This window comes from Chrysemys picta, chromosome 11 (assembly GCF_011386835.1).
Source record: "Chrysemys picta bellii isolate R12L10 chromosome 11, ASM1138683v2, whole genome shotgun sequence".
NCBI lineage: Eukaryota > Metazoa > Chordata > Testudines > Emydidae > Chrysemys > Chrysemys picta.
In genome coordinates this window covers 30,641,804-30,703,244 of record NC_088801.1, presented here as the reverse complement: position 1 = coordinate 30,703,244, position 61,441 = coordinate 30,641,804, and the positions used below count along the sequence as shown (strand labels likewise).

Sequence of the window (61,441 nt, the reverse complement as noted above, 5' to 3'; positions counted from 1 at the left end):
GGACAGCTGTTACCCTTCCCTTTATAGTTATGACAGTTGTTATTTCCTAATATTTGGGCTTTGTGCATTAGGGATCACTGAACCAAGACAGGAAAATAGCCAGAATCCCCTGAACACAAACTGAACCCATGGACGTGCAGATAGGGATAATACAATAGATGTCCCTGATACACTTAAAAAGTGGTGCTATTTCTCTTTGCCTCATTTTCCCAGGGTATATTCAGCAAACACAGATGAGGCTTATGTGGTAACATGCAGGATCTTTAAAACCTAGAAAGAGTCACAGAAGAGCTGCTTTTAAGAACCTATCATTAAAAAGAGAAATTGGGCTGGGGAGGGGAATTAATCATAATCAGGTATCAAAGAATTAGCCAAAATTTCCTTCTGATTAGTTTGAATATCCCTGAAAGGAGTTTGGATTAATACCGCTGTAAGGACTGGCTTTATGTTAGTACCCGAAAGAGTATCACTTTCAGATTCCATAGTATCCTAGTGCCTGACATAGTGTGGGGAACTATTTCTGAAGTAAACAAATAGATTCAAAATACACCTATGGTAAAAACTCCCAGTAGAAAATGACGGGTGTAAAAAGATTTAGATGTAAACAGAGATCATCCAAACAGGGTTTTTCTACACTACTCTAATTTGGGGAAATGTGAATAAAGCAGAATTAATTTTGCCACTAATGGGTTGCACTAGTATTTCTAAATTTGCTACAATATCCTTTTGCAAAAACACAAAGGGAAAATGGGATCCCTATTGCTTGGGACCTTTAAACCCAGGCTGAACTAACCACTAGGAGGGTCTTTTCTATTTCAAATGTCATTGACTGGAAAAGAAATATTTATGAGCAAAGAAAGCAGATTGGTTTAAAGGTGGAGAATGGATTCTTCATTAAGTCAAATTTCCAGTTTAAGTACTAGAGCTGAGGCAAGCTTACCACAGATCCTGCTAGGTCAGCCAGAGGCCAGCTTCTTTAGGCTCACCTTGATAGATGAAAGGAAAGTGAAGAGAGACAAGGTAGGTAAGGTGAGGTAATATCTTTTATTGGACTGACTTCTGTTGGTGGATGTACAAGCTTTCGAGCTACACAGAGCTCTTTCAAGAGTTTTGAAAGCTTGTACTGTCCACCAACAGAAGTTCATTCAATAAAAGATAATCTCTCATCCACCTTGTGTGTCTCATATTCTGGGACCAACATGGCTACAATAACACTGCAAAGGAAAGCGAAGAGCTCTTAGCTTACCTTGGTGTTCACCTTGTACACACACCTTCTGTACCAGTATAACTATGTCAGTTTGAGGTGTGATTTCTTACCAAAATAGTTATACTAGTACAATCCCTAGTGTGGCTATGGTTATGCCAGTATAAAGGTGCCTCATGCCAGTGTGACTTATTCCCCTTTCCATACAAGAATAAACAACACTAGTATAAGGCACCTTTACACCAGTATGACTGGCTATCCTCGTGTGTGCGTGAGAGAGAGAGAGAAGGGGGGCATTGTGCGGCTTTAACTATACTGGAAAACTTTGGGATGTAGATAAGCTCTTGGGAACTATCCCTTTAAAGTTCTGAGAGCTTCCTGAATTGTGCTGTGTTCCCCTCAGTCTTCACTGATGTCGATAAGAACAGAGAGGGACGAGCACCTTGTCAGAATGGGCCCTTAATGCTGAATGTTTTAACTCCAGCTGGAATTGGAGTTTCTCCTTTCAATGGTTCACAAAGAACAACAGTGCAATGCTGAATAGATTTGAGAGGTGCTGCAATAAATGCTTTAGCTGGGAAGGTTAAAATATGATCTTGTCATTGCTTTGCCTGGGAGGACAGGAAAGAGGAAGCTGAAGAATTTGTTCTTTGAATGAGAACAGTGTCTTCCTGACACAAATTCAGGATAATAGTGGTATCCTTTTGCTGTTAGTCAGACTGGTGACAAGTAGTGATGGTTGTCACTTCAAATGGTTTTGGAAATTTAGCTAGACAAGCCCCTCTGAACTTTGGGTACTTCTTTCTTTCTTTCTTTCTTTCTTTCTTTCTTTCTTTCTTTCTTTCTTTCTTTCTTTCTTTCTTTCTTTTGTTTTATAATTAAGGAAATGCATACACTGTATGAATTGTCCATAGTGAACACTCAGCTACTCACTTTTTCATTGAACACATAGCAAGGATACAGTTGTAAAGTGACTCTGTGATGGTGTAGTGTTGCATACTATAAAGCCTAACATGGTTCTGGGCCAAAGACAAAATTATTAATTTCCTCCTGGGTTTTGTAGTATGTGAGTATGTGAGTGCTTCACAAACATTAAAGCATATATCTTCGTCACAACGCTGTGCAGTAAAATGGTATTATTATCTGCATTTTAGAGATGAGGAACAGAGAGATTAGGAGAAAATTGCCATCAGTAATCCATAATCTTCGGTGCCCAACTGGAGACACCTAAGTTCTAATTTTTCAATGTACCATGCATTTTTATAGGCACTTTGTTTAAAGTACACACCTTTGACTTCATTTGCTGTAGTAGTCATTCCTCAGCACTTCTGCAAATCAGGCCCCAAGTGTCTCAAGTTGGGCACTGCTATTTCTTTGCTCTCTATGCATCATTAAGAATATGAGGAAACTAAAGTTGTGTTCCAAATAACCACTTATATATACTTATATATATAGTTTACTTACTATATCCAACATTCAAGGCCTAGCTATGGTCATGGTATCCTCTGTTAGGATCCGACGGCTTCTGCAGTGAAAGACAGGGAGGCCCACTAGAGGGCTCCCAAACTATTTGCAGGGATATTATCCAATTCCTATATAGTACAGACACCCAGAGAATAAGGAACACGATGGCCACTTGTGAAAATTTTGGTGTAAGGTAATTTCCAAGCATCACATAGGAATTCTGTGGTAGAGGCAGGGACAGAGTCCGATTCTCCAGAGTGGCATTCAAATGTCTTAATCACAAGATCATCCTTTCTGTGTCTCATTCACTGCACACCTTCCAATTTTTGCAACAAACGAGGCAGGGGTCCCACAGGCACCACCCTCTTTCACTACACAACCTTGAGTTATTTCTTGAGCTCCACTCAGGAGGCAGCATGCACTGACTGAGGAAGGCGTCCAGCGGAAAAAACAGTATGTGATTATGTAATTAAACACTGTGTGCATGCACACAAGGCGGGCAAATTAAGGTTGCATGGACAATTTTAATTCTAGAACTTCCTAAGTTTTGAGTGGTGACTGGTTTCAGAGTGGTAGCCGTGTTAGTCTGTATCAGCAAAAAGAACGAGAAGTACTTGTGGCAAGTACTCCTCGTTCTTTAAGTTTTGAGTGCTCAACTTTGTAACTTTTAACATTCTTTTTAAATAGTTGTAAAATATAATTCCCTATTTTATAAAAAAGCTAACAGAACAAAACAGAAAGTAGAAGGGGAAGAAACACACATTTTCCCAGTGAGTTTCACAGTTATTTTCTGACAGCAGAAGAATGTTGAGATTCAGGACTCCTGGGTTCAATTCCAAGTTATGAAGAGAAGTTATGGAGACCCTCCTGTTCATATTTCCCCTCTCACCCATCTCCTGTCCCTGTTCTGTCATTGGGTCCTATTTCCCCTCCACAGCTCCTGTTCCTTTCCCACTGTGCCTCTATATAGCAGGAAATACTAAGCCATGATGTTGGAGTTCAGTAAGGTTAGGAGTTTAGAAGTCAGTTAGAGAAGGAGTAAAAGGACTTCCTAGAACTTTTAGGTACCTAGAAAAAGCTTTTTGTTTTTGGTTGAAAACTGGGACAAAAGTTTGGGTCAATTCTTGTTGAATCAGATCTGGGTGCTCATTCCTAATATCAAGCCTGTTGTTCTAATAAAAAATGTAGGATACTACAAAGATGCCAGTCATGTTTCAAATGAAATGGCTGCTGGACTGGCCATTATTTCTATCGGACACAAAACTGAAGTCCTCTGACCAGTTGTGGATATTATAGATACCCTGGCTCTGTTGGCAATGGAAGTAATGCTAAATACCATGGTGACTGGCATACTAGAGGTAGATTAGATTAGTGCTTTTTAACCTTTCCCATATTGGGACCTCCTTTCCCGATACTCCCTCCCATTTAGCAATATGGGAAAGGTGATTGTAAACTTCTGACTCCTGTTTGTGACCCCAGGGTGAAAGCCCATGTTATAACACAGCTCTGGTTAGAAGCATTTGGAGCAAGCTGATACTGGTATGGTTTGGGGCTGCTCTAACCTATAACCTGCTGGATATGGCCATGAAGGGTTGGTCCACCAGCTGAGTATTACCAGAGTGCTGCAGTGCTCAAGTCACTCCCCCCAGGATCCCCACTGACACTGGAGGCTGGTGGCCTGGGGAGGATGGCCTATGGCAGCTCTATGCCACCTAGGGTGTCTCTTAGGACATCTGCCACCTTTCTGGTCTCTTTATGTCATAGGAGTGGTGAAAATGGCCCAGAGTGAGGCTCGGCATGGAACACCAAGTGTTTGATTTTTCTTTAATTAACTACATTGGCCTTTAACATAGAATGGAAAGAACACTTCTGTCTTTCAGAATGCATGATGATGAATGAATGCAATAAGTATCATGGCATCAAAGTAGCACATTGAACCACTCTAGCTCTCCTAAGCCAACCCATTAATAGTCAATATCAATATATTGGTATATACATTGTACTAAGTGGGCCTCACAACTGTCACTGACAGCATACTTTGCAAACCAAGACATTGGAGATGCTCAGCTAAGCTCCATTTCTGCCTCCAATTCAGGGGTGTTGCCCATTGGGAAAAGCATTGGGAACAAGACTGACTGCCAAATAAGAACATGTCACATTTCATTGCCATAAATTAGAGCTCCGCTTTAAGGAGGCCATTTGAACAGTCCTGAATGTTCTTTTTATATCAGGGGGTACAGCAGCAGCAGCAGCGTATGGTTTTAAAATTACCTATTGCACTCTTAACCTATTTTCCAAGTATCCAATTTCTTTCCTTGTGGCTACCTATGCTTGCATATGCTCAATCCACATTCAAGATTTTATACTCATGAAAAGTTAAAACAATTACAAATCATTTACACCAAACTCATTTTTATGATACCACCTGATGTACTGGGATTTCACTGAGCCTCTCCTGCTCCACCAGCCTGGATTCCCTCTTCCTGTTTTGCTAAATTAGGCTCTCCAGCCTCTTGCAGCGCTCACGCACATGCACACACACACACACACACACACGGGTAGGGCCACACTCAACTGCAGACACAGACTGAAGTCAGCTCTGTGTGAGAGGACTCTCCCAGCACTCACGTGCACACCCCTTTTGGGAGATAAATCCAAGATAATACTGTCTTGCGCTTGTATAGAAAGACCTGCACAGCACAAGCTCATAAAAATTCGCCCTCTCCCTCAATGTGGAGAGAGATGTGCACAGCTTCTTGCACCCCCTCCCACTCCCGATATGAATTGCACAAACTGGGTTATGTTATTAACAAGAAATACGTATATTAACTACAAAAGGTAAATTTTAAGTGATTATAAGGGATAGCAAATAGAGCAAAGCAGATTACCTTTGTAAATAAACAAAAACCGCAAACTGAGCTTAACACACTAGATAGGTAAGATATAAATTAGCAAATTCTCACCCTGAGTGATAAACAGGCTGGCAGATTCTTAAGGCACAAGTTGCCTTGGCTTTCCCAGGTTTTCATACACAGCCTAAAAATCCCTCTAGCCTGGGACCTTCACTTCCCACAGTTCAGTCTGTTCCTCAGGTTTTTCCAGGTGTGTTGTTGTAGGGAGAGTGAGATCCCCTCCACATCATGTCATTTTCCCCTTTTTGTATCTTCTCCCCACTTGCTCTTTTGCTGTGACCTGGGTCAAACAGTTCCCAGTGTGTAGTGCTATCTCTGAGAGACTTCTATTGTACACAGTTCCTGGGGTAATCCTTGTGCTTGTGTGCATTTCCTCAGTAAGCCATTAACATTATTTGGCCTTTTTACTGTCGTACCTGAAAGGCTGCTTTTGGGTGTTTTCAACCTCAGGACATGTTTCAGAAACACATACATAGCCAAACTTCACAAACAATGATAGCACATACAATCCAATGAGATATCACTGTCTAGCAGATCAAAACTTTTAGAATGACACCTCACTAGGCATACTTTGTATAAGACATATCCTAATTACATGACAGTGGTGGATATTGGGGTGTCAGGGTGTAACAGTAGTGACATGAAAAGACATTTAAAGCAGAAGATTTCATTCTTATGTAAACTTGGCTTCAGATGCTAGGCTTGTGAAAGAGACTGTGAGGACAGGTCCAGCTATGGGCAGAAAATGACTCTGACACCCAGGTCCAGCCAACTGCTTCCCAGTGAACTACAGCAATGAGTTCACTCATTCTTTGTGAGTACTGTACCTTAGAAAGTTTCTCAAACTCAGTTAGCTTGTAGGTCAGGTTGATAATCAGTGATGTACGTATTAGTCTCATGCCACTGCCCCTATTATGTTCCTTTAACATAGGGAATATTATTGTTGCTGGGACTAAAACTTGGATTGGTAAAATGGGGAAACACTGTTGATATGTTATACTATGAGCCACGCTGTTTGCTGTGACTTTATCTTCATTCTACTGGAAGTTTTTCTACTACACACGGTAACACTTAGAAATATCCTGTCATCTGGAGCTCTCCGCCTCATCGACTCACCTTCTCATTTCAAAACTCATCTCAAAATGTTTCTGTCCCTCGTGCCCGTCCTGCTGCTGTTTTTCATTTTAATTCTCTGGTCTTATTTCTAAGTGCAAAATCTTGAAAGATGCTGAGGGCTTGCAGCTTCCACTGAATTAAATGCCCGTGGCAGGCGCTCAGCACCTCTCATAGTTTAGCCCTATCTCTGTAAAGCATTTTTGGACACAGTTGGCCTGAGTGATGCTGTACTAAAGAAAGTGGCATTATACTGTATTGTATGCAAAATATGTGCACTTATTAAACAAGCTAGTTTATTTCTTACCAAATAGAAAATGAAGCCATTGTCTGACCAACAGTATTTCAAGGTTTACCAGAACATAAACCTGGTTGGGAATGTTAAGCTGGTTACACATAACTAATATGAATAAAGGTGGTCACTCACTATGGCTTAAAGATTTAGAACAATTGTTGCTCCTGTTACAAGGCGAACGCACAAAGAGCCATTGTGACAAGAGTACAAAATCTCTGTTTATTACCATGGGGCTGACATGCTGAAAGACCCGCTCTGCATGCCAGCACAAAAGCTTTGTTGCTTCAGATTGTTTGTTTATGTAAATTAAAATGGTGCATTTAATTATGCAACTGGAAGACTCTAAGCAACAAGCAAGGTGCTGATTGGATAGTTTTGTAGAAGGGGACTGCTGGCAAATCCTAGACAAATCCTGACATTGTTACTCTGTTCTCTGTTTTGCTACAACGCCTTCAGAAGAAGAGAAGCTTTTGACTATTCGAGGGGGGGAGGTAGAACAGTAAGAAAGGTAATAAGGTGTATAGCTTATTTTTTCTGCAGTGGTTGTAGGATACTGGGACTTCAGTGGAAGTGTACGACCCAAAGGAATTAATTGGACACTACAGTAATCATGACCGAAGAAGTCCCAATTGCATCTAGCATACTTGAGTACAATGGGAATGTACCACCTGAAAAAACTCAGCTTCAGGTCATTGATATTATTGATGAAATAGCAAAATCTGTTGGGACAGTTCCATGTGAAAATGCAGAAACCAGTCCTGAAGCTCCACTTAAAAAGGAAAATCAAGAGGATAACAAGAATTTAGTAGAGGACAACACAATATGTGGTGCTCTCGATGGGGAGAAGCAATGCGAAGGTAAAGTACAATACGGTCTCTTTTCAATTTGTTTGGGAAGAAAACCCAATCCTTTATTTTACATATAGCATAATGAATAATAGAATGTAATTTACATGTTATCAGAAACTCCACACACATGAATAGACCTAAACCAGGATAAGAGGTGATTCACAATCAGATATAAATTTGAACTAACAAGGAATGGAAACAACGAGAAAGAGAAATTATTAGCTGTCTACAGTATTGCTACAAGCACAGCAAGATGTAGTAAGAGCTCAAGAGATAAGCAGTTTTTAGTTTCCACTTATCATATACAGGTGACAGTATGTAACTATGAAAACTAGTCATCATCATCATTACTAACTCCTGTCATTAGTCACTTTCTCACTGTCTTGTGTCCTCTAAAGAAAAACAAGAGGAAAACAATGCAACTCTAGAGGAGGGATCAGCTGACATCCCTTCCGAGAACACAAGAACTGATGAAGAAAAATCAAGAGAAGGTAATGAGAAATGCTGTCTGATGTATGGTATTTTGCTGACCATATGAACATAGGGATGACTTTTGAAGAGAACAATTGCATGGGTATTTATTTTTCCAAATAACAAGATAGGAAACTTATCCGAATTCTTATTCTGCAATGAGCAGTAAGTCACTCATGATTTATAGCACTGCAGAACCTTAGAAAACATCACTGGTACTGCAAGGTACAACGTGCCTGAATTAGCGTATCTGATAATTAGCGTATCTGTTTAGAGAAGGGATTGCTATAGTTACCTTTCTTTTTCATAAGCCCATCTGACTGTAATATCATTCATGTAGTATCTCCAGCTCTTACCATACTAGCTTGCACATGAATAGTAACCAAATGCAGCATAGATCTATTTAGAAAAATACAGAAAAATAACTCTGAAATATTTTTCACACTTGAATCAATGTTAAAGTCATATGAATAAAGAGAATTACTATATGGAACTTTCAGGGATAGGTGCAGAAGAACTGTATACATACTACCACATATGGTATCCTCAGAATCTGAGGATAATTACACTTGCTTTGATTAAGGAAAGGAACAATATATAAACATTTATCAGTGGCTACATTATATTTCATAGAAGCTCCATAGGTTTGAGAAAGTAAATCATGATGGAGGCTTTCCCTTCTTAAAGTGACATCTATGTTCCAACGGTATTGCCTTACAAGTGTACAATAAAACCTAGTAAGTAATCTTTCACAGACTCCCCTCTCCCCAATGCCTGGCCACAAGCACTTTATCTCTAAATTGCAGGCAGCTTTTTAGTACCTAACCAATTTAGCCTAATTAATACTTAGGACCCCACAGGCAAAATGTTGAATAGATCATTTGTTGCAACATTAAAGCGTCATTTAAAATAGAGATGTGCCAAATAGGACAAATAGGAGATACCCATCTAAATGTAGTCTGCCACCTTTGAATGGGAGAAGCAAGTATAGAATATGTCTTGAGGGAATATACAAACCACCTGTGATTAATCCAGCTGGCGACTGGATGTCACTGTTGCGCTGTAAAAATACAGTGTAGGGAGAGGGTGAGATGGTTGGAAAACTGGTCTAATGAGCCTGTTTTGCCTCCCTCACTGTATAGTTTATTCCCAAGGCTTGCTAGAATCCTGGTTCCCAATAAGGGCCTGATCATTCTCCCATTGACCTCAATGGCAAAACACCAATAGATTTCAATAAGAACAGGATTGGGCCCCAAATGAGCCACTTGTAGAATACCTACCCCGGTTGCATTGGCTCTTCTAACAGCTCTTTCCCAAGGCAAGGACACTTTCACCACACAATTAAATTCCTCTTCCCCCATCCACCCATAACAATCCTCTTATCTTGTTTCAGTTTCCAGTGTCCTTTTTAGTCATTCCCCCAAGATCTTTAGCTATTTTCCTGGCAGTCATGGAAACCTCCTTTAGGTCTTTCTTCATTCTGGTGGGTCAGTATTTTCTACTTCCCTGCTATCTGCACGGCAGGAAATCCAACTGTGATTATTTTTATAATGGAAAGTTTATTTTCCTGTTTGTTTTATTACTTTAGAAATATCAGATCTTGACTACCTTCTTTTTTTGGTGAAGGGACAATTTTGGGTAAGATCTCTGGAGGGCCTGGATGGTGGGATTATTAATTATTTTTTGTATTACAGTAGTACCTAAAGGACCCAGCTGTGATAAGGCTCCCATTAAGTTAGATACTGTATAAATACATGAGTGACAGCTTGCCCTGAAGAGCCTGCAGTCTAAGTAACAAGACAGACAAAGGGTGGGAAGTGAAAAAGAGGTGCAGAAATGTGAAGCGACTTGCACAAATTCACACATCAGGTCAGCAGTGGAGCTGGAAATCAAAAGTAGAATCGAAAGTAGATCTCCTAACTTCCAGTCCAGTTACACTGCCTCCAATGAGCATTACCTCCTACAAGGCTGAAACTGAGTTGCAGCTCTCCCATCTCAATTGAGGTGGCAGGGATATTGAGGTGGAAGGGGATGTGCAAGCTTCAACATCCCATTCCTAATTAGCTGTGAGACCATCTGCTGAGGTGTCAGCTTCCTTTGATATCACCAGTCTAGGTCCTCCAAAAATCTTGCCAAAGTCTCTGGCAAAACAAGGGAAGTGGGGGAGGAGGGGCATTAATAGTGTGAGATCATGAGGTGAGGCCATCTTTCAACACTAAATGGAACAAACACAATGATGATATTCACTTCGCAGTTCTCCTTTATTTCAGATTCTCACTGAATCCATCTACTACCATCTCATTGAAAGACCTAATGGCAAAAGACAGTGCACGAATGATACATTTTCCAGTAGCTCCCAACTCTTTGTCACCTTTATAGGGCAACAACAATGGGGAAATCATCAGTCCTCATAACTCCTTTCTGAACTGATTGTCCACCTTCACAAGGCTGTGGGGGTGGGGGGGAGGCATTCAGCACAGAAATAACTTTAAACTAGCCTCTTCTTTATTCTATCTTCCCTCCTCTGAAATTCTTTCAGAACTTCCTGGTTCACTGATGATATCTCAGAATGTATCATTCTGGGACCTCACAATACTATGGATTGCACAAATTTTAATGAGATTCCTGGTATTTATGATGCCAGATACTGTTACATCTTCTCAGAACCATAAAGAGGAAGAACAGTGGTACTATTAAAATATCAACATTTGGTAACAGACACCACATAGTTACCACATAGCTTCTTATTCTAATTATAAAGGGCAAGTGTGATAGTGTATCTCAGATACCACCCTGTGGTAATTGTTAGCAAATGCCCACTTTTTAATTGTGGCATTGGAGCAAGAAGGTTTCACAGAGGGGGGAAAAAGGCAATGTTAATTAAAACTTATTTCTTTGCTGAAAGCTCCTCAAAGCCAGGTTATTGAGGCTTTCAGCACACAGAAACCAGTGCTTAATTGAGATTTAATTTTAGCTTTATGTCTTACATTTAATGAATGAATGAAGGATAGGCTGAATCTTAATTGAACAGCTCACTGAAACTTGGGACTCATTTTCCTTTCTCTTGAAAATCTTTTATTTCCCTCTCATGAGTGTAAGGATCACAGATTTTAGTAACATCTGTTTTGCATTGGAAAAATAACAAACACATACAAATACCATATATTTGGAGCTAAATAAGATGACTTTAAATATCAGGCAAAATGTCCCAAAGATTAAATCTATTAGACTTTGGAATGGTTTCCTACAGAAAGCTCCATTACCTTAGTTCTAGGGACTAATCCTTCTCTGGCAGAATTGTATGGTTTAGATGACCTAATATGTCTCCATCTTCTGATTTCTGCTGATTCTTTGAGAGAAAACGTCTCATATTTCAGGGCATACACTGATTTAGAGTGGGGGTTCCCCTAAAGGCAAAATACAAAAATCGTGTTTCTTGAGGTTTTTCTTCCCTTGAGGCATCAAGTGTAAGCAATGATACAATTACTGTTAGAAACCAGAGTAGATGAACCAATTGTCTGCACTAAACAAGTGAACATATGATGACTCATCATTTCCTAAGGCGAGATTAACAAATTGTATGTTCACTTATATAAATCCAGTTCATTTAAAATTCATTTTAATTCCAAAAACTCAAACCAGCAGGTTATTCCCGCAACTCCCACTTTTCTTGTCTTTTTAGTCTTTTTTTTCTTCTGTTTTTTAAGTTTCTTTTTTTAAAACAAATTACATTTGGAAAAATGCCTGTCTGCTCTCATTGATACCATGATGAAAACATTGTCTAAGTTATTGCAGTTCTGTTCCAATGTTTTTAATTGGATCTCCGGGAAGGGTCTTACTCTTATAAATGGAGGAAGGCTAAAGGGCTGATAACCAATAGTAGAGTATGAGTTAATGGGGCCTAGAAATACCAAAATTTCCTAGAATGCTAGGATGGACTCCTGCTTGATTCCATTCATCTGGGGTCTCACTGTGCTTTCCTACAGCCTCTCACAGGGTAGGAAAAAGCCTACTTGCTGCAAAATGCTGCGAAGTCTTTGTGCTGAGCCGATTGCTATGCAGCATGCTGTGCTTGCCCTTAGGTGAGGGAATGAAATAAAAACCAGGGATCTGCAGTATGAGCCCACTCCTGAAGGTGTAGGACGCTGTCTCTTCCAGATGGCAAAGCCCCCTTTCAAATTGGAGACCCACATCCTGCCTTAAAGCTGGCCACAAGGGAAACAGTGTTCAATCCTTTTAAGCTGCATTGTCTGACAGACTCAAGGATTAGAATGCCATGCTGTCTGGTCTGTCAGTAACACATCCAGAACTGAGGAGATAAAATATCCTGGATCTACTGAACAATGTTATGACTCATGGGATAAAATCTTTGCTGTGCCTCCTTGAGAATGGCGAGAATGATCAAGAACATAACTTTCTGATTCTCTATTGGCTGAGGGTCCCATGCCAAAGATTTAGATAGTATAAACCCTGAGGTGACTCTAACTCATCACTGTGTCATTGTAGACCAACCCACAGGATTAGGAAGTCATAACTCTTTCCCTAAACTTTCTCCTCCCCCACTTCCCTAAACTGAGTAGAACAGGAATGCAGAGGAGAATCTGGCCCTTAGGGCCGGATTGTTATCCCTTACTCACATTGCCTAACATCTTTCTCTTCAGTGAGTCTCATTATTGGGGATACTCGCCATGTAGTGTACTCAACACGAGTAAGGATATCACAATCTGGCCTGTATTGAGGGCGAATGGTTTTAAAACAAAATCCTAAAGGTTTGAATATACAGGACTGAGCATGTGCAGCAGAAAATTCTGGTGAGCTGTTAGTTGTGCGCACATAAAAATATTGTGGTTTTAAAAAAACACTCACAGCAAAGTTGTTTGGTTACAGGAATTTACAAGCTCATTTGCAGAAGCAGGAAGAGATTGAAAACTCAATAGGCTTAATAGTGTTTGAGCAAGATGTTGTTGAGCTTGTAAGGAGAGCCAACCTCTTTGTTGTGGGTGAGGGAATTTATAGCACATTTGTAACTCTTGATCCAGGAGTGGAGTGACACACTTTGCAGGAGAAGCAGGTAGAACCTTCTCTCTGTGGAGGCAAACAACTGTGCAAGGAAGTGATGTTACACTGGTTCCATGTTCCGCTATCTTGGAAACCCTGTCTGGGTTGCTGCATATAATGTCCAGTGGAATAGACTAAGGGGGTTGTTATCTGAAAAATGGAGGATGGGAACACAGCAAGCAGGCGTTAGCTGTGTAGTGAAGCTATTCCTCTTTGGCCAAATAATTTGGAGTGAGGGGACTGGACACTGAGTCTCTCACCTCCTAAGTGAGTGCCCTAGGCACCAGGCCATCGAATCATTCTCACCTGTGCTCTTTGGCCCACTGACTCTTTAAGTATTTAGTCAAAGTGAAATAGCTTCAACTGGGGAGGCTGAGGCTGCCCCCATCAGAATATCCCATAGCCCAGTGGTTGAGGAACTCATGTGAGAGGTGACAAATTCCTGTTCAAATCCTGTTCTCCTCATCAGGCAGAGGGGGGACTTGAACCAGAGTTCTCCCACAAGCCAGGTGAGTAACCTTACCTCTGGGCTAAAAGTTATGAGAGAGGTGGTCCTACTTCAGCCATTTTGAGTGGAATTAGGCAGCTTCTGAGCACTACTGGATCGGGCCCTACAGATAGGCTAGGAGGTGGAGCACCTATCTTCCCTCAGTTTGTGAATCACATTGGAGCTTAGGCGTTCAGATGCCTAGATCTAGGCAGCAGTGCGCATGCCCCGAGACACAAATTTAGGCACCTAGGAATTTGTACGGTTGAAATGTAGGTGCTGAGTGAGTATAGGTACTTACAGGGTTAGGTGGCAGCTGAGCTGGGTTTTTGTGAATACCAGTAACCCCCAAATCTGGGATTTAGGAGTCTGAACTGGCAGTTAGGCACCCAAGTCTTTTTGTGACTCTACCCCCAAGAATTATGGTTAACTATGCTCAAGATAATTGAGGTTGACTTCGGTGCTAGCTTAGCTGATGAAGCCTGTTGATCTTGGCAGCTCAAGCCACAAATAGCTCTGGAATTATTTTTACAGAAAAGATCAACATGCAAAAAAGCAAAACAACTTCCCCCCGATACCTCCAGTCCAAACAAGTCCAGCAATCCTCCCTCTGCCCCATACACACTTTGTTAATGCAATATTAATGGCACAAGATTGCCTCATAAGAGCATGGGCTGCATTAGTTCCTTGCACTCTTGGAAGGAGATGGCAGGCCAGCATGCCCATCTTAGCGAGAGGGTAGAAAGGCTCCCTGTGCCCTTTCTCACCCACCACCCCCATGCAGGAGCCTAGTCATCATTTGACTCTAAGATTGTGACCGTGTTGACATTGAAAGAGAAACCATGGCCCATGACACCTTTCCAATTTCCTGACTTTTTGGCATTTCCTGACTTTTTAGAGCTTGATTTCAGGACCTTCACATTGCATTAAGACTGATTATTTACATTAGCCAAAACGAACCTTGGCAAAACATTCACTATATTTAGATTTGATTTCACATTATGTCACAAGCCATCACTTTCCAGCATCATGAAGGTGCACAAATTGATATTATTTATCACATCTATAATGCTATAGATGTGCATGGCACTTTGCAAAACAAGTAAGGTCATGATCTGTGCCCTAAAGAATTTACAATTGAAGGGCCCAATTCTGGCTGTGGTACCATTCATGCCAATGAGTTATGCCTGGGAGCACTAATATCTAGTAATAACAATTTTCAGAATCAGGCTCTAAACTGAGACTAGGTGGAGACAATAGGACAGAAAGGGCTGGGGTTTGAAGTGATTGAAGACAATATGAACACAAAGTTACTTGGGAGAATACTGCATGCAGTTGAGGGGGTTGAACCAGTGGTTTATTTATTTTAACTAGATAGTAGTACTCAGGTGTGTACATACAAACACCACTCCTTGAAGAAGGAAGTTGTTATGATTTGCATTACAGTACTGAGGCCCCAACCATTATCAGAGCCCCATGCTGCTTAGGTGTTGTAAAAACACATGATGAGAGAGACAGTTCCTGCCCCAAAAGTTTCCAGTCTAAACAGACAAAGGATTGGAAGGGAAGCAGTGGCACAGTGACTCATCTAACATCACAGAGCAGGTCCAGGAATAGATTCTAGGTCTCCCTGACTCCCAGGCCCATGTGCTACCACACTCCCTCTCCTTTTCAAGGACAGATCGTGGATGTGTGATAGATGGTATAGAGGAGGGTACTGGTAAAAACCACAAATTGGTACAAATAGTTATTCTAGTTACAAAATCCACCAATGGGCAGGTTGGTATAAACAAAGAAGGCGTGACGGCATATCTGAGTGTTCATAGTGATAGAAAATCCAGCCTCAAGATATAGTTAGCTTCTGACGCATAGTCCTGTTCTGGAAAATGGTTGCTCGGTTTATCCTGTAGTTTCATGGTGGTGGGGATCTGCATATGTGAGCTATGGAATCCAGACTAAAATTCAAATGCAACTTTAACATATTGCAGCATAAGAAATCCCCCGTCCCATACTTTATCCGAAACTAATTGGTTTTTGCTACAGGGCCCTGTGAGGAGATTATACCTGTAAGCACCAAAGAATGTGAAATAACTAGACAGGAGGAAAGGAACACAGAGCAACCTCAGGAAGAAACCGCTACTCATGCTAATGAGGCCAAGGAGTTCCAAACAGCAGGAGCCCAGGAAGAAGCGCGGATGCTTGAACCCAAGGAGCAAATTAAAGCTGATACACAATTAGAAAGAGAGAATGTGGAAGAGGACGAGGAGAAGGAAGTGCAGCTGATAGAAAGCAAGAAAGAAAATGGTGGGGAGTCTCCTTTAAAGAAGCAAGAAAATGACAGGGAGGAATGCCCTCCTACCAGCCCCAGTTTTAACTTCCAGGCGGAGAAACCTGAGGAGCAGCCAGGCTCAGGGAAAAAAAATGATATCTCCAGACATAGTTATTCTAGATACAATACAATCTCCTATCGCAAGATCAGAAAAGGAAACACTAAACAAAGAATTGATGAATTTGAGTCCATGATGCATTTATAAACTGAGGTGGGGAATTTGCCTAAGCTGAGAGTTCATTTTGTTTTTTCAAGACGTATCGCTTCATGTCATATCAAGTCATCATTATATCCTTTTTGTATGTAGTTTCATAATACACTGTGAAAATTTAACCTCTGTATTTCATTTTGAAATCATGCAGAAGCATCCACAGGAGAAAAATAAAAACAACAGTTTGCTAAATATAATACAACCTGATTTAAAGTTTATCCATCCCCATCTCCCCCATCCTTTTCTTGTAACAAGATTCAGACACTAGAAATTTTTGAACTAATTGGAAATTCTGTAGCTGCATGCAGCAGAAAATGACCCATGCTATTTGCCATTCTGGTAATTAGTTGGCAGCAGAACAGTTCCAGTAAAACTAGAGAGTGCAGTAACGATAATAAAAGAGACAACTGTTTGCAACAGCAATGCTCTCTGTTTTGAAATCTGTTTATGTTGGTGTCTTACGGTGCACTAAAGCCGCCTTGTACTATCACCAGTCCGTTTCCACTTTGTGCTGATGGAATAAAGGGCTAATTGCATAAACATGTAAATATAGATTAACAGAAAATAAGCACATAATGTTTCATTTGACAAAGCAATAAATCCACAAAGGTTCCTCCTCTGGCCCACACCCTGGTAGTGCTCCTTAATATATATCTTTAATCTGGAATGCACTGGTGTAATTACAAACAGTTACATCCAGCATCTAATACCATTAGTATCATCTGAGGGCACCTCTTAATTTTTGGGTCTGAATGGCTGGCACTATATATAATTCATTTTGTAAATGTTGGCATTTGCTGTTAAAATGTTCATGTTTCAATTAAACTCATTCTTGGGTTGATATATTCTGAATCTTTAGGAAACAGAGAATAATATATTACTTCAGATCTGCACTAAATGGTTTCATTACAGTAATAGATATTTTTGTTTCAGTCCATATATTTTAGTTAATATGATTAAGTTAAATATAAAATGAATACAAAAAAAGTTAACATAATTTTACGCTATATGAGAATATCTCCAGTAACTAAAAGCAGCTCCTTTTTGGCAAGTATCTTTTCCCCTTTCCCAGAGCATCACTTCGTAATAAAATTCCTTCCTTAGTAGCCTGTGTCAGCTGTAGCCAGAGTATCATCAGCTACTGTGGGAGGAGATGTAATTGTTTTCAATTCAGAGCTTACATTAATTCATTCTCTCTCTCTCTCTCTCTCTCTCTCTCTCTCCAAAAAAAAAGTTGGGGGGGGGGAGGGAGAAAGCATGCTGGCTAAACATGACGTGAATGGTTAACTTATCCATGAGCAGCTGTGGCAACTAATATCCAGACAGCTCATATGTATCTTTTGTGAATCTTCCATCAGTTATGGTAAATTAGATAACTGTATAGATACTGTACCATAAAAATTAGAGGTCAGCATTTTATACACATACATATATATGGCACATATCATGTGTTTGTGTCTGTCTGTCTACCTGATAAAACCCACAACACTGAAAGTCAGTACTCTTCAAATGCTGCCATTTTGGATCCAAGTTTTTCTCACAACATTTCTTATCAGTTTTAAAAATACTGAATATTCTTTAAACGCAGCTTAAATCTCAGATCTTAGTGAGATTTTCAAAACCAGGCACATTTGAAGCATTAGCTGTTTTAAGTTGCCTGAGCACATTTCAGTATATTTGTAAACTCTTGAATAACTACAGTATGCATGAGCTGACACTGTTCAAATGTTTTAAAGAAAAATTCATCTTGGGCTGAAACAAGCTTGGCAAATTTCATCCCAGAAGGAATTTGTTTGGGAAAGTGGTCAGCAACAGAACAAGAGTGAGAGAGGAGGTTAGAAAGGAAGTTGGAACTCAGTGTTAGTCAGGGGAATCTACCATACCTGCTAGAATAATGGCTCTTTTAATAACTAGTTTTACGTTTTCAGCAGCACCAAATATTGTTTTGAATTTTTTGTCCTACATAAAAGGCAATTATGTATTGGCTAGATGCAACAACAACAAAAAAAAGACAATTCTTCATTGTACAAACAAAACACAGTGCTCATTGTATTATTCAGCCTTGTTTATTTGCTCGTTGATTTGTGAAAACCCAGTGGTTAGCTCTTATGAAGTTGTATTGCTGTTTTATTAAAAAAATAAAATAAACCAGACTCCATTCCTGGACATTCAAGTGAGAATTACTTATTTTCTTTAAAAAGTATTTCATTGTGGGCCTGACTTTCAGTGGTGCTGAGCACCTGTAACTTCCATTGACTTCTGAAGTTGTGGTTGAAAAGCATTTCTGAAGAATCAGACCCCATCAAGTTCACCAATTGAGAGTTAATTAACTGGCGTATGAAAGATGCTAGATAAACACCCCTGGAGAATGAAGCTGATTATCCACTGAACAGGTACAGCATGGACATAAGCAATGCAAGTTTCCCCACATTGCCTCACCAATGTGTCTCAATCCTGTCCTGGAGGGACTGTCTCTACTGTTGGGAAGGTAATTCCAGCTTCAGGACCATTCAAGCTAGAAATTGCTGTTGAAACAATCATAAAGGTGACAATTAGAACCAATTGTGCTGGTGATTTTATGACCTAGATACTTCTTGACCAGAGCTGGAACGAGAACACAATTCATTTCATGTGGCCACCAAACGGCCATCAAAATAGTCATGAATTTCAACGATTGCCAATCTGGGGCTGGATTAGAATGGGTAGCCTAAAAGTGAAAGGTGGACTCTTCTTGGGATGAGGATGAGTGTGGAGGGTGGGAAACCCTGGCTGCAATGTGATTTTGATGATCAGTACTCTAATTGCTTGAGCCTTATTTGAAACCAGTCACTTAAAGGCCAGATTTTCAAAGGCACTTAGGAGGCTAAAGATGCAGATAGGCACATAGTAAGATTTTCAAAAGCACATAATGAGGTTAGGTATCTAGGTCTCACTGAAGTCAATGGGATTTAGGTGCCTTACCTACTGAGATGGTTTTGAAAATCCCACTAGGCAACTACCTACACCTTTAGAGGCCTAAGTGCCTTTGAAATCTGTCCCCTTGATCTTAACAGTTTCCTACCTCGCCATTCAATCTCCTTGACACTTGCCTTTGAATAAAAGTCATGGAATTTATTCTCTTTCTGTCAAAGGCCAATATGGCTAAAAATATTCTGTACAGAAAAAAATGGACTAATTTACCTCAGAGAAGCAGACAATTATCTGCAAGTGTTTGTGTGTGTGTGTGTGTGTGTGTGTGTGTGTGTAAATACACATGCACACACGTTTCTGAGTGGAGTGGAATGGGGTGGGTTAGTTTTTATTACTTGTAGGTCAAATAAGCTTAGTCTTGGGAGGAGTGAGTGCAGCTAGAAGCTAAGTTGTAACTTTAGGCAGTCTTCAGTAGGCGATGGTCTGTGAAATCCACCATCTCAGAAGTAGAACAAAGGGAAGGGAATACTTATTAGGAAGGAAGGATCTATGGACCTGATCCTATTCCCATTGAAGCCAATGACAAAACTCCCATTCACTTAAATGGTGCAGGATCAGGCTCCATGATAGATGACCAACTCGCATAGCTCAGACATATCTCAAAGACTTGATTCCTTTCCACAGTGGAGGTACCCTGTCATGTGATGTTGGCTCACACTTGAGGTTTTTTTTAAGGGTTTTAGAAAAGCTGATACCGATGGATATGTTTTTTAAATTTTAACTATTTAAATGGCAACATTTTAATTTGGATTTCAACATCTTCCTGCTGTCAGCAACAATTACCATGAACAACAACCAGATTCAATAGAGGAAGGTCTATTTTCATTAACTAAGCTCAGTGAAATGCAAAATGCAAATAAACAGCATAATTAGTACAAAGTGAATTGGAGATTTAAAAGTGCTTTACATTTTAATAATTTACCGCAGTGATAGGCAACCTGCGGTCCGAGGTCCGGACATGGCCCGTCAGGGTAATTCGCTGGCGGGCCGCGAGACAGTATTTACATTGACCATCCGCAGGCCTGGCTACCTGCAGCTTCCAGTGGCCGTGGTTCACCGTTCCTGGTCAATGGGAGCTGTGGGAAGTGGCACAGGCCATAGGGACATGCTGGCTGCCACTTCCCGCAGTTCCCATTGGCCGGGAATGGCGAACTGCGGCCCCTGGAAGCTGCTGGCAGCCGTGCCTGTGAACAGTCAACGTAAACAAACTGTCTCGTGGCCTGCCAGCAAATTACCCCGATGGGCCGCAGGTTGACCGCCACTGATCTACAGTGTTACCCAACAGTAACCCAGGGAAGGAAACATTCCATGGAATTCAGGAAAGCTAGTGACACAGTAACCATAGAGACACTCCAAAACAGGATATTCATGTACAGTCCTTTATTTCCATGTTTTCTAACTTTTTTTTTAAATACAAATCAAACCAGGTTTTCAACTTCAGCCTTCTGGATCCAGACTACTTACATAAATTAACATGGTGAAGGCCTGTTATCTTACAGACTGTTAAAACTCCCCATAAATCACATTTTATAAAAGACATTTGTTCACATTTTAAAAACATGTACACCTTTCTCATCCACATAGTAATGAACAAAGCTACCACTCTTAAAATTTCTTTTACATTTGAGATATTTACATTGCATAGTGTCCCTGGGTACATATTTAAAATTCACAAAAAATGCTTTTAGTCAGAAATAATCTCAATGTTTTGAATAGGTACAAATGGAAACTAAAATAAAAGAGTTAAGTTCAGGAAGAGCAGTTATACGTGGAATGATACCTACATAGGACAATTCATCGCTTAAAACATAAAAAGTACCTAGCACCATTTGTAATACAAATTAAACAGTTGAGCTGCAAGTGGACAATGACCAAGGATCAGATTCTGGCCACTGCTGGATGGCTGGTTTGCACAGCTCACATTCCCAAAGCAGGCCTAAAGTTGATTTAAAAGTATCGCTACACTGCAATGGGGTAATGCGATTGCAGCAGGTATAGGCACACCCAACCTAGGTTTGATCAAGCAAGCTTATTCAAAATAGCACTGTAGACATGGTGTCACCACAGCCTGCCAGCCCAAGTACAATCCTGCATGGGACCTCCACTTGTGTTGCCACAGATTCAATGCTATTTTTAGTGAGCTGGCTTGATCAAAGCTAGTTTAGGTCTGCCTATACATGCTGCAATCACATCTCTTGGTTACAGTGTAGACATACCCTAACTGGCTAATCGGGGATTCCATCATAGGGCAGTTGGCCAGGGGGTAAAGGAGGAATGACAAGCACTACTGTGGTTTGGCATTCCCTGGCTGCTGGAATGACCTGTTGGTGGCTGTTATTGCTTTGAACAGGGCTGTTGCTGCAGTAAGTTGCTCCTGAGGACTGGACCAACATGCAGCGGCTCAAGAATCAAGGACTTACCAAGTTTGCCAACAGCCTTTGCAGCACCTACCTTCCCAAGTGCCAAACACTTGGTCCCAAAGCTCTGGTCCCAAGCTTCTAGTGTAGCATCTTTTATGACTCATTAGAAAAGTTAGATGATGTAGGTAAATATTTCTATTGTTTTGGAGTGATCCTAATTTTTGCTGTCTTTGGCAAAATCTCTGGAAAAGATTGATGTGAACTTCAGTGTTTTCGTCCTTTTTCATCATCCTCATAGGAATGAGACTGTGCTAATTTCTACCCTTAAATGACTACAGCCTGGATCAAAGCTCTAATATATGTATAATAGATGATAATCCCTGATCGACAGGCTGGGGATGGAATATGATTTAAGAGGTCTTGTGCATCTCTAATGTCTATGATTCAAAGACACAAAAGGTATCAGAGTGCAGTGTTTGGTACTCAGGTTGTGAATGACATCACTGGAAAGTGTTAAAATTGTTTATTTTATTTTTGAAAAGATGAGCATGATTATCATCTGTCTGTATCCCAGCCAAGCAAGTCAGAGGCACTCATGGCTACAGAAGTGCTGGTAACATATGCACGCTTGTAGAAGAGTTGCCAAAGGGAGTAAGGCTCATCCTAATAAATGGTCTCACATTTTTCTAATTAGAAGTGATTTTCATTTGCATCTGTGAACTAAGGACGCTGGAGGTGGTAATGGTAATCTGGTCTCTTACATGGGAATGTCAATGGGTGAGCAGGAATAAAGGTGTTCTTCACTGTCTCGTGGGCTCTAGAAGGCCCTCTTGGACAAATATAATTGTGAGTGGTTCCATGAAACCAAGAAAAACATATGCAGGCTTCTTCTTTGAATATTTACTGAGTATGCCAGAAAAATGTTCTCAGACAACGTTGATTGGTATAATCTAAGTGTTTCTTAATATTGTGTAACAGAACAGCAACAGTATTATTACCAGTTGTCCCTAGGGACATGCTAGAGACGTTAAGTAAGAGATACCAACACTGAAGTGAACATTTACACAAATCAGGAATAACAGTACAAGTGACAAGACTGGAAATGTGAAGTGACCATGACATATGACCATTTGGTGCATGTTAAGTGACAAATGATTGAATGTCAGCAAGCAGAATTTAATGAAATTCATGCTCCTGATAAAACATGACTGCACAAACAACATCTGTGTAATTTTTCTGATAGTGACTGCAGGCTAGTTGTAGTACGAAAGGGGAAAAAATCAGGAAGACAGTTAGGATAGAAGCCAACTGTGAAAGTCTGTTAGGCAAATCAATATTTTGGCAGGCTCAGCCTGTCAAATACTGTCAGTGTTGCACCTTGATGTGAAAGGTAAAATTATACAGAGGCCCTTTTGAAAAATCAAAGAGAAAAGACGAGTTATTGTGTAACCGCCTGTAAACAATAGAGATGGCGAAGGCTTGACTGTCATGAACAACAAGATACGAACTGAGTTGAAAGTTCAGTCCTATGTATGTAGAGAAATAAGGCAATGTGCTCGTATTTGGATAAACCAATTTTTCAACATACAAGGCAATGGCCAAGAAATGTAAGAATTACATTTCTATTATGGACCATTCACACTTACACGAGTCTCCAGTTTGTCACAAAACATAACAAAAATATGGAAAAGGCATAATAAAAAGCTTGAGAAGAAAGTCCCATGTGCAAAACATTACGATACCCTGGATGTAGATATCATGTCGCAGCTGAATTTGACCCTATCAAAAAAGTAACTAAATGTTCTTTCCCTAAATGATGACAGTTATTCCAGTACGATTCCCCCCTTCCCATACAACAGACATAAAAGATCTTTTAAAAAGTTTCACAGTATGAAAAATGTACATGAGGATGAATTCATAGGGGTATTCAGTATGTTGAGTTTTGTCAACTGAGTGTATTGATTCCAAATAACTGTAAGAGTAAAGGTGAGTTCTCATTTTTACTGCACTACATCTAATTCTATCTTGCATGTGAGATACATGAATAAGGTCAAGAACAGGAAGCACTAAATTCTGCAGCCCTTTTTCAGACAAAATTCTTAGTTACTTTAATGGGGATTTGAATATTATGGGCTAGATTCTGGCTGCAAACAGCCAGTGAAGAATTCCCCTGGTGTAAGGAAACTCTCTGCTGCAATAAAGCCGGCTCCTGCATCAGCCTCCCACCCATGGCACAAGGGAGTATTTGGGATGGATAAGGAGGCTAGCAGAGGTCTGCTGCACTGAACAAATCCTCCACTGGTGTAGGGTCCCTTAGGGATCCTAGGTCAGAGATGTAAATCAGACCTGCCCCTGAGCTGAGCCATTGCAGACTGGCTAGGATCAGGCCAGATTCAGGGGCTCTAACTTGCTCCCTAACAGCTCCCCCAATTCCTCTGTGTTGGGTGGAGTTCAGATGCAGGGGAGAATCTAGCCCTATATGTCCCACTGACTTAACAATTGTAGCACTTTGATCTAAGAGAGTAAACGTGGAAACCCATCTTCCAAATCAACTCTTCATGAGAGAAGGGTCAGCACTTACGTGTCCTCAGCTTCTATGTTCATAGGTTAAAACTTATCTGGAAAGTCTGAAATGGAAATATGGGACACATAGTCTTAGAGGACAATTTTGCCTTCAATTCTGCAGGGTGGATCTTCACTCAGAGCTTCTACCCTAGCTTCATGCACAGAATAACTCCTGTTCCTGGACATGTGGAGCTCCTACTCGCCGTCTCCCCATCCTATGAATATTCTAAATCAAGTCTGGCGGTTCTATACACACAAAAAGGGCAGATCAGAGCAAAGAGCCACCATTATACTCTTTCTCTGGGAGCAACTTTTATCAGTGTTCCCTTTGGTTGCTTTCCAGTGAAGAGACTGCAAAGCAAAATAACAAATATAAGGCTCGATTGTGCTCTGGCTCTGGGGGAGTGTACAAGGGACTCAGGAGGGTACGAGTCCATGTGTTCAGCTGGGCACAGGGCCTGCAAGGAGCTACTGCTGCTAGTGGTATTAGCCAGTCCAAAGGCTCATGACCCTGCCATGCCTATTGAACTGGTCAGCATAGCCCGTGGTCGTTTGAAGGAGGTAATGGGTAGTCATAAGAGGATAAGAGGGGAGTTGAAGGACTGTGGATAGGTGCTAGTGTAGGCCAGGCAAAGAGATCCATCAGAAAGGAGTTGGATGGTGAGGCTATGAGAGGGGCTCCAAAGCCCTGCTGGGGGTGCTCTTTTAGTAAACCAATCCTACACTTTCCGAAAGGTTAAAGCTTGGTTTGTAGAAAGCAAATGTTTTAGCCAATTCTTATCACAACTGCTTTGCCCGTCAAAGTGTAACATCACATGCTCTTTATCATTAATCGATACAATACCAAGGCTAGCTTCTGCCCTCTGCTATATGGTTGCACTGGGGCATAAGCAGACACAGGGAGTCACTTCCATCCTCTCTCCCTACTAGCAGCAAGGTAGGAACTATTTAGTGCTGAGGGGAGCAGAAGGAGATAGCACCAGCTATTATGCCATCCGAAATGCTGGGGCTTCAAGTGGGCAAAGTCAGTTAGGAGATGTCTCCCCTCTGCAGTCAGCTAGTGCACATGCTGCGTTCTGCCCACCCTGAGACGTCCTTGTCCTGCGCTTCTACCTGGTACACAGCTGCCACCGCCACTCTGCTCCCACCAGTGCACGGCTCCTCCAGTGAAGTGCAGAAGTGCCCTAGCTATGTGTTTGCATCACAGACCAGCTACAGTTCAGCCAATCAAATGGATTTAAAAAAATATATGGATGTCTATAGTCAACAGACAGAAATGTATTCAGCAAAAGCCTAATCTGCTATTACATACTTTTAACAACTGCCCACCTTCTCATTCATCTGGAAGAGCAGAAGGAGATATCTTAGGTACATTCAAAGCTTCCATGACAGATCATTTTCTATTCTAAGAAAAACAAAGATTCCATTTTTCCCATAGTGGCATGAGAAAGGAACAGGCAATTAACATAGACTCAGAGTTTCTCAGCTTTTGTCCCCTTGTGTTAAAAGTTTAACATTATTTAAGCTTTTCTGGTTTGCTTTGCATTGAATGCGTATACAGTACTATCGCATAACATGTGGCCAACCCAGGAACCATGAAATCATGCCCAACAGTGTGTGGCTGCCATCTTGGATTCACTAGTAGTGAGAAGCAAGTCCCTGCAGGTCTCTTTTTTTCAGGTTAAGCAGGCCCTTTCTGAGGATCTTCACCCCCATCACAACACGGTTCCCACACCCTTTGGTTTATTTTCCCTTTTCATGGCTCTGTGCTGAGGCACTTCTTTCTGGCTGAGAAGGGCTGAATGGAGAGTCTCTTTAAAGTCTCCTGCATTCATACTGTTCTTGCACTGGCCCAGAGGGTTAGCTGTAGTGCTAGATAAGGCACATCCCACTGCTTTGCAGCCTAACCACTCCTTGCCCATCTAGGAAGCAGGAGGTCAAACCAAGGTAGCAAATTCACGATGCCTGTATGCAAATACAGCACTTATAGGGCCTTGCCTGCTGCTAGGTTAGAAGTGCTGAAAGATTTATATTTTTTGTGATTAAAGATGGGCTTTTGTCATGGGAAACCAAGCTTCAAAAGTGGCTCCAGGCACCTACCTTTCAGAATCAGTGAATCCAATTTGGTAGGAGCAGATTCCTGTGATCCTGGATGGATTTTTAGGTACTGGGCCTAGGTACTTTCATTTTGTTGGCTTGTGGAGGGATAAATGAGCAAATGTGGATCTTCCAAACAGCAGCACAAGATGCTATGTGCAGTCATAGGGATTGAACCCTGGAACTATTTCTGGTAGCTTGCATTAATCTCTCTGAAGCCAGTCAGTGAAGGTCTGCTTAAGGTAGGAATGAGGAACTTTAGAAAGTATTTCCACTTACTGAAAAAACTTTCATTCAACCTTCCCCAAGTGCTCCACAGTGAGTGGAAAATATGCCTGAACGTTTTAAACCATATCAAACCAGATGTGCTGTTGCTTGATATTTTGATCTCTCAATATGGTGATTTAAAATGATGGATTTAAATTACCATTAGGAAATGAACCTCCAATTTTGTAATTGCTGTCACAAGTCTCACAGATGTCATTCTTGAATTCACACGATTTGAATTCTCTGCTTCTGTTTTGATCGTGTTCTCTTCAGTCAGCATAATAATTGCCAAACTGCCATTTCTGATAAGGATTTGAGGCATCACAGGCATTAACCCTCAGGATTTTGTGAGACTGATCCACTTCCAAACATGTTGGCTGCTGAAGGTGTTCTAAAACCATGTGATCCATCTAAAGAGAAACAGCACAAGACAATAGGTAACAGGACTCATACAGCAACTGTTATTATTTGCAACTGGAAAAAAAAACCCTTCCGAAATTATACTCAGTTTTCTCCAGTGGAGATTTTTGATCCCCAAGGATGTGCCCATTTTTGCATTTCTGCATTATGTAATGATTCATTCATGGGCTTAAAGGGAATTTTGGGTGGGATCCAAAGTTTACACCTGTTGTTGAACTAGAACTATATTAAACCTTCTGTGCTTCATGGGATTTTAATTCTTTGGAAATTAACGGATTAGTTTGCTTGCTGTCTGAATGGTAATTATCATGCAAAGGAAATAACTCCAGATGGCATTTGCAATATAGGATAACGTATGGCAGGAGACTTTGGTTTTCATACTGTGGTATTTCGCAACTGATGAAGTAAAAGCACACTTACTATGATGAAAAGTGTGTTAGGTAATTTGTTAATTAAGTCCAAGAGCTGGGATGCTAAATTGGATTATGAAATCGTGAGGAGTTTGAATGATTAGGGGCCTTATTCTTATCCTTTTGCACTTGTGTGCACATTTTTTTAACCTACTTCTACTTATTGCAAGTATTGCAATACTACAAGTATCCTCAGTGGTAGGGACATTTTTACATTATTGCTTTACTCTGTATAATATTTGATAGCATAATTTCAGTCATGTATCTTAGTGAAATATTAGTGAAATCACCAACAGACTATTTTATCTGAACAAGTAATGGGGCTTTGTATGTGTATGACAAATTCATTGAACATGCCTTTGTTCTGATGAGAATTATGATACCTGATGAGGGGTAAGGACTTCACTATTCCTGTGGCCAGCATTAACCCATTTTCCCCCTTGTTTTCTGGTTTGCAATATTCAGTTGCTGGAGTGACTAGTTTTTAACCCTTGTTATATAGTAACTCAAACTAGTCTCCTTTGTAATCAGCTTCCAAATCATCTTTCAGCAAAACAGCATCAAGTACCATATGGAAAGCCAGTGAATGTGAACCTAACTGGATTACAATAATACTCCTTTTTCTTGCAGACAGTACGGTGACACGCACATTAGAAAGTTAGAGATTTGGTTATATTAGGTGCCCTCTCCAAATTGTATCCTTTTCAGGAATGACAATTTTTTGTTTGTTTTTGTTGCAGAAATGGCATTTGCCAGAACCTCACAAAATGCTTCAGTCCTGTTAGGCTCCAAATTTAATCACCTTTAGGATTGTCCTAATGCCCCCTGGACTCTAAATGTCTCTGACTTCTAACATTCCTGAACAATTCCAAACGAAACTAACAATAGCCATTGTTTTTGTAGGACTTGGACAACAGCAATGTTGTGTTCCACCAGCTGACTCTGTGCTAAGAGTTAAGTAGCCCTTGTGATGTGGTGTCTACTCCCACACAAGACTGAAACGGATTAAGATGGCCCGGCAGGCCAATTAACTGCACAGGCTGTGCCTGGAGGGGGAGCCAGGGAGCAGGGAATTGATTGAAACCAGGCTCAGCTGGGCAGGAACAGGTGAGGCCTATAATGCCAGGAAGCTGACAACAGACAAAGGCTGCTGAGAAAGGCTGTAGCCACTCCCTGAGAAGAGGGAGAAGGATTTGGAGTTAGTATACCCAGAGAAAGGAGGGGAACCGGGAGTGGTAGGAAGGAGACCAGGGAAGGAGCAACAAGGACTGCAGGAAAGCAGGCCATAGTTGCAGGTATAGGGTCCCTGGACTGGAACCCAGAGTAGTGGGTAGGCCTAGGTTCTCCTACCAGCCACTGGGGATATGGCACAGGCAGAGGACAGCAGACTGCCTGGGCATCCTGGAAAAACCTGGAAGGGGGAACCATGGAGTGATCTGGCTGGAGGGCTAAGTCAGAGGAAGCTGTGATTCGTAGAGTGAGAGGGGTCTGTAGAATGAGAGGACAATGAGAGAGACACTTCCAGGGGATGGCATGACACGGGCTGGAGCTAATCCCCAGGATGGCCTGGAGGAGTGCCACCAACGGTGAGTAAACCCCATGACAGTCTTCCATTCCCAGAGCAGTGCTGACTCCATTGCACACACACAGAAGTAAACCAAAAAAGCCATGTTTATTTTTAGTTAGAAATGAACCCTAACCACAACCCCAGATTTGAACCCTGGGTTTGAGAGGACAAGATTAAGATTAAATCCCTTTTATGTGGACTTCCTCAGACCTGCAGGAGGGGAGAACTAAGGGTGCTCCTTAGCTCCACTTATAAGCCTTTTGGTGGAAGATGTTTTCTCTCCATTACCCCACATCCCCAGTGAGCAATTTACATTCTAAATTCTGTTTCTTCAAGGAAATGTGCTAGTGACGTATTTTTTTATTTAAATGTCTCTAGAGTTCTTTCACTTGCTGTATTAAGCTCAGTGGTGCAGAAGGTCTCCAGTGATGTTCCTGATTTAAAAAGTAATAATTTTTGAAATTGAACTTTAATCTAATCTAGAAAGTTTTGGTGTCAAAAACTAATTCTTATTTCTCTCTATCTTTCTGTTTTTTTCTGTGTGTGTTTTCTGTCTGGCTTTTGCTGCAAAGTGGTTGAAGAGTTAGACATTTTGAACTTTGACTATCTGTTGTTAGGATGTCATAATTCCAGAGCTCCTTGTTCAATTAATTTCAATTTTTGTGGAAATTTTCTACCTTGCCTCAGAACTAATTTACTAATTCTGAGATTAACATTTTGTGGATTTTAGGTGGTGGCCAAATTTGGATTAAAATGGAAACTCAAATGCAACCTTAACGATAAAGCAATTTCCACATTTCTCAGCAAAATAAGAATCACTCAGCCTGTCTCAGTCTCAAATTCTGGAGTTATATTTTATGCTAACAAAAAAATATCAGTTTACAAATCCAATTACTATAGTCAATATATAAACTTTTGTTTTTCCCTCCAAGACTTTTAAAAATAGTAGATACAATAAACCTTAATATTGAGCAAGTAACTTACTCACTGTGCCTCAATTTCCTACCTGTAAATAGAGGTAATAATAATACTTCCTCTCTTCCACCCTGTCTTGTCTATTTAGATTAAAAGCTCTTCAGGGCATAGGCTGGCTCTTATTATGTGTATGTACAGTGCCTAGTGCAAATAGCCCTCATCATGTCTGGGACCCCTATATGCCACAGTAATACAAATAATGAATAATAGTCACCCTCATTAATATTCAAAACAAAATAAATTAAATAAAACACCCAAACTCAGGAGATGTTAATAGTAACATATTGGGTAATGTTTTGTTTTTCTTTGTACAATGACACGTCCCTAGCCTCTGTTTGCCAGTAGCTGGGAATGGGCAACAGGGGATGGATCACTTGATGATTACCTGTCCTGTTCATTCCCTCTGGGGCACCTGGCGTTGGCCACTGTCAGAAGACAGGATACTGGGCTAGATGGATCTTTGGTCTGACCCAGTGTGGCCGTTCTTATGCTCTTCAGACGGCCCAGAAAGGATAATATTTCATCAGTGGGGGGTGGGGGAGAAAGGCATTCAAGTCTTTTTGGCTTGTGAGTTTTTATGGCTGTTTTCAAAGGAGGGGGACAGACAGTGATAACTTTCGACTGTCTTTCTCCCCACAGGGCTGGTACTATATGCTTCCAGTGTCCAGGGCTTTCCTAAAAACTAATCTGATCTACTTCAGTGAACTAAATGATATAGTTCAGGCTTGTCACTAGTTCAGTCCTGTGCAGGTACAATCATCTGTGTCCAATTGTGTTGAATTGGGTATTGTGGCTTTGTAAAATGAAACATGACTTTCCATATCCTAGCAGGAACCATCAAATGTATCTAGTTTAAGGCTTGAAGTTCAGCCTGGAACAGTTTCTGACCATCAAAAATTGTCACTGTACCTACTGTGCAATCTGGTCTCATAAATGGCTGACAATTTTCTTTTGTAAAAATAAAATATCCTGGCTTTTGTAAGGAGTGATTTTTTTTTTTTTGGTTTGAGGAGGGTTTTTTGTTGCTGTTTTAGATTGGCTAAAAAGAAACAAATGGAAGGAGCGTCAATAATGGAATGTGTTATTGAATATCGATCAGGTAACACAACAGCTACACTTTTGTTTCCTAAATTGAAGGCTTCTCTAAAAGCATGTCATTTCAGAGGGGGAAAAATTATTTCCAATTATTCATGGAACTTTTTAATGCTTAGAATTATCTACAAGCCTGGATCTTTGACTTTGCAGAGGTAGGAAAAAAGAGAACAAAATGTCATTTGAATGATTTTGTGTGTGTGTGTGTGTGGTTAGTTTCACTATATTACATTTTGCTTGATGCAATGCTAATGCAGCACACTGATATACACCACCCTGAAAGGTAAAGGGGGCATGGGAGTGAAATCACACTGGCAGCTGGTTAGCTTTCAATGTAACTTGGAGGAAATAATCCTGAGGATTGAAAACTGCATTAGCAGACTAATGATCAGAGTGCCTGAAATAATTTGAAGTAATGTGTACCTTAGGAAAAAGGCGATTTTTGTCAACCTTTTTTCCTCATATCTATTCAGAAATTCACAAAGAGACAAACTAAATGTGTGTGTTTGTTTCTCTTTATATCTTTGTGAATTTGGTATAGTCTCTCTCACTGCCAAACACGTGAAAATCATACAACACCGGCAATAAGTATTGTTTTCCTTTGTTTAGTTTTATTTCAGGTGTAACTATGGTGGTAGTGGAGGGGAAATCATTACAAATGCTCTACTTACCAGTTCTGGTTGAAAGGCCACCAATGATTTATGCAACCATTTCAGGCTATTGTTTCTGTTATCGCAAGGGTACAGGCCCAGTGTTCTCTTTGCATCTACTGGTGCTACGCAGAAGTCCCCATGTTTTATTAGTCTCAGCCAAGTATAGTTGAACTTCTGGTTCTGTGGAGGAGAAACAATAGCAGACTGATTTCAGTTTGGGTTTTGTGAGCTATTTCCCTTTATTTCTCTATCTTACACGTCTAAAAAATCCAGCCACATAAGTCTAGTTTTGTATAATTGTTCCAGATATGCCAGATTCTGTTCTATTAGTGTGAATCTGGAGCAAATTCACAGAATAAAGTTCTGGTCTAAGGCCTGATAGTGCTCTTGGTGACCTCAGTAACCAGACTACTTCCAGCTTTGATTAGAAAACAATCTGTCACTCTAACTGCTGTAGCTGAGATCAGAACATAGCCCAATAACTCAAAGTTTTCTAATGTTTGCATTAACAATGTACTATTACAGGGATTCTCAAACTATGGTCAACAAAGCATTTCCTGGTGGCCCACAGAGCAGAACGGAGTACAGGGTAGTTGTGAGGGTGGGAGAGGACAGGATCCATGAGAGGATCTGTTATAAACTGGACTGTAGAAATGAAGAGTTGGAGACAGCACCAGAACAAATTCTGAAAAGGGGATTTGTCTACTACTACCAACACCAGATTGCAATGGTGGGGCTTCAGGATTGGCCTCCCATGATGGCAGAACAGCGCCCAGTGACAAAAGGCCAACCCTGCCCCCATTAGGACAGTTACTCTTGATCAATCCTAGCAGGTGCCCTGATGTCTATATTGGCTAGTAATCAGTAGGGTATTACCCAACAGTAGGCACTTCCTATAAAAGACAACAGAGGAAAGTAGCCCACTTCCTGCAGCAACTTCCATGTACCCTCCCTTCTATGCTGGCTTTGTTACTGTGGTAGAGTACACTAGTGGGCCTATTGTATTTAAAGTTTTCTCTCCACTATAGGCATGTATGGAATTTTGCATTTGAGTTGTATTCCAGACTTCTATTTGGTTTGGAGGGTCTCGGAGCTTTCATGAAATGGTGCAGACTCCATTGCTTAGCTATTGCCTCTACAAACACAGCCCAGTACTCATTTCTTGTTTTACAAGATGGCATCTTTTGGCAATGTGTCCTGGCAGTAAGGATTACATGAACTTCCAAGATGGACTTCAAGTCAGTGAGGTGGTGGGTAGGGAGATTCTTTAGCATAAGCAATAAAACTGACAATATTTGATATCCAATATACAAACCAGCAATCCCAAATACATCTTACCTTGTTGCTAATGTTACAAGTCTCAAAGGTCAGAGTGGAGTTTTCCACAGTAATGCATCTAGCCATAGCTATGTTAACAATCTGGGAACAAAATTAAAAATGGAAATTCAGAAAAGGGAATAACATCAAAGTGAGGCACAAAAACGCAAGAGACAGAACACCGCAAACAGAACAATTATAATAATACCTAGTTCTTATATAGTGCTTTTCATTAGCAGATCTCAAAGTGGTCAGTATCATTCTTCCCATTTTACAGTTGGGGTAACTGAGGCACAGAGGGGGAAGTGACTTGCCCAAGGTCACCCAATATATTAATATTTAAGAGTATTACATTCTAATTAGCATAAAAACAACAAGGAGTTCTGGTTTGCATAAGAGTTTGTCTCTACATGAAAATTAATCTGGAATAAGATGGGGGTGAATTGAAAGCAGATTAACTATTACTGATTAACTCCATGTGTGGACAAGAGCATAAGAGAATAAGAGCACCTATGCATGGATTTAGCCAGGAATAGCTATTCAGGAATCTTTTAGGGCTTGTCTACACACGGAGTTATTCCTGAAGTAATTGGCTAGCATTATTTCTTTTACTGGATGCTCTCTATAAGAGAAACATGGTGTAATCTAGGCAAACTAAAGATAACGGAACAGATTCTCTGCTGGTGTCAGTGGTGCCCATAATATCTGCTTGAACTCTTTTGTCTGCCAAGAGATGCTTTACATTAGCCTTTTTCTGGAACACAGGAGGCAGCAAGAGTAAGTTTTTCGTTAGGCACAGCTAGCTTTCCTATTGCTGCTTCATATGCTGTAACGGTTATTGAAAAGCGATTTATAAATCCCCTCACATTCCTGCAGCACAGTCTAACCAACCCAAATGAGCAGCAGGTTAGGAGAAAAATCCTCTTAAATTGACCTTATGCAGACAATTTGATTGCCTGACCAATCAAATCAGAGATCAGATATCTCCAGTTATCTTGGCCAACCAAAGCTAATTCAGAGTTAAAAGGTGCTTGGAGTTAATCATGCAGCTACACTTTGTTAACTAGACGGTCAAAAAAACAAAACCCAGAACCATAATAGCTGGCAAAGCCTACCTGCTGTCATCATACCTCTGACTGGTGATGTATTTAGGACACAAGTGGTGGGATACATTTCTATTCTATTCAGGCTATTATACTGCACCCTTCACTGCTGCATCTGAGCATCTCCCCGCAGGGGATTAAATTACATGACTAGTATCTGTCATGTATCCTTTGCTTTCGTTCTCCTTCCCTAAGGGGAAAACTGTTTGTGGATTTTTATCTCTATTTAATTTTATTATATATAATGTGATCTGTGTCATGTCACTAAGATAACTCTTCAGGTCTCGCAGATAAGGTTGGCTGCCCTTGATCCAGTCAGTGAAAGGGTAGTATTGGTACTTATGGTAATATAAGAGCCAGCAGCAGTTGTGTACATACCACACTTTGGAAAGAAGGAATTTCAATTGTAACTTAGCCAAAAGGTGTATGATTATCCTTTTAAACGTTTGCATCATATTGGTGGGGAAAAAAGAATGAGTGACAGAACATTGTCTGTCAGGAAATAGCTAGTTAGAAAGTGCAGATGCGAATGAGAATTTTTTTTAAAAGTGTCTAAATATTTTCTGTTTCCAGATGTTCCTTTGTTTTTGTTGTGATACAGGTGGCCTCAGGTCTCTCAGGTGTCTTGTATCTCTTCATTCTGCCTCTTTTGCTCTATTTTCCCTACAATTTCCGTTACATCAGGGAGTCATCATCATGATACCTTGTTAGCATGACCATCTGGAGAAGTTATGGCTTGCACTAAGCTTTCTTGTACTGCTGTTTGAATGACCAGACAAATGCATTCTAAGGGCATTTATGCATTCTGAAGTTCATATCAGAATGCTGCTTATACTGGGCTGAATTCTGCCAGGTACCAAATGCCCTCAGTTCACACACAAGGAAGTCAATGGAACAATATTGATTTATAACAGATGAGGAGTTGGCTAGATCGTCAGGCTCAATGAGTAGTGATCAATGGCTCCATGTCTAGTTGGCAGCCATTATCAAGTGGAGTGCCCCAACGGTCGGTCCTGGGGCTGGTTTTGTTCAATATCTTCATTAATGATCTGGAGGATGGCGTGGACTGCACTCTCGGCAAGTTTGAGATGACACTAAACTGGGAGGAGTGGTAGATACACTGGAGGGTAGGGTTAGGATACAGAGGGACCTAGACAAATTAGAAGATTGGGCCAAAAGATGTCTGATGAGGTTCAACAAGGATAAGTGCAGAGTCCTGCACTTAGGAAGGAAGAATCCCAAGCATTGCTACAGACTAGGGACTAAGTGTCTAGGCAGCAGAAAAGGACCTAGGGGTTACAGTGGATGAGAAGCTGGATATGAATCAACAGTGTGCCCTTGTGGCCAAGAAGGCTAACGGCATTTTGGGCTGTATAAGTAGGAGCATTGCCAGCAGATCGAGGGATGTGGTCATTCCCCTCTATTCGGCATTGGTGAGGCCTCATCTGGAGTACTGTGTCCAGTTTTGGGCCCCACACTATACGAAGAATGTGAAAAAATTGGAAAGAGTCCAATGGAGGGCAACAAAAATGATTAGGGGGCTGGAACACATGATTTATGAAGAGAGCCTGAGGGAACTGGGATTATTTAGTCTGCAGAAGAGAAGAATGAGAGGGATTTTGATACCTGAAAGGGGGTTCCAAAGAGGATGGATCTAGACTGTTCTCAGTGGTACTAGATGATAGAACAAGGAGTAATGGCCTCAAGTTGCAGTGGGGGAGGTTTAGGTTGGATATTAGGAAAAACTTTTTCACTAGGAGGGTGGTGAAACACTGGAGTGGGTTGCCTAGGGAGGTGGTGGAATCTCCTTCCTTAGAGGTTTTTAAGGTCAGGCTTGACAAAGCCCTGGCTGGGATGATTTAGTTGGGGATTAGGTCCTGCTTTGAGCAGGGGTTTGGACTAGATGACCTCCTGAGGTCCCTTCCAACCCTGATATTCTATGATTCTAATTGAGGTATATTTATTTTATTTTATGGCAATATTTGAAAATTACAGCTGGTTGAGCTATTATTAAAAAATGTAGCCGCTTTCCTCCCCTTTTAGATTACTGAACCTTTTATGAACTAATCCTGATATCTGAGAGTAAATCTGCTGTTAATAAAATATTTTCCAAGTAGCTTTGATTAATATTATTCATCCTACTGGTAGCTTCTGAATGATTATTTCAGTAATCAGTATTTATTTGTGTTGTGCTATTTGATCAGCTCTACTGGAAAATATGGTCCACATCGCAGCTAAAGTAAAGCAACCTTAACTTAGCTTCACTGACTCCCTGGGGTAGAGAAATATCTGGGAGTTTATAGCCAGCAGAGCAGCTCCTTACCACCCCTGGCACTGCCCTTGGCCTGGGAGGCATGTCTGAGGTGTGACAGAGTATGGCCATGTCTGCTCCTGGCTGCTGGAATAACCTAGGAGGTAAATCGAAGCTGTACTGGGGGGCTGAACTGCCCTACAGCCAGCATCCGTGCCAATGGGTGTAACACTACTTATGCTCCTGCCCTCAGCAGGACAGCACAAGCACAGCTAAGGATCTGACCGATTACTTTCAGGAGTGCTACTCTTGCTAAACTAGAACGCTAAAACTAGAAAGACTTTCAGAAGCTGACAGAACTACATATGGTAACAAAGCGCCTTACTTTTGTGACCAGGGATCACTGTCACTTGTTCTTAACATTCTGATTTTTTAATTTAAATTTATGCTGAAATTATAAATGAAGTAGCCTGTCCATGATGCCTCAGGAGGGACTATTTTATGCTTTTGTATTTTTAGAAATGTTTCCAACAGCCCTGAACTTTGGTGAAGAAATATGGACCAAGATCAGAATCTACATTTTGTTCACACACACACACACACACACACTTAAAGAGATGCTGAATATGTGAATAATTAGCACATTGTGAAAATGAGACTCAACTGACATTGAAGTTCACAGAATGGTGTGAATATAACACCAGAGGAAGTTAAAGGGAAGTAAATTCAGAGAATACACACAACCTGATCCTGCTACATTCCTTACACAACCACAACTTCCATTAAAATCAATGGGAATTTGGGGTGGGTAGGGAAAGCAGGACTGAACACAAAATATTTCTGAAAAAGTATTCTGTCCACTATACCTTTGTTGCATTTGTATAAGTACTGGAGACTGGGTTTTAGCTGCACTTTGATATGTGATATGACTAGGGTGACCAGACAACAAATGTGAAAAATCGGGATGGGGGTGGGGGGTAATAGAAAACTATAGAAGAAAAAGACCCAAAAATTGGGACTGTCCCTATAAAATCGGGACATGTGGTCACCCTAGATATGATTGTGTTTGGGAGGATACTTCTACTTTTTTGTTTGAAAATAAAAATGAGGCTGTTTTTATTGTAGAAGAGAAAAATAGATTTCTAGTGCACTCTAGTGGTGTCAGGCTCTCAGTACAAAACAATAATTATTTTTCATGTACTATATCGATTCCATGAAAAAATTATTGAACCCCTAAAAATCCTGGAGATTATAGATAATATATCTCTGTCTGTAGCCACAAGTTTTCTGAAATATAAACTCTGGAAATGAGGTAAATTGATCAGATGTTTCTCTATTATCTTGACTACTATGGGGTAGTTTATCATGTCAGTTATCACTGAAGAGGCTTGTTAACGTAAAATTTTGTCTTGGGGGGGGGGGGGGAAGTGCAAAAAACATGGACTCTTCATTATCAGAAATGTCACCCAACAGAAAATGTGAAGAGGAAACACAGAAATACCAACCAATGGGCTATATCTTCAGATTTGTCACCTGTCATAGAGCAAAGAAAATTACTACAACATAATGAAACCGTTTTGTCCTAAACCATGATCTGCGGTAAAGGTGAAATTCACCATGGCTGATGGAGACAGTATGAGGCCCTCTGCACCTCTAGGAGTCATTGAGCTTGTGTGTCACAGCCCAACCATAGAAAGTAAGTTTAAATGAAGAGTGACTCGTTAACACAGAAATGTAAACATGCATTTGTAGTGCAATTTGCCCTTGTAAAGTTCACATACCAGCCCACTGGCTTTAACAAGAGGAGCTTCCAGGTCTGGGTAGATGTTCTCCAGATACCACTTGAAGTTTTTGCACTTAAGCTTCTTCCGCAGTTCTATTTGTTGAGTCAAGTCTCCAACATCCAGGTTTTTCTGGATTAAGTGGTAACCATGTCCATAGAACAATTCTTTGTACTCATCTAACCAGACCTCGGCAACACGTGCCAAATTCCGCTCCACTGTTTTTATCCGGTCTTTAGGGAAGGTGTACGGGTTGTCATTCCTGAAAATATGTCCAACTCTGGAGCATGGGATGATCTCAATTTCTCCTCCACACATCCAGACCTGGCAAACAGAGTTTGATTTGACAAAAATGTTGGTCAATGGTACCTTCTGGTATACAATAGATCTGATTTTGAAAAGTGGCCTCAATTTTTGTAGGCGCAATTTTGTGGGTGTAACTTGCACTTATGTGTAGGCTCAAATGAAGAGAGCCCAATGGGAAATGGTCTGTGTTGGGTGCACTGTGGAGCAGTATTACCCTAGGGGGAACCCTCTCAATCAGGTACAATCCCTTCAGAGCTCCCCAGGCCACACCCACTCCTCCATCCATTAGGGAGGAGCAGCATATGCTTATCTCACCAACTTCTAGGCTGGTGTGGAGGAGGCACACAGCCAAAGCCCTGCTTCTTCCTGACCCATTTAGAAAAGTTTGCCTAGCAGAGACTGTAGTTGGTGTATCTGGTCCCTGTTCTGGGATGAAAATGAAGGTTTCTTGGGCCTTTGTCTATGTATAATACCTGAGTATCTCTGCAATTCAAACACTTAGATGCCTTAATGACAGTGTTTGCATGAGCAATTAATTGGCGGTATATGAGAAATGCCTCTTGGGCTGATAGACCAGGAATTATACCAGAGACTTCCCGAGATAAAATCATGAACTGCTACAGCTTGAGCTGAAGAGCCAAGCCTTTATCATGACTGGCGCTAACAACTCCTTTCCTTTGCAGGTCAGTACACAGGGGGATCTGTAATACACTCACCCATGAGTTATAGATGGAATTATTTTCAGGGAAAAAACTGTAGCCACAAAAATGGATGTCAGGGAGAGATCTTGTTAAAAATCAAGTCAAATGTGTTATTCATGCAGACTAACTTGAAAATACTGATAAACAATCCTCTGAGCATTGCTGAGTTGAACAATAATTCTACACCTGGCTTGTATTAGCAAAAAATCATAAATAAATGACGAGCAAAGCTTGAGGCCCATGTTCCAGGCCAAAAAGGAAGTAATTTCCACAACAATCTTTGGAAAGGGGAGGAGAGCCTCGGGTTTCAAAGCCGTTCCTTTTTGCAACAAACTTAAATGCAAGAGTTACTGTTTAAATCAGGAGGGTTCAAAGTTCATCTTTAACTGCTTAAGAGGCAGTGCTTTGCTGATTCAGAGAAGAATATGAATTGGGGCCTCAATGAAATTCAGAGATAATAGCATTTAAAGGCTACAAGAATTCAAATTGACTGAAAGAAACATTCAGTAACATTATTACTATTTAGGAAAGCAGCATACCTTGAACGAAAGTTCCATATTTTCACCTCCCCAAACATCCAGACCAGGATCATACGTTCCAAGTTCAAAAAAATACTTCTTATCAATAGAAAATAATCCACCTGCCATTACGGGACACCTAGGAATGAACCACAGACCTTACACTGTTATTCTGTGGGACAATAAAAATGCACCTGCCACAGCACCCCTAAACAGAAATAGCCTAGAAATCATGGACTCCCAGCTGTCCTGTGACAGGTGCTAAGTGTAACACCCTATGTTAATTTGCACATACAGAAATGGAAACTAAGCAGACACTAGATAGTTAATGAACAGAGAGAGCACACAGATCAGTTTGAAGAAATGGAGAGACCCATTGGATATGAAAATAAGCAAAACCACACTGTTTAAAATCTGAAGTTAACCAAGTGACAGTGAGAGCACCATGTGTGTTACCTCGCTGTAGACTGGCAAGCACACTAACAAAATGGATACTAATGTTTAAAAAAGCATGTGATGGAAAGTAAACACGGAGCAAAGCCTTGGTTAGAAGAAAGTACAGTACGCTTTGGCAAAGTGGCTGAACAGAAGCTGAAAATTTTAATGAACCACTAAGGTAATTTTCTGATATCAGTTTTGTCTGTCTGTTTGTCTGTCTGTCCAGGTTGGTGCCAGAACTGAAATATCATCTTGGGCTCAAATTTTAGATTAAATTTCTAGAGGTTTTTTTTCCTGTTAGAGACTAGAGACCAAATGCTTTAATCAGTGGTGCCAAGTAGACTCATGAGATAAGTAGCAAGGTAATACAAAAAGAATGAATATAAACCGGAAAGGCCACCATACAGATGATTCTCATCCTATGCAAACAACATTGTATAGGAGAGACAGTCACTAGGAAGATGGAAGGAATCAGAGACAAAGACCACTTACTCCGTATGGTATCTCCAAAACAGTCTGGGCTGGATTCTCCACATCACCCATTTAGTTTTGAACACAGTCAAGGGGAATGAGATGTAGGAACCAGTTATGGCTCTCTGATCCTGCACTGTCCAGCCCTGGTACAAGTCAGAGCTGCTGGGAGCTGATCTAGTCTATTTGCTGGTGTGAGGTCCCTCTGTGTCCTTACGCTAGTGGGGGATTGGGTAGAGTGGAGGTCCATTCTATCATGCCCCTCATCACCTCTCAGCCCACTCTGCTGCAACCCTGATTCATCACCTCCCTCCTCCTAGACCAAAGGAAAAAGCGAGTGGCACAAAGTGGACTTTGCTGGCTGAGGAATCCCACCCCTTAACTTCAAGTGCTGACAACAAACCCAACATGATTTATGGCTGATAAGTGCAAAGTCAGCCCAGTTCTTTTGATCTTAAGTGCACCTAATTGCAAAAGCTTGTGTGGCTTCTGACATAAAGGGACCATTTGCTGCTGCAGTGTGATTGTTCTAGTACATGACCTTTATCTCTGGCTATGCCAGGACTGGAATACCTTGCCTGTTATGCTGAAGCCCTTGAGGCCATGCAGCGTCCAGCAGAATATTTGCGGCTCATGGGATTTTGAGCAATGCCTGCTGTGTTCTCTGTGACTCAGGTTGGCACACATCAGGTGGCGCAACTTCCTACACAACTTAATTGCACAGATTTTTCTGGATGTTGGCCTTTCTGTGCCCATTTATGTAAAAGGGGAACTTCTGGCCCAAAAAAGACTAGTTTGAAGCTCTGATGAAGGAGCATTTCTGCTCACAAAATGCTTAATTTTATACTCTTACCTTATTATATCTGTTTCCTTGATTTTATCTTTCTCAATGACCTCTGGAGGAATCTGCCTCCATCCAAAATTCATTGGCCAGGTAAAAATCCCACGCTGAAAGTTATCCACTGTCATGTAACTAAACACAGAAAAAGAAAGCTATAATATCAAGTTTTAAAGCAGACTCGTAATCAAAAGGAATAAGTGAAAATGAACTTGTCTATATAATTAAAGCAAAAATCTCAAAGATTTCTTCATGTATCTTCTTTTGAGCACTAAACATTCATGACCTACCAAACAGTAAATGCAAATTGTAGTAACTGAGGTAGCTGTTTGTATTTTAATATTTGTTCATGTACATTTTTTCTTCTTTGAGTGAAATAATTTGTGAAAAGTAATTAGCAGGTTCAGTAGTTTGCCTTCCCATAATTAATATTTTTGAAACTTTTCATTTGTAAGTGTTTTTTTGTGAAAGTTGCTTGTATTATGATCTGGAAGTAAAATATGGCATAGAATGAAATTACCTCATGTCCTTGTCACTGATTACTTCAATAACTGGGCACGCTACTTTCTTTCTGTTTAAACGGACTCTTTCCAGAAGTGGTTCCAACCATCCTACATTACATTCCACATGAGAATCTAAGAATGTCAATACATCACCTAGAGGGCAGAACCAAGAGGGGATTATTTCATTTCTGAGAATGAAATACATTCAGTAAAGTCCATGTCCAGCAACTACTGCCCCTAACAAAAATACTCTACTCCCATGAACCCACCTAGGAAGAGACCAAGTATGGCCCTCATTCTGAACACCTTTTGATCTCAGTTATGATTTCCAGACAACTGTTTTGCAAAGAGTGTTGCCTGCTCACAAAATGCCACATTCTGGCCAGCCTTCGCACACGTGCATAGACAGGAGGGGAATGTGTGCCAGGGTGGTAGCCAGAATCCCAGGGAAGGACTCTCCCTTCTCTCTCCTAAAACCCTTGTAGATGCTAATCATCTGAGATGAGTGGTAAGAGACAAAGAGGTGGGTGGAGCACGCTTCATATCTTAACTGGCAGACAGAGCTGGTCAGATGCAGAATGTAGAGCAAACTGCCCCTGCTGCTTTAGTGAGTGCTTCCCAGAAGCCTCTAGGAGGAATTCTTGCTAAGTGAGGTATAATTTCTCCTGTGGGTTCCAACTGCAACATGTCCCCTCCATGCGTCCTCCAGAATGGGTATGAGCACTTGGACAGAATCTTGAACTCAAAAGTGCACCTCCTAGTAAAGAAGGCAAAACTAGAATGTAAGTCTGGAAAGGGGCAGTCTTCCCTAACTCAATGCACGATATAAGGGGGAAAATGCTTCCTGGAAGAAAAGGTAGGACCCATGACCCCAAATACACGTTCCCTTCAAACAGCCTTAGAAAAACATACACCTCTTTCTGCTTACCACCCAAACAAGTTCCTAGCCAACAAAACAATGAAGGCAAGCTTAAGACATACAAGACAAAACTGGTTGTTAGTAGAAAATTCAGTATATGACATCATTGGTGCAGGACAATACAGACATTTTAATGACAAAATGATATGGGTCTGTGAGCATCAAGAAGTGAGGTGAGGGAAAGACAGAGGATGTTAGCATTTCTAAAATACAGAGCCTCACAGTAACGCACTATAGCTGAAAGGAGCCAGCTTTTTGGCTGCTCAGTAACATTGTTGTTTTACTTCACAAATCCTACTCAAATCCTTTATCTTGTTACTGCCTAATTTCAAATCACCCAGCTACTTAGAGCTGGTAGAAAAAAAGTTCAATAAATGTATCCTGCAAATTTTGCCTTTATTTTCCAAATATGTGATGGGCCGAGAGTACAACATAGCGAACTGGTCGAATACTTGCTAAATTCTTTGCCAAACAATGACAAAACTTGCCAAATAATATTCAGCTCTCTCTAATATTAGTTCAAGATGCTATGATATACAGCACAGTAATAAACGGTTACATTTTTGTAATATAAATCTCCTTTTCAGACAAGCCCAAAATGGCAAATAAGAATAACTTTCCTCTTACCTTTAGCAATCTCTGCCCCTGCTAGTCTGGCTCGTATTAAACCGTGTCTTTCTTTGAGGTGAAGGAGCCGAACCTTTGGAAACTGTGACATATATTTGTCCAAGCTATCCTTGAGGTATTCTAAACAGGAGAGAAATTAGCCAATTCTTACAAATGATTGGCTTGTCTTTTTAAAGCCATAACAAAGCAGTGAAAAAAGTTCCTTCTCACTAAGTTTTAAACCATCTATGAAACACACTAGTTTTTTTCAGTTGGAGACATTCCCAAGCATTGGCTTAGGCCCTTTAACAGCACTGTTTCCTCCCTCCCCAAACTATTTGGAAGCCTCTTTGGCTGTGTTCCAAACACATGATTCATACAATCAGAAGGGACAGGGCAAAAATATGTATGCTATGGATGGGATTTTCGAAAGCATTCAGCATTAGCCAAACTCTGCAGGTGAATGGTAAAACTCTCATTAATGTCAATGACAGCAGAATTAGGTTATTGCTGCACAGTTGGAAAATCCCAGCCTGTGTGACATTGGTCCCCTGCCAACCTCTGGCATTCCCCATTGAAGTTTATACTTAACATTTCCTTTAGAACTTATAAAATCAGAATTTTCTCCTTTAAAACACCATAATTCCCATTAAAAAACTGGCTCTCAAATTGGTTTTCGTAGGGTGACTGTGTTTTGCTGTGCTTTGCAAATTTTCTGTTGAATTCCAACAGCTAATATTAACTACTACAGTTAAACAATGTATCTGGTCTTAAATTGAGTGAGGAATGCAGCATTGGAGGTCATTTCTCACGTGGCACTTTATATTTGTTTGACTTTGTGGTAGGAGTGGGTTTTATTATATAAAATTCTCAGAAAGAATAAAATGTGAGAAAGAAAGCTGTATGAGTTAGCAGCAATCCCAAGCGTATGTGGGTTAAATATATTGGGACAGATCTTTGCCTCAGTAAAGACAGCGTGAAATCTGAGCGAGAGCTTCAGTGAGAGTTTCTGCAGTGAAGTTTGACACCTTCCTCTGAAGCATCTAGAGCTGGCCCCTGTCACAGATAGGTATGGCACTAAATTGACCACTGAACTAATTCACTGTGGCAATTCCTGTTTATATAAGTTTGCCTGAGAAAGAGCCTTAGGATTTGGCTCCTGAATTTTACATGTCCTTTTTCGCTTTTCCAAAGGAAACAATTGTTTACATTTCAAAAGCCAAGTGAAAATCTTGGCCTGCATTTTTTAAACTTTGTGGACGCACTAGAAGTTCTGCTTTTTCTGCCACTCCTAGAAATACAATGCCACATAAAACACAGTTCTCTCATTACTTTACCACCACCCATGACATTTCTATTGCAAGATGCCCAGTATTTTCATTATGCCACTGGCTGGTTAGTCCATACAAAGGAAAGTGCAAAAGTGAAGGAAAGTTTGCTAGAAAATAGAGTACACATCTATTTATTTCCCTAAAAAAATGCAAATGTCTAACATTTATATACTGAATTAAATCATTTTCCTCTCATCCTCCTTATGTCAGTTCTCTTTTTAGATTGTAAACTCTTTGGGACAGGGATCCTGTCTTCGTGCTACAGCACCTAGCACAATTGGGTCATGATCTTGATTTGGTACAGGGCTTGCCATGAGGAGATAAAAATCTAAGAATTATGCCATTGTTAAATTATTCAAGGCTGAACTCTGTTCTGGAGTATTGAGAACCAAAGTATTAAAAATAGGATGACCAGACAGCAACTGTGAAAAATCAGGACGGGGATAGGAGGGAATAGGAGCCTATATAAGAAAAAGACTCAAAAATCAGGACTGTCCCTATAAAATCAGGACATCTGGTCACCCTAATTAAAAAGCAGAGTCTCAGGGGCATTGCAATTACTATGACTGTGCATGTAACTTGACTGTACATAACAGTGACCATTTAGATGCTTTCAAACTACACAATCGCTTAAGAGATGAAGAACAGTTCTTTTATCTAGCTGAGATAAAAGCTAGATAAGTAGGCCAAATGTAATTGAATTTGGCCAGGACTCTGTGATTACCACTCCAACTGTCATGAAAGTGTTTTAGTATCTTGGGTCGGGGCACCTATTTTACATCTCATATGAAAGCTGGAGCCTCAAGCATCAGAGTATTCACAACACAATGGGGCATTGGCTGCATATTGATTCAGAAGGAAGCATGCCATCTCCTGATTCGGCATAAACCATGCTACTTCCTTTGGAAATGTTTTTGGAAGTCTCCTATCCAAACACTACATTGGCCTCATCCTGGCTGGGGGAATCAATTCAAACTGTGATTACAGCATAAGGTGGCATAACTTCATGATTAAAACATGGGGTCAAATTGAAATTAATGAAGAAAATTATTTCTTCTCCTATACCAAATTTAAGTACAGAGAAGCAAATTGCTGTTTAGCCCTGTGACCAGGGCCGGCTCCAGGCACCAACTTAACAAGCAGGTGCTTGGGGCGGCCAAGGGAGAAGGGCGGCACCTGCGGCAATTCGGGGGCAGCAGGTCCCTCACTCCCTCTAGGACCGAAGGACCCGCCGCTGAACTGCCGCCGCTGATCGCGGCATTTTTTTTTTTAACCATACGTCCCTATTTTCCCGGATATGTCCAGCTTTTTGGAATTTCCCCCCGGATGGGGATTTGACGACCAAAAAGCCGGAAATGCTGGAGCCGGCCCTGCCTGAGACACATTCATTTCCTGAATTTAAAGGAAGCTTCACCTACCTTTTGTGCTGAAGTCATCCACCAGAATAATCTCTTTAATCAGGTGAGGAGGAGATCGATTGAGGACACTGTGAACGGAGCGTAGAAGAGTGGACCACACTTCATCCACAAAACATATGATAATCGTGGTAGTTGGAAGGTCATTGTGAACCAGTTGTTCTGAACACCTAAAATGTCAACAATACAAATGAACAGCATCCATCAGGTGATGTTTTCAATGTACACGAGGCCAGAGGATTTAATTTTCTGTAAGTTTCTGTAAAACTTTGAAAGGCTGCTTGTTTTGTGTTTAGCTTGGAGATATATAAGGGGGGGGGAGGGTAGAAGTATTCTGAATAATAAAGATACAACACCAATAAGGCAATTCCAGTGATACAAAGATGAGCGTTCAGGTGCATTATATGATTTTTATAATGTATATACCACTACTTGTAGTGGGGGCAGTCTCAGCAGAGAGGCCAAGGATATCCTCTCTCTCACTCACATGCGTGCACACACACATACAGCCCTACTTCTTACCCACCTACAGAGTGCCACGCCTATTTTAACACCTCACATCTATTGCTGCATCTACTGCAAAGTAGCCACTGTTCAATTATCTCATTTTCAGGAACAAACATCCTCTAAGGCCCTGATCCCCCAGATAAGCAGATACATAGTTTTGTTCATGGGAGTGTTCCTATTGATTGCAATTTACTTCTCGTGTGAGCAAAGTTTCATATGTGCTTACAGGTTTTGCAGGATCAGGGCCTAAGAACAAGAATAATGTACTCATTATTACAGTGTTTGTTCCTAATGTTTCCTCTATTGCTCACGGTATTGTATAGCTCATGCTGCCCTGTTTCTGGCCTGTCTTGTCTTATAACTCAAGCTGCCTTATTGCTGGCATGCCTTCATTTCTCTCTTGCTGTGTCTCTCCCCTAAGCACAGTCCCCAGTTGCTCATAAAGAAATGCAGTCTACAGCCTGAACTGGTATCGCCACTTTTCTGTTTAAGAAAGTGCTGCCTGGTCAGAACAAGCAGGGTGGGCACAGTGGCCTTGCTATTTCTCCAGCGCATCAGTTTCTTGGCACTTGCACAATGCTGTACTGAACTGGAAGAGAAAGACTGAGAGAAATGCTGAGGATTCACAGAGCGTCTGAATTCCTTGACATTCCAAATGGCATGTAAATCAGCTGTAAAGAAAAAAAAATCCAATGGTACATGTAATGGTACAGGGAAATAATCCCTTCCAAAAAGGACTATTCATAGTACAGTAACAATACACAAAACTTACCCAATGTAACTGTACTGAGGGGACCAAAATGGATTAATCTTGAGGGCGCAAAGGGGGTGGGATGACATTGCATTGACGTGAGGTATATTGTAATTAAATCTGTACACACACAACACACACAAAACTATCTTTGAGGTTCCATTTCTCAAACAATCTCAGAATCTAAAACCATCAAGCATTTGCTGTCTTTTGTCAAAATATGTAGGCCTTTCCTTTTCACATGAACTTCATTCCCCCTCCCCCCGCCCCCTGGCCGGCTCAGCCTGTGAATGCTGAATGCTCATCAACAGATTCCATCCAGAGGGTCTGAATGTAGCCTACTCGCCTAGCAAACAGGGAAAGATGAAATCAGCAGATTTGAGGGAGTGATAAAATTTCTCCAATTTCTATGAATTTGTCATCTTATTCCATGACAGTCAAAATGTGATGGCTGGGTCAAGTCTGGGTCTTCAGTGCTTGAACAAAAGGTCGATGAGCAGCTTTTCTCATCTTCTATTTGCAATTCAACTACTGCTTTGATATGTGCCTTAAGGGGACATTCACTCCCTAAGCGCTGGTATCTTCAAGTGGATCTTGAGGAGTACAGAGCATCTTACTGACAAACTCTTCTTCCCAGAATTATATTATTTTTCACCTAGAATACCTTAGCATTATTGGGGCTTGCTTGCTCTCTATTATTGATAACATGTAGCCTGACAAAGGTTTGATCTCTTTTCTTCCAGGATAGGCCTCTTACATGTAGGAAGAGCAACCAACCCACCTGCTAATTGAGAATACTACAGGAATAATGCTCTTCTTGGTGAACATAAAACAGAGAGCACCATTTGTTTTTATACTTTCCCTTTAAAAACAAGCAGGCACCAGAGCACTACAGGCCAGAATAATTTTGAAAAGTCATATTTTTTCTTATATTTGGAAATATAAGCCATCAAATTATACTTTTATTGGCTCAGATACAGCTCTCAGATCTGCATATCTCAGAAAGAAAGTGAAGTGTGAACCATAAAAAAGAAGTATCTCGCTAATTGCAAGTGCAGTTTTGATTTCTTTTCTACCACTGGCTATATGAAAAATCCAGATCAGCCTCTCTAGCATTCCTTTAAGTGTATCTTTCCTCCCCCCTTTTATAGCATGAGAATGATTTTGTAATCGACTTACAGGGGGTTCACCTTAGGACACCAATCATCACTGGATCAGCCAGAAGGGAATATTGATATTTGATATGTTTTAGTTGGAAACCATCAACACGTTGGCCTATAGCAATGACACAGCTTGCTGCAGTGCAGGAGATTTTGGATTGGAAGTAAGTTCAGGACTCTCAAAGTCACTGGAAAACACTTACTGAATGTAGCACAGGAGAGGCAGTTATCACAGGGAGAGAGGAGAGAATTTGCAATCCTTCCCTGCTCTTAAAAAACTTTGTGACATGGATGATTTTGTTGGTGACCTCAGCAGAGGCAGAAGGTAGATGCTGAGAGTGACAGCTTTCACTATAAAGAAGGATTTAAGGGGTGAAAAAGTAGCCCTACAATGAAGACACAATGGACTGCAAGTGGTGGTAATAGGAGAGTAACATATAAAAAAGCATATTAAATCCATATTTAACGACTTAATTTTATTATCACTAGTCCAGATCTCTGGGCCTTCTTCTAGCCTCTTAGGGAGCACAAAGCATCTTGAAAGTAGTGGGGGATTCCTCTAGCAAAGATGAATCCGTAGATGATGCAGCAGCCCCTAAGGACTTAAAGCAACCCTTAGGAGCAACCTTAAATTAAGGAATGGCATCAGTGTCTCTTTTCTTGCCTGAAGGAAAAGGGATATGTTCCCTGCACAGGGACCGGTGGGTCCATTCTTCCTTCTATTGATACACTAGCTGAGGGAAATTTTGAAATTAATGTGTATGTATACATGAGAACTAAATGAAAGGAGCCAAACGATGTTGCTTAAAGGTGGGACTTTCAAAAGTGCTCAGCGTTGAACTGACTCTGCTTTCCTTGAAGTCAGCTCACCATTGACTTAGATAGCAACAGAGAGAAGCCAACTGTGAACACTTCTGAACAACCCACCTTAAATGACAGTTTTAATCAACATGGCTCCAAGGTCTGACACCCTAGTGATAAGTCTCTGCATTTCCATGAGGGTGACCCGCGTCTGCTTCCTAGCTTGGGGTAAAATTTTCTAAAGTGTCTAAGTGAGTTAGAAGCCTAAGACACATTCAAAGTCAGTAGGCTCTAGCAGCCTAAGTCACTTGGGCACTTCTGAAAATGTTACCTCAGTTCTCTTGATTCATGAGTTTGAGAGTACAATGGAATCAGAGCACGCATCTGCATTGACAAAAGAGTGTCTAGTGACACCTCCAGATGATTAAAGACTGTTGGTGCCCTAAAATATCTTCTTTTGCTGCTAGAATGGTGTCTGAGATGCATAACTTTGCTAGCACGGATACCTGGTTGCCAAGATGCAGAGTGGCATGTAGGAAATAATGCTTTTCAACCAAGCGAGGTTGTTATGGGTCGGGCATGCTCAGGATCAAATCCAGGTTAATGAGCAAAGCCCAGGTAAATAGCTGTGCACAGAGGAACTACAATGGTAGTTAGGGGAAGGGGATTGGAATCATGTCCACCAGGTTCAGAGAAGATGGAGACCCGTTTTGCAGTCCTTCTATGACCCCTGTGTGCAGTAGTATCCATTGTCTGCTAGCCAAATCCCACAAATGGGTGTTGTCCAGGACTTCATTTGCAAATCCACTGGCCATCCCACTGTGTGTATTCCAGATCTCTCTTTGCATAGATTTTTGGGATCTTTCCCATTCCTGTGCTGGTCCTGTACTTCTGCACCTGGGTGGATTTGGTCCTCAGTGAGTTTTTATTTTTGTGTTAAGGGCTAGAAAGGCATAAGACACTGATGGAACAAGTTCCTAAAGCCTGCCTGGTTACTGGGGTTCAGTTCACTAGCTTAGTACTGAGGCACGGCTTAAAAGGGGAGCTGAGGTGTACATGGGAAAGATTAGGAGATGTGAGAGAAAAAATGGCAATTTTATCAAACAGATTCTCTAATACATTAATTGCACTGCGAGCTGTTTGAAAACTGGATATGCAGTATTGCTTCCTTGTCAATGGACAGTGAGCAAAGAATTTGGATTGGCTCTGGCTGATGTGGATCGAAAAAAAGGCATCCACTTAAGCGGTTATGGATTTTTAATTAGCAACTGGCCTATCCCAGTTGGTACACACTTTTGCGCTTGGTTGCATCTTCTTTTTCCATCCAAATAATTATCCCAACATCAGACACCACTAGTTAGAAAGCTTTGCAGAATACAGGGTCTGTTGATGGGAAATTTTAACTTGGGAACTGCATACTCCATGAGTTAAACAAAGAAGAAATCTTTGCCCAATGAAAAAGCTTCCAGCACAATGAAAATATTCCAGCCAACTTTCCATGTAGCCAAGTCTGGTTTTTGTATCTTTTCAGATAGCATACTACGCTGTAATATCAGATGGGCAGTTTGCCTAGGTGCTATGTTGCCTACAACACTCCCATGTTTAGCTATGGTGTTTTCTGTGATAACAAGGTAGATGCCCATTTTCTAGCCTTACCGGGAGCTCTGACTCATCACCTAAGTATCTTACAGTTCTATAATATACCAGTTACATGCACTGATAATACTGGAAGGAGAATATCCTTTGGTCTCTGTGGGTCTTTTGTTTCCTTCAGGTGACACTTTACTATTTCAAGACAAAACTTTGTTCTATGAAACATGAGTGTTGCGTCTTTGCTCTTTGTTTGCTTCATATCACTTGTAGTTTCTCTGCCTTGCTGTGGAATACATAGTGGAGAACAATCATAGTTTTTCCCAGTGTCTCATCACTTCAAAGGTACGTTACACATTGTAGTAATTCACCTTTGATCATGGAGCCAACTTCAGAACTGATGTGTAAAGTGCTGTAAGTAACACTCGGGAGGGGTAGTGAATCCTGATATAAATGCATGCAACTGCCACTGAAATCAGTGAGCACATGAAGTTGCAGCAGGCTAGAGCTCAGGGAGTCTAAATGTAATGCAGTTTTACTTCTGGGGGAATTCTGTGCCTAAAATTTTACACCAAAAAGTTAAAAATTCTGTGCACAATATTTTAAAATTCTGCATATTTTATTTGTTAAAATAACACAATATAATCATGCCAGTTTCAATTATTTTGGTAATTTATTTCAGCATACCTTTCAGCAAGTATGTCTGTAACAATACAGACAACAAAAAAGATTCAGGAAATGTTTTTTGACAAATAGATTCCTTACTAGGCATATTAATACAGGATTTTGAGTAATAATTCATTTAAAACTACAATACAGAAATGTGTTTCCTGCACCCCTCAGAAGCAGTGCAAAGGCTTGGGGGAGTCAGGGGTAATGGAGAAGCTGAGGGAGAGGGAAGGAGCCTGGGAGTGAACCTGGAGGGTTCTTGGGAGGTGGACAGAGAAGTATAGAACAGTTTTTTTTTTGGGGGGGGGATTGTTAGGGAGTTGGGGAGCCTCCCCTATGTAGACCCTGGCTGACCACTAGCATCTCCTAGTCAGGCACATCTGCCCTGTCCCCATGTATCCCTGCACCCCCATTCAGCCATGCATATAACCACATGTCCCCATGTGGCCCTGTACCCAACTTCCCTCTGTCTTTATGTGTCTCTGCACCCTCACTCAGCCAAGCATAGCTGCCCCTGTCCCCATGTGACCCTGTATCCCCACACCCATTCATCCCCAGGCTCAATGTTGCTACCCCACTAGCTCCTGTGCTCCTGCCCCAGTCTGTCCCCCTGCTAGCCCTTCTGAACCCCAGCATGTGTGACCCCTCCAGCAGCCCTGTGGGCAGGGAATTGTGATGAAAGCAACCTTTGCCCCCTCCCTCTCCACAGCTGGTTGCTCCAGCCTATGAACCCGCAGCCCTCTCTTCTGGTGCCACATCAGCCCCTGGTGGGCAAAAGGTATAATTGCACCTTCCCTTCACCTCACCCTCAGAATCAATTATTCCGCAGGGGGGAAAGCTGTAAAGGACATTATGTAATTCTCCACCTGCGCAGTGGCACAGAATTCCCCCAGGAGTATGAAATGTGATGAACAATAACCAAGAGACTAGGCGAGAAGGTTGCAGTGAGAAAAGCAGCTAATAGGGAGATGTAAAAAAGTATACAGCAGATTAAATTAAGTCCCCAACTTTAATTTGCACCTTCTTCCAGGTCCTCTATGTGTATCTTACAATTCACTAAGTCAGGCTCCCTTATATTCAGTTAGACTCTGTCACACCTACTGACCAGCATATGAATATCTTACACACCACATCTGTATTTGGACCATGGACTTTTGCATCTGGAGCACAAAAATTAAATTTACAGGAGCATCTGCAAATTTCAAGGAAATGTTCGGTTTCACCGCCAACAATTTTAAAAACAAAAATCTACATTTTCACACTGTGCAGGCATTTAAACCTGAAATGCACAAACTTCTGTCTTTCAGAACTGCCCTGGGCTATAACCAAGAAAGTGAGCTCCAAGGGGTCTTTCACGAAACTAAGAGTGCCACTCAGTGGTTGTTTAGATTAATCCTAGGCAAGGATGCATTACCTAGTGGATATCTCAAACAATATGTCAAGTACAGTATGCACAATGCTATTTAATAATCATACTTGTTAGCACTTACATATTAGTTTTCATCTTCAAAGCATGGTAGAAATATTAGCTAACTAATCCTTAGAAGGTGCTTGTAATAGCTGAGCATAAAATATTACTGCCATCATATATGTTGGGAAACTGAGGAAAATTAAAAAAAAAGCAGACAGGGAGGCAATATCAGAGCAAGGATGAGCCCTCATGAGTGACCAGTTACCAGCCCTGTGCTTAGACCAATTATGTGACAGAATTCACTTGGGAATCAAACATCCATATGCCAAAAGTATTTCATTTTGCTTATGATGCCCTTAAATGTTGGATATTACACCAGATAAACTGGGTAACATTTTCCAATGTGCTCAAGTGACTTAGGAGCTTAAGTCCTATTTTTAAAAGTGACTTAAACACACTGAAAGTCAATAGGATGCATGTTTCTTTGCGCCTAAGTCTTTTTAAAAATAGGATAGAGTCTCCTAACTCCCTTAGGTGCCTCTGAAAATTTTATCTACTCTGTGATTAGTCCATTAGCTGAAAATATAGAGATATTTCATTGATACTTTTCATGGGGCTAATGACAGTGCAATGCAGTTTTGAAAGAGCACTTGACTATTTGAAGTTATGGGCCATTTATGTACAGGTTAAAAGCATTCCAGAATGCATATCATGATCAAATCCTTTGATCAATACATAATTCAAACTTTTCTGAGATAATTTATGCAGGGGGAAACAGATCTTACCCGGCAGGCCTTGTGTCATCAATGGCTCGGTCTACAGGGATCAAATCACTCAGATAGACATTGAAGTTTCCTTCCTTCCATCTGCTTTTTGCCTCTTCTTGCTTATCATCAGGGACTGCAGCAGGATGCCCAAACTGACCGGGAGCTTTGGGATCTCTTGGGGAAAGTGTTACATCAATTGTTAAGACTTTGTGCATTCCAGTGTCCCTTGTAAAGTGGACCGTATAGCTGCTTCGATTTCTTTTCCTTAATTGCTCCTTATCATCTAACCTGACGTGAACTTTTGTTAGCTCTGGACCTTCTGTCAAAATTGCTTTCTTAGTTAGACCATTAAGCTCAGCAGTCTTGGTTACAGAGTTCATGTTAGGGGCATCCTCACTTTTGTTGCTAATCAATTGCTGTTCTTTTCTCGTGTTCAATCTTATTGTAAAATTTCCATTAGAATCAGCTACCAGATTCTGGGTTGCTGGGATGTTGATTTTTATCCCTTCTTTACTAATAATGACAAACTGATTTTCAGAGAAAGTTAGTTTCTTTTCATGAGCAGCTTTTGTTTCGTCTTCCTTTGGCATCTTTCCCAGTCCTGTTGGCTTTGTGGACAATCCCTTTTTCTCGGCACTGTTTGCAGCAGCCAGCTTGCTGACAGGTACATCCAAACTCCTGTTTGTTTTGTGTTCGGTGCCATCTATTGCTTTCATCCCAATCCTGGTTTGCTTTACAGAGATGATTTGCCTAGGAATTGGCAAATCTGGTACTGGGGGTTTGTTCTGAGGTTCCTTGGGGTTTGCCTCCGTTTGCAATTCCTGTTTTAATCCAGCCAAAGGGATTTTCTCTGTAATCCCAATTTTTAAATTTCCCTCAATGCCCTTTGATACCTTAGTTACAGGTTGGTTCTCTTTCTGTGCAACTTTGTTTCTTACAGTAGCTGTGCTGTGTGTTAATTTGACAACTGATCTCCCTGTTGCTGCAGCTAATGGGGTCTGCTGAAGCCTTTTGGGAACAGTTTGCTTTGTTCTCAGCAGGTCAGTGGAGTTTACAGTCTTTACATGCTTTTTTCTCTCTTTCTTTTCCATGGGAACAGAGGGATAGGGGCTCAGCAGTTTCACTGAGAATGTCCCAAGTGGCACAATCATTTTCTTATAGGCCATGCTTCTCTTTTCTGTTGGTTTTGCTGTTCTCTTTTCATTCTGTTTGTCAATTTCATTTTCAGCCTCTACCACTTTCTCTTCTATATTTCTATATTTCTCTTTACTAAATCTCCCCCTTTCAAAGCCTTTCGGGGGAGGTTTTGGTTCCCTTCTGGAGCTTTCAGGGGTCTTTTCTAAGTTTCGCCAAACTTTGAATCTTTCCCTTTCCCTCCTGATCATCTCATCTTTCAGAACCTTGGTGTTGATCTCACTGAATGAAAGCTTGAGTGCTGCCATGTCAAAGATCAACCAAATGACAGAGGCAACAAATATAAACGCGAGAGCTCTCCCACTACCTCGGAAAAGCTTCCGGATCTTGTTCATCTTTAAAAGTTTGTTTGTCTTCTTTATTGTGCTTGCCCCCCCTGGGCCTCTTACCTTAGTGAGCCAGCAGTCCCCGCTCCCTGGAACACGTCTGACTAGTGATCCAGGGGAAACCTCAGATCCTGCTGCCTGTCAGTCGTTGCCTGCGTGGCATTTTACAGCGGGGCATCTGCGTCTCCTCAGCTTTTCATGATTAATCCAGCAGCATTTCATTTCATCTACGGTAAACACAGGCGTTAGGTCACTGAAGAAACAACAAGTAGAAGTTCCACGTTATATTCCCATTGCTTTTCTTGTTTAACTATTATACACGTTGCCCTACGAGAAGGGAAAGGTTGCAGATCAGATGTTTTTTTCTCTCCACCCAGCTCTCATTCGTCCTGCTGTAACTCAACACCTCCTCACATAAGGAAACTACTTCAGTCCATTACCCAGAAAACTTTTTGTGCAGCTCTTACCTTCCGAGTTCTTTTGTTTATTAACCAGTTATACAGCAACCTGTCCAGAGGCAATACATTAGTTCCTGTTTCCTAACACTTTCTTAGAGTATTGAAAGTTAACCCTTCATTAACTCTTCTTGTCTAAGGTACTGTTAATACTGCACTGGCTCACCTTAAGTAAATAATAAATTAAAAGGACAAAATTTATCTGCAGTGTAACTCTAAATCAATGGATAAATATAGCTCAGTGTCTCATTTAGATAATGTAGCAAAAATTCAGCATCTGACCACAGTCTATCTTAATTAGGAATAGATAACAAAAGGATAATAATTAGAAGTATAACTGCAGTGTGTTGGTGAGTATTTGTATTTCTCCTGCTACACTGCAGATGGCAGATATACTTGAAGTAAATGGATTAGCTTAAAACTTGGAAACTTCTTGTTCATATACTTGAATTGTGGGGTGTAGCTAGCTGCAGAGTGAACAGAGCTGTTTTATATAGGGTCCAAGGAAGTGAAGGGGAAAAAAATGGACACGCACTTTAAGCAGAATGAGCCAAATTTTCCTTGTCCCTGCACAAAGATGCATCCAGGGGAAAACAAAGACAAAAGCTCCACAGCTTTCATACCACTGAAAACCCATCACATTCTTTTCTTGGGGGTCAGTGTGGGGGAAAAGCTAGTGGTCCTTTGGGGGGACTGGGTGTGTGTCCCACTAACTTCAGACTGGTCAAGGATCCATAGATCTCAGGACATCCATGCATTGTGCTTTCCTCTCCATGCTGCGCCCAATCATAGAATCATAGAATATCAGGGTTGGAAGGGACCTCAGGAGATCATCTAGTCTAACCCCCTGCTCAAAGCAGGACCTAATCCCAACTAAATCATCCCAGCAAGGGCTTTGTCAAGCCTGACCTTAAAAACCTTCAAGGATTCCACCACCTCCCTAGGTAACCCATGCTGTCACTGTACAGCAGCATAGCTCACACCACAGCCAGGTTGCCACTAGCTTCCACCCTAGGACTGTATTCTCCCAGACCCTTTAGCCAGACTAGGGTTGAGGGTGAAGTAGGAGGTGCAGTGCTGTGGTTTACACCAGCATTAACTTCTTGTTCTGAACAGCCTAAATATTGGTGAATTCACTGCCAGGTTCCCAAGGAACCAAGTCATGCAAAGAAGCTGCTCTGTAGGTCTGCTCACCCTGGAGACTATCCCATAATACCCCAGGAACTCCCCACCCCACAGCGCTGTCCATTAATACCTGTAGAGCACCATAAATGTACATTACACTTTACGGTGCAGAAGTTGGATTCACTGCCCCAAAAAGCCTATGATCAAAGGCTCAATGCAGGAAAGCATCCCTGTAGATGAGGAAGAACACTGCCGCACATGCTGAATCAGGATCTAAATTTAAAAGAGAACAAAGGAGGAGATGACAACACCGGGAGGGGTAACTGTTCATCTTTTGTTGCTATATTTGGCTAGATTTCACATATTTAGCACACATTTGCTCTTCTTTGCAGTACATATTAGAGGAGCGCATTTGGCTGTTTGATCCAATTTTACAATACCAACATCAGTTACAGGGAGGCAACCTCACTGTAATCAATAGGGCTTAATGAGGTGGACTGAGAGCAGAATTTGTCCCTTGGAGTTCTGTGCCATGACAGTATACAGGGTCTTGATTTGGTATGGTATAGTTCTATAAGGAAAAGCTGAAGGGAGCGGAGGAGCATTTAAAGTTCTCTAACTGTAGACATGGGAACATGTGGTTTAAAAATGGCTTTTTTTTTTTTTTTTTACTTTTGCATAAACAAGGAATCCTAAATAACTAGGGCCCTACCAAATTCACGGTCCATTTTGGTCTATTTCACAGTCATAGGATTTTAAAAATTGTAAATTTCATGATTTCAGTTATTTAAAACTGAAATTTCACCATGTTGTAATTGTAGGGATCCTGACCCAAAAAGGAGCTGTGGGGGGTGGGTGGGTCACAAGGTTATTGGGCGGGAGGGCAGGTGTTGCACTACTCCTACCCTTACTTCTGACCTGCTGCTAGAGGTGGTGCTGTCTTCAGAATTGGGCAGCTGAAGAGTGGCGGCTGCTGGCTGGGAGCCCAGCTCTGAATGTAGAGCTGCTACCAGCAGCACCGGAGAGGGAAGGATGGCAGGGCATGGTATTGCCACCCTTACTTGTGCGCTGCTGCCTGCAGAGCTGGGCCCTCAGTCAGCAGCCGCCACTCTCCAGCCGTCCAGCTCTGAAGGTATCAGTGCAGAAGTAAGTGTGGCATGCTATGGTATTGCCACCCTTACTTCTGCACTGCTGCTGACGGGCGCTGCCTTCAGAGCTGGGTGCCTGGGCAATAGCTGCCGCTCTCTGGCTGCCCATCTCTGAAGGCAGCGCAGAAATAAGGGTTGCAATACTGTGAACTCCCCACCCAAAAATAACCTTGTGACCCCCCCCTGCAACTTCCTTTTGGGTCAGGACCCCAGTTTGAGAAACACTGGTCTCCCCGGGGAAATCTGTATTGTACACCTCTACCCTGATATAACGCGACCCAATATAACACGAATTCAGATATAACGTGGTAAAGCAGTGCTCTGGGGGGGGTGGGGCTGCGCACTCCGGCGGATCAAAGCAAGTTTGATATAACGCGGTTTCACCTATAACACGGTAAGATTTTTTGGCTTCTGAGGACAGCGTTATATTGGGGTAGAGGTATATGGGATAAAAACACACAAAAGACCAGATTTCACAGTCCGTGACATGTTTTTCATGGCCGTGAATTTGGTAGGGCACTATAAATAACACAGCAAGAGAAGAAAAAAGATGAGCAAAAGCACCTGAACACAAACATATCCACATACTAGAACGCAGATCCCATTGGTGCAACTGTGCTGTGTCCCCCTAGTGCTCTATGTCCTGTTCCCCCATAGACTCATAGACTTTAAGGTCAGAAGGGACCATTATGATCATCTGGTCTGACCCCCTGCATGCTGCAGGCCACAAAACCATCCCTACCCTTTCCTTGACTCTGCTGATGAAGTCCCCAAATCCTGTGTCTTAGTGACTTCAATCGGCAGAGAACCCTCCTGCTAGAGATCCCTGCCCCATGCTGCGGAGGAAGGCGAAAAACCTCCAGGGTCTCAGCCAATCTACCCTGGAGGAAAATTTCTTCCTGACCCCAAATATGGCGATCAGTAAGACCCCGAGCATGTAGGCAAGAGTCTCCAGCCTAACCCTTGTTAGCCATTATAATGTTTGCCTACCATTGCTTGGTATTCCACAGCTAATATGGAAGTGCTGTCACCCCTCATTCACATGGTCTGGAACCCCTGGTCTCCTTCACAGCATTCTGTATCCTCTATCTGTGTCACCACCATGCTATGTCTTCCCCACTCCACTTCGCATCCAGTCTCCCCAGTAGGATATGTTTGACTCTCTCCCACTAGTAACTTTTTCCCTACCCCGCCATACCATGGGGGCAGGAAGGGCTAATATTTGCCCTCCGCATCCTTCCATGTGCTCCAGGCCTGTGAGGAGAGGATGCGCCTGCTCCCACGTTCCTGCTAGTGTTGCAAGAAACAAGGATGCTGGTCTTGTACCTCCGGTTCCCTCTCCTGCCTGGATGTGGCACTATGTTACCTTTCAGGTGGTAGGAGGAGCTCTAATCTCTGTTCATCACCTGTTAGGGAGCCCGGGGAGGAAGAGAGGGAGCTTGCTTTTGGGGCCGGAATGACAATGTCTCCCTGCCAGCAATGGTTCAAACTTGGGGCAAACGAAATATATTGTTGATTCCTTCTGTCTGACAGTTGGGAAGAGAGGGAAATGTCCCCTTTGGCCTCTGAGCAGTTGGCACTTATAATACACATTCACTAGTGACCAGGGTTACTACCTGCCTGGTATTTGACTGGCCTGGGCAGGTGTTTTTATGTATTTGCCAGTTGCCAGGAAAATAATTTAATCTTTTTTATATGCATCTAAAGATTTGCATTATTATCACAACACACTGGGATATCTACTGTTAAAACTTTCTGTGTGCAGCTAAAGACGCTGAAGTGTTCCCACTTCTGCAGTTTAAGTGATAACAGATCAAAACTGTTGAAAATACAGCAGCTGTCTGCCCACTGACACACAAGCACACCGTGTATGTGTCTGTGTGAGAGGGTTTGAGTAATGCGAAAGTGAGGAGACGTGCAATGTTATCAATCTTATCTATCTGTTGTTATCTCTCTAGATACTATAAGTGGCTCTTGCGGGAGGGTTAAAGAGTTGCCTTGTGGTTCGGGTTATGGCAGCCTTGCTTTCAGAGGGGTGCTTCTTTTTTTTTTGCATTTCAATTACATGTGCCAACTTTCCAAAGTGCCGGGGAGGTGCTTGACCCCTGGCTCTGTCCCAGGCCCCACCCCCACAACCCCCCTTCCCCCAAGACCACATCCCCACCCCGTTCCATCTCTTCCCACCCAGTTCCACCCCTCCCCCAAGCGCGCTGCATCCTTGCTCCTCCCCCCTCCCTTCCAGCCTCCTGCATGCTGCGAAACAGCTGATTGTGGAGGGTGGTAGGCACGAGTAGGGAGGGGCAGGCACTGATCCATGGGGCCTGCCGGTGGGCAGGAGGCTCTGGGTGCGAGCTGGGGGCAGCTCATAGGGAGGCTGCTGGTGGGTGATCAGCACCCATCATTTTTCCCCGGTGGGTGCTCCAGCCCCGGAGCACCCAAGGAGTCGGCACCTATGATTTCAATCATGGTAACCCTACTCATGACTCTAACCAGTCAAGCTAAAAACTCTTAACAGGAGGCCCGACTCCAAGAAAACTCTGCAAACTGACTTTTGCCAAGTGCAGGCAGATGTACCAACAATCTGACAGGAGGGAGAGGGAAATCCTGTAATTATGGTGTTACTGTGTGGTGACCATGTGCCACTGTATTCCTTGCACTTGTTTCTATTTTCAGATTGGCACTAACAGAACTAATAACAATCTGGAAATGTTATTAGCCCAACCATTGATGGAAGGAGTCATCTCAGATTTCATAGAATCATAGATTGGAAGGGACCTCAGGTGGTCATCTAGTCCAACCCCCTGCTCAAAGCAGGACCAATCCCCAACTAAATCATCCCAGCTAGGGTTTTGTCAAGCCTGACCTTAAAAACCTCTAAGGAAGGAGATTCCACCACCTCCCTAGGTAACCCATTCCAGTGCTTCACCACCATCCTAGTGAAATAGTTTTTCCTAATATGGATCTACCAATGGATCTACTCACTGCTACTTGGTTTTCCACACTTAACCCTGTCCTCCCAATAAGGACATACAGGGGCTTCAGTGACTACCTACTACAGTACACTTGTTATACTAGTGGCAGCAGAGCAGTGAAGCAGCTTCTGGATTTGGTGTAATCCTTGTGTGCAGTCTTGATTATACATCCTGAACATCCTGCTTTGGGGGTGGGGAAGGATGTAGAATATGGCCCCTTGTCAAGGGGCCCTTGACAACAAGCAATGGAGCAACAGAATGGCTTTCTAGTCCCCTCTAAAGTTCCTCTGTAAAAAGCT

The 61,441-nt window shown here is 41.6% G+C and overlaps 2 protein-coding genes across 3 annotated transcripts; one reads left to right on the top strand and one right to left on the bottom strand.

The window, feature by feature from the left end:
- Positions 1-7,168: 7,168 nt before the first annotated feature.
- ERMN (ermin) lies at positions 7,169-18,565 on the top strand. Its single transcript, XM_005296934.4, has 3 exons — positions 7,169-7,845; positions 8,235-8,327; positions 15,896-18,565. Exons 1-3 carry the CDS (start codon positions 7,599-7,601, stop codon positions 16,384-16,386), a joined length of 831 nt encoding a protein of 276 aa, XP_005296991.2. The 5' UTR covers positions 7,169-7,598; the 3' UTR covers positions 16,387-18,565.
- Positions 18,566-22,244: 3,679 nt separating this feature from the next.
- GALNT5 (polypeptide N-acetylgalactosaminyltransferase 5) lies at positions 22,245-55,894 on the bottom strand. 2 transcript variants are annotated; one of them, XM_008178497.4, is made up of 10 exons: positions 53,941-55,894; positions 46,270-46,436; positions 43,542-43,661; positions 42,013-42,148; positions 41,508-41,627; positions 39,767-39,884; positions 38,221-38,544; positions 33,107-33,187; positions 31,787-31,948; positions 25,546-27,061 (listed from the first exon to the last, which is right to left on the bottom strand). In XM_008178497.4, the coding sequence occupies exons 1-10, from the start codon at positions 55,449-55,451 to the stop codon at positions 26,921-26,923; spliced, it is 2,880 nt and encodes a 959-aa protein (XP_008176719.3). In that variant the 5' UTR covers positions 55,452-55,894; the 3' UTR covers positions 25,546-26,920. The 2 variants fall into 2 exon arrangements, with proteins under 2 accessions (XP_065417827.1, XP_008176719.3); XM_065561755.1 differs by lacking the exon at positions 38,221-38,544 and having other exon boundaries at positions 22,245-27,061.
- Positions 55,895-61,441: the final 5,547 nt, after the last annotated feature.

Coding starts and splice junctions, on each gene's coding strand:
- ERMN (XM_005296934.4), top strand. CDS start 7,599: ATGACCGAAGAAGTCCCAATTGCATCTAGCATACTTGAGTACAATGGG. Junction 7,846..8,234: donor TGGGGAGAAGCAATGCGAAG/GTAAAGTACAAT, acceptor TGTCCTCTAAAG/AAAAACAAGAGGAAAACAAT. Junction 8,328..15,895: donor TGAAGAAAAATCAAGAGAAG/GTAATGAGAAAT, acceptor TTTTTGCTACAG/GGCCCTGTGAGGAGATTATA.
- GALNT5 (XM_008178497.4), bottom strand. CDS start 55,451: ATGAACAAGATCCGGAAGCTTTTCCGAGGTAGTGGGAGAGCTCTCGCG. Junction 38,545..39,766: donor ATATGGAACTTTCGTTCAAG/GTATGCTGCTTT, acceptor TCTGTTTGCCAG/GTCTGGATGTGTGGAGGAGA. Junction 27,062..31,786: donor TGGCCTTTCAACCAGAACTG/GTAAGTAGAGCA, acceptor GTTTCTCTTTAG/ATGGATCACATGGTTTTAGA.